Source organism: Telmatherina bonti (assembly GCF_933228915.1).
Source record: "Telmatherina bonti genome assembly, chromosome: 9".
NCBI lineage: Eukaryota > Metazoa > Chordata > Actinopteri > Atheriniformes > Telmatherinidae > Telmatherina > Telmatherina bonti.
Window position 1 is genome coordinate 24533463 of NC_136627.1, and position 72089 is coordinate 24605551.

At 39.5% G+C, this 72089-nt stretch overlaps 4 protein-coding genes across 7 annotated transcripts in view; all 4 read right to left on the reverse strand.

The window, feature by feature from the left end:
* capn12 (calpain 12) overlaps positions 1–176 on the reverse strand; it is a gene marked incomplete at its 5' end in the record, with an annotated part of 12484 nt that extends 12308 nt beyond the window's left edge. Inside the window, one exon of the mRNA XM_079246280.1 lies at positions 1–176. This exon is cut by the window's left edge and continues 25 nt beyond it. Coding sequence (XP_079102406.1) covers positions 1–176 — 176 coding nt within the window.
* A 25690-nt stretch (positions 177–25866) lies between these two features.
* On the reverse strand, positions 25867–34635 carry znf296 (zinc finger protein 296; the record flags this gene model as incomplete). The annotated part of the gene is given in 5 exon segments (XM_079245969.1): positions 25867–27635; positions 31847–32203; positions 34375–34462; positions 34464–34539; positions 34541–34635. Coding segments are annotated over 5 exon segments (2385 nt in total).
* A 985-nt stretch (positions 34636–35620) lies between these two features.
* On the reverse strand, positions 35621–51099 carry clasrp (CLK4-associating serine/arginine rich protein). Of its 3 annotated transcripts, none has more exons than XM_079246752.1 (21): positions 51000–51087; positions 48874–49010; positions 48584–48681; positions 48353–48454; positions 46697–46776; positions 46450–46534; positions 46198–46334; positions 45472–45568; positions 44099–44177; positions 43931–44004; positions 43805–43846; positions 43491–43679; positions 42766–43101; positions 42498–42683; positions 40640–40679; positions 39285–39345; positions 38774–38832; positions 38609–38655; positions 38440–38525; positions 38185–38209; positions 35621–36276 (listed from the first exon to the last, which is right to left on the reverse strand). In XM_079246752.1, the coding sequence occupies exons 2-21, from the start codon at positions 48970–48972 to the stop codon at positions 36198–36200; spliced, it is 2001 nt and encodes a 666-aa protein (XP_079102878.1). In that variant the 5' UTR covers positions 48973–49010; positions 51000–51087; the 3' UTR covers positions 35621–36197. The 3 variants fall into 3 exon arrangements, 2 of the variants coding, with proteins under 2 accessions (XP_079102878.1, XP_079102877.1); XM_079246751.1 differs by having other exon boundaries at positions 35622–36276; positions 48874–49013; positions 51000–51099; XR_013771455.1 differs by lacking the exons at positions 35621–36276; positions 38185–38209 and having other exon boundaries at positions 38446–38525; positions 40636–40679; positions 48874–49013; positions 51000–51099.
* Positions 51100–54766: 3667 nt separating this feature from the next.
* Positions 54767–72089, reverse strand: part of LOC306760975 (protein jagged-2) — a 49697-nt gene continuing 32374 nt past the window's right edge. The window contains exons 4-14 of one of the 2 annotated variants that reach the window (XM_079247033.1): positions 68352–68600; positions 66653–66713; positions 65911–66041; positions 64928–65047; positions 64333–64446; positions 59865–59978; positions 57841–57954; positions 57386–57432; positions 56799–56975; positions 55947–56097; positions 54767–55865 (exon numbers count right to left, since the gene is read on the reverse strand). In XM_079247033.1, the coding sequence (XP_079103159.1) occupies positions 55429–55865; positions 55947–56097; positions 56799–56975; positions 57386–57432; positions 57841–57954; positions 59865–59978; positions 64333–64446; positions 64928–65047; positions 65911–66041; positions 66653–66713; positions 68352–68600 (1715 nt within the window). In that variant the 3' untranslated portion in view covers positions 54767–55428. The remainder of the gene's footprint in view (positions 55866–55946; positions 56098–56798; positions 56976–57385; positions 57433–57840; positions 57955–59864; positions 59979–64332; positions 64447–64927; positions 65048–65910; positions 66042–66652; positions 66714–68351; positions 68601–72089) is intronic. The other variant, XM_079247034.1, reaches the window with a different exon arrangement.

Here is a 72089-nt window from a genome sequence, read left to right on the forward strand (position 1 = left end):
TTCTTTGGATCCGGGTCTTCGGGCATACCGATGGACGTCTGGTCAGCCAGGAAGGTTGGATCAGTGAACAGCACACCAGATTGCAAACACTGCTCCAAAAGAGCATTGAAGTCTTGATCCCGAAATTTAATTGGGTTTTCGATGGAGCCCAAAGGGGCTGTGTTGTCAGGAGCCATGCCGCTAAAATGATGCACAGATAAATCAGATGCAACATGTGAGGCATCGGCGCTTAAATACAGCAAGGAGGGCTCATCCCCACTGAGACGCCTCCCATGCAACGGAATGCAGAGCGCCGGAGGCGCAGAGATCCGGAGTCTGAGTTATAACACGTTGCCAACAGCAGCTTTGATCCTCCTGATTTATCGTCCATCCGTGAGAAGGAGCAGAAGTAGGCCTACATAATGACAGTCATATGGACAGGACAACTATTTAAGTTCACAACCTCCTGAACCAGCATGAGAACATTATGTCTCTTTTTCTGATGTTGTTGCTCGTCGTAGTTTATTTTTTTATGACTGATTTCTGTTCCTTGTTGCACTTTGATCAAATGAGATTCTACTTTTATCATCGCTCTTTTAGAAGTTATGCTGCAGGCATTACATCAACTTTGTTTGACTATCATTTATAAAACAATTACATTCATTCGCAAATGTAAGCTGCATTTTTTTTTTTTTTTTTTACATTTTATACAAATTTAGTGGAGAGTCTGTAAATCTTTGCTCTTTTTTAGGATATATTTCTTGATTATTTTGATCTAATTGTAATCATATTTTCACATAGGTCCAACAAAATGCAGAAATTCCCATGATAGGAATATTCAAAACTTATTGGCGATTACTAACCTAATTGGAAAAACATGTGGCCCTCTATAACACCGTTTCCAGATCCTAGTCTTTAACAAGACTACCAGACTTAAATTATTTCAAAGTAACCTTACTTGAATGCACTTACAAAGAACTTGATAAGGAAGTTCATTCATTTGAATCAGGTGTTTTGAAATAGGAAGACATCTAAAACATGCAGGGAAGGAGGTCCTGAGGACCTATGTTGAGAAACGGTGCTATAGAATTAACATGATGAGAAATTAGATTGAGCTAAGGCTAAAGAATTTTGTTGTTTGAATATCTCTAATTTACAGACAAGAAAGTGGTTGACCACAAACATCTTTATAATCTTTGAGGTCACATAGAAACATCTAATAACTTAGCTTTAACGTTCATGTTAGAGCTCATGAATTCACAATGAAGTAAATACTGCAACAATGATTTCCATACAGCTATAAGGAGAAAGACACTTCTCTCATGTCTGTGTCTGAGTGTGCTGGATCACAAGGTTTCAAACTGTTTGGAGAAAGAAAAAAATTGGGTAAGAAACTTATCTTTGAAACGTGGTGGTGACAGTTTCATAGTTGGGATTTCTTTGTTTACATCTTCAACAGGAAAGTTTTCTGTTATGGATTGAATGACACTAGTCGAGAAAAAGAGCCAAACATATGTCTGCTAATTGAATCCCAAGACAAACTGAGCACTGCAAGAGACAACACACCAAGAAAGATTTTAAACCAAACAATGGTTACAGAAGTTTGAGTTAAAGTAAGAGGTTTGTCAGAGGAAACCACAAAGTACACTGAGCTAAAAACTGATCTTCAGGCTGATGTTCACAACTGATCAGTTGGAAACTTTTTTTCAGTGCAATAAGATAATACATCTGATAAAATGCTGGATTACTTTTGTCAATAGATAAATAATGTTGTTTTTTGTTTTGTTTTTTTAATCTTATTTGCTTAATTGGGTTATTTGTACACACTCTGATTGTGTGTAAAACATGATTAGGATTCATGACACATTTATCCAGAAATGAAGAAAACTTATTATCACACATTTAGACAGAGCTTGAAGTGTTCCTGAAAGGATGAAGGGACGCTTGAACAAGAAATATTTACAGTATTACATCTTTTTTTTTTTTTTTTTCATTTGTTCAATGTGTAGACTTTTTAAAAAAAAAACTTTACAGCTAATATTTTGCCAAGATGAGTGCTGCTAGAATATAACAGCTCAGAGGAAGTACTGCTCAGTTCTCCAAAGTCAGCACTAGAGGACAGTCTATGCCACCTAAAGGATGGGGATGGAAGGTGTTTGTGATCACTTTTCATGTACTCTTAGAAAATATTACAAAATAAACGTTTTTATTTTTATTGTTCCTCTGCTTTGAATTGAAGATGATTGCTGACTATCACCAAAAATAGGTGAAATTCATCATAAACATTATCATTTTTAAGCAAAACATAAATGCCTTATTGATTGGTATACTTCGTCATTTTAATGTACAGCAATTACTGATATTATGACTAATCCTTGTTTTAATTTTTAAAAATTTTTCTCTCATACAAAAGTCATTAAGTTACTTTGTCATATGTACATAACACCATTTAGGAATGTATTATTGATGAATTATTAATGAAGAACACACATATTTTCTGGATCCCACAGGAGGACCCTCTGTGTTCATATCTACACATTACAAATTGCTACTACTCTGTATCAAACAAAACCACCATGAAACGTGAAAAGGCAAAAAGGTGTCGATATTTACGTGCAGGAAGTTGTGTTTTATCTGTCTGTTTTTAGCAACTTTATGGAAAAACTATTGGGAACATTTTTGTGGTCTAATATTCCATTAAATTTAGCAAATGATCTGGAGAGAGTTGTGGACACAGAATTAAGAATATGATAAACTTGACAATATGGTTGGAAATAAAGTGCTTTGCAGAAGCCTGCAGTCTCCGAGTGCTACTTTTTTTTTTTTGTTGTTGTTTTTTTAGTTCTAATCAAACTGCTTACTTCCCGTGACAAATGGGTCTTGTTAAGGTATTAAACTTTTGTTAAAGCCATTACTCACAACTTGTAAACAATTGTAAGAGATTGTTATTTTATAAAGTGGTACCTTGGTCATCATTTAAACAAATACTTTTGATTAAAGACAAAAAAAAAAAAAGAGAAACCAGTTTTGAGTTTCATCCAAGTTTAAAGACATTAACAATTTTTTTCCAAACTTTCTTTTTTTGTTTTGCATTAATTTGAGGTTATGTCTGATGGTACTCATGTTTTACTTGTAACAAAATCTTGAGACAGTCGTTAAAACCAATAGAATATATAAAGCACTTTGAAATACCATGTTGTTGAATAGTGCTATGCACAGTAAATGAACTTGCTTTGCCTATTTCCATATGCTTTTTGGCTATTTATGTTTAGGAAAAGTTACTTTGGCCTTCTTCTGTTTGGACCAGTTGTGAACTTCATGGACTCAAAACGTTGAACTTCAATTACATCACTTTCATCTCCCTCTTTATGTTAAGATGGCGATCCATCTCCAGTAAACTTTTGTGTTCTTCAGGCATCTGAAGCAATCCCTCCATCACATGCCTGATTACACCCAAAATGTGAGACTGACCTGGACTAAACAAACAAGAAGAATAGCAACACAGATCCGCCTAATGGTCACCGTTTAACTCCATTCATATGCTCTCCATTATGTTGATATGGTCTTTGAGGACAGGATTATGGGAAGCCTTAGTGACAAAGGTCAGAGGGCCGAGTAGACACTCCCACACCTCTATGACCTGTTCTGATCCCACGACCCCGGCACCAGCAAACCCTGCCGACCCCGCTCACCCTCCCTGCTGGTTAACTGGCTTTGTCCAAGCCCGTTTTCTGCCGCATCACTCACACAAATCATAGCAGGAAGAAGGGACAGGAGATGGAAAGCGGTATCTTATGATCACTCTGTAACACTCAAATGGCCACAAAAGAAAAATATAGTAAAGAAATGTGTGGATTTCTGTCAGACAATAAGATGTTTTCATATTTTCATAAATTATATAATGCTTTTACTACTTTGGGTTGCAATTTTTTTCTTGTTATACTTATGTTTTGAACCATACCTTTCCAGAAGTAGGAATTCTGAGAGCTAATAAGCTTTATATTTTTTGTCTATCACTCTTTAAGTTTAGTATCAACTCAATTTCCTAAGAATCACTTTTTTTTTGCATTGGTTCTGACCTTATAGCAATTTGTTGAACTTGAACCCTAAACAGTCTGCAGTGTGAAGCCAAAAAGATGCAAACCACACAAAGAACTAAAACACTTTAAAACACCTTTTTTTCCTGAAATGTGCTCATGTTAACGGCCACAGTCCATCAGAGTTGAGATTATTTAATTTTATCTCATGTTACAGCAGCTTGCCTATCTTCATCATGTAAAATCAATAATGCACTTAAGCAGTTCAAAGTTGTTCAAATTTACTTGAAAATGTGTTTTTTATGATATGATTCTTATTTGCGTTATATTAGAGGTAAACTATTTTAGATGGTTTAAATCTACTTCTTCACAATCGTCCACAATGATGTAATTGTTTTGTTTGGTAATTTAATACATTTTTTAAAAAGAGTTTCAATAGGCAAATGTTTAATACAAAAAGTCTTAAATATGTCTTCAAAGTCACTGTGAAATTTCAAACTGTTTCCCACAAAACGTCACATAGTCAATTGTTATCTTGGTAGCACCCATTCTAACTAGTGGCTGAGTTTGTGCTTGTTCATATGGTAAACAGCATCAAAATCACACCAGAATTCAAAAACTTATCCACACACAACTATCATACAAGTGACCATTTCTCAATATTTTCACTTTCAAATCATTCAATTCAATTCAATTCAATTCAATTCAATTCAATTCAATTCAATTCAATTCAATTCAATTCAGTTCAATTCAATTCAATTCAATTCAATTCAATTCAATTCAATTCAATTCAATTCAGTTCAATTTAATTTAATTTAATTTAATTTAATTTAATTTAATTTAATTTAATTTAATTTAATTTAATTTAATTTAATTTAATTCAATTTCAATTCAATGTAGTTTTATTCGTGTAGTGCCATTTCACAACAATATTATCTCAGGGTCCTTTACAGACACATCAGTTCAAGGCAGTTCATTATAAATAGCCTAGTTAAGGAAAACCAACAGGCAGCACCAAATCTTGACTTCAATCCTGATGATGTCATAATGTTCATCTGATCAATTTAGCACAGAATACAAAATTTGGGTTTGTGTTGATTGTTTACTGGTTGTAACGTTACCCGGCCATACATTTTAATGCCATTGTAAAGCATGGAAAGCTTAATTTTCTCTTTTAAATGGTGCAACGTTTATAAGAAAAGTGCACTTTTGGGAAGCTGAGTCAGGCATACGGGTTGTGTGTCTGAAAAACTTGCCAAATCTTTTCTGCTAAAGCCAGATAGCTTCTTCTACTTTTTAGTTTTAATGTCATTAATATTATTGGATGATTGAAGCCTGAAAAAAACAAGACATATTGACAATTAAGCAATTTATTCCCTCATACTGGTCACCAGCTTGATCACACACTGCTGTGGCATCACATTCTTCAATTAGCATTTGTCCCAAGTGTGGTTGTGTTGGCCACTTTGGAACGAGCAGCATGCCAAAGCTGATCCCACAAGTGTTCAATGAGGTTGAGGTCAGGACTGCAGCCAAGCCATACCATCCTCTCCACACACAAATTTTAGAAGTAGTCTGACAAACCCTGCTCTGCAAGGGGGCGAGTGGTCATTTTTGAAGATAGAGTTTGGTCCATGTCTGTGTAAATATGGGATCGCTACTGGTTGCAGAATCCCATCTTGATATCTCTTTGCACTGAGATTGGCCCCAACAATGACATTTATTGGTTTCCAGTGTAATTTGCCACGCCACAGCATCACACTCCCAGTCAGCATATACTGTTACCCTTTAAACGCAGCACTCAGCGTAGAGTTCTCTGTGTCTTCATCACACTTTGACGCAACAATCCTGACCCACAACAGAAGCAGGGCCCATGCTTACAGGTATTGCTAATTAGGCACAAATCAGGCACTTGATTGAAGGTACCAAAACCTCATAACAAGAGTCAATAACAGAAGAAGGTGTTTGGCATCGGTAGCTAAGATTTGGCAAGTTTCTCATGGGTGCAACCTGCATTTCTTAGCTCTGCTGCTCATCCCACAAATCCAGTTTCCTTATAAGTGTGACACAATTTAAAAGGAAAATAAAGACAATGTAAGACAGTGTAATATATCTTACTCTCAAACAGTGTAAGATTTATTGCCAGGAAGCAATGTTACAACTAAGAAAAATTGACTAAAATGAATAACTCTGTAAGTCTGCAAATACACTGACATAAAACATACATTTTCTATTTCTTTCTTCCTCTTTCTTTTTCTTGTTTGACAGGCACAATGTGCCATTACATACTTGTGCAAGAGTTAGCTAACAGCTAATTTGCATTGGCAGTCCCTGGGCAGACACAAACAACAGAAAATACAAAATGAAGACATGATATAAATACAGATGACAACAAATTAAAACAAAATACACATACAGGACACTATAAAACAGAGCTATATAAGTAAGACAGTAACAATATTATCTAAATGACACAGTATTAAAATGTAATATTTACAAATGAGAAATATAAAAAGTAGTAACAGACTGTATTGTAATTGCAACAGCAATTTTTAAAGGGTAAAGCTTAGTACACAATTTTAAGCACTAATTAAGGATATAGTTTTGTGCTGATTTAAGCCAAAATTGAAGTTGTTTTTTAAACAGTGCAAAACTGCCAGACCCTCTGATATCTGCGGGAAGGGAATTCCACTTCCTCACCACGTTTTCAGAAAATACTGACTATCCCAGTATTGTTCTATAAAACTTATCTTCTTTCTTCTTATCTGAGACAAAAGTAGTCAACAAAAACAATTTTCAGACATGTTCAACAGTCTTGAGAGGTCTGAGCAAACTTCCAGCATGTGAAATATTTGATTTAAAATAATCACAATAAAACAGAATCACAAATAGCAGAAAAGGTTCAAACTAAGTGTAGGAGCCATCAGTGACTCCATTGTCCAGACATGAAGCTACATGGAGCATCCAGAAGGACCAGGGGGCATGTGCATTGACACAGTATCAAGAGTCACAAGAGGAGGTGTCAAGACTGAGACAAGAAATACCTAAAGAGAAAGGTTTCAAAGACTTTATGAACAGATGTAAAGAGAGATAAGCCTGACAAGCTGAACCTGTTGAGGAGGGCCAGTATTATGTGTTGCTATAATGAAAGATAAGCAATTTTTCAGATTTTTGAAGATGGATTGAAAACAAAGAAGTCTTCTACAAAACTCTCAGATTCTTCCTTATAAAAACATCCTGTATCTTGAAGGACTCGTTTCACATAGACCATTAACAGTTTGAGTGTCATTCTAAGGAGAAACATAAGCTCACACCACAAGAGGAATAATAACTCTTTACCCCAAAGCCACTGCCATAATATTTAGAAAATACTTTTGTATAATTTTTGCTTCTTAATAAATTCATTGATATTTTTGTTGTATTTCTTGTTGTAAAGCTCATCATACCATAGCAAAGCTTGGTATTTCACTAATTTCTTTATCTATTTTACATTTTTATTTTCAAATCATGTATTTGCAGACATTTATGTGGGCAGAATTTTGTTGTATGGTTGTATATAAGAATTCCATAAGGTTTATGGATTAAAAGTGAATTCTGCATATCATGTCACATTACACTTTGTTAAGAATGCAGATTCAAATTCACGTTCAAGAAAATGAAGCTCCATTTTCAGTTTAGCTGTAAACATATTCCAGAGAACCTATAATTACATCTCTAATTTAAGACACATGGCAGAAAGAACAGGATTGAACTAATGTCCATGTTTGGGAGAAATGTGCATCCTGTGTATGATTGCAAGCTATAGTGCTTAGTTATAAACTGAGATTAATTTAGCTTGTTTTCAAATATTTTCCTAATTTTAATCATCAACAGTAATGGCAGGTTCTTTATTGTATGTGTCTCAATCCCTGCAAGAAACAGGAGGAGAGTAGGATTTTATAGAACAAAATGAACCTTACTATTGTTCGAAATAGCACACTCTCAACAGACTATGTTTCATATTTATTTATTTATTTATTTAAATTTTAACCAGCATTGTCAGCTTTATATTAAGCAGGATATGATGTATTATCTGGATTTTTTAAAAAAACAACAAAAAAGAAATAAATAAACCCAGTCTTAGGGATACCATATTTCTCCATTATTAGATCAACTGTCATTGACATTATATAGGAATGGCCAACTCAGGTCCTTGAAAGTTGGAGTCCTGCAAGTGTTGTGGGTAATTAGCAGACTTGGGCAAAGTTTAATGCCAATCCCACCACCCCCAAACCTGCTGGTCATCACTTAAAGGGAATGTAGGTTGGACATTAGGACTTGAATTACAACTCCTGTGGTCATAGCTTCAGATTTGATCAGATTAATCTTGTAAACAAATTTTTCTGAATTGGTCCATGATATTTAACAAATCTGGTACTAACTTCGCAGGCTGGCAAATGAATATCGAAACATTGTCTGCATATGGTGCATCCTATCCAGTTGCCGCTTGTGTATCAGAGCATTCAACCTAATAACTTCTGCCAATATTTCTGTGGCAATGGCAAAGAGCAGGCATCACCAGGGGCGACCCTGCTGTGTTCCTCTTTGCATCATGAAACTATCTGATCTAAGCCCATTAGTCAAAACAGCTACTTAATCTATTTAATGAAATTATAGCTAAAACCAAATTTATGTAATTAATAAAATAAATAATCCCATTCCAAAAGCTATCACTGCGTCAATGTGGCCATCTAAATAAAAAAAACCTAGATAACATTCAGAAGATGCCAAACATTATTACAAGATTTTCATCCTTAGACAAAGCCGTTTTGATCTTCCTTTCTAATTTTAGGTTATACGTTTTCAAGATGATGGTGGTGGCCTGAGTTTTTTAATGTATTTTCTGATCTCCACTACCATTAGAAAGTTTGAACACACTCTCCCGTTAAATACAATGTTAATCTGTGTCCAAACTTTTGACGGGTGATATACATTAAGCCATACAACTGGTTTGCAGTTTGGCACAATTTTGTCCCACTCTTTGTTAAGGTTAGAAAGATATTGGCTTCTCCTAAAGACCAAGACAGCTCTCCATAACTGAATGGTTAAACATATCCAGCTTGGGGCCTTTCAATAAGTGAGCAAATACTTTAAAAAGTTCACTGCTTAGTCCATCTGACCCTGGGGCTTTTACACACTGCAGATCCTTTATGCCTTTAATTGGCTCCTCCTAAGAAATCGGAGCATTCAGTACCATTTGTTGTTCCATTGGTATTGTAAGCAAGCTCAATCTGGATAAATTTATTATTATTCACAAATATGAGTCATCAGCAATGACCTGACTTTCTTGCTTGGCTAAGGTCTATCTCATTGATAACTTGGGAATCTCCCTCTAATGTGACATTTACAGTGAGAGGAGAAGATAAACCTCTACAGCTGTGGGAAGCTGTGGTTGCAGCTTCAGGAAATGTGGTTACAGTCTGATGAAAAAGTGGATGAAAACTCCATGAATGAACGATTCTAGCAAAGAAAACTTGTATTATTTGTTCCACAAAATTTAAAATGAAGACATTATATAGGAAAAGTTATTGTAAGCTGTTTGCCTCCTAACTCTGCATAATTATAACTGTCACCTGTGAAAGAGAAATCTTTCTTTCCTTACCTGAGATATAAGTTTAAGATACAACAACATTTTAAACAGCTTCAGAAAATTGTATTTGTTCAACCATTAAATTAATCACAAATAGGGCTACCTACAAATTTTGTTCACAGTATATATATATATATAAGAACTCCTGCCTCACCCACCCCTCCCATCTCCCCACATTAGGATGAGTGGCTGTTCATCTCTCAAGCTCGGGTTCTCTACCAGAGTCCTGGGAGCTTGAGGGTCCTATGCAGTAACTTAACTGTTCCTAGGACTGCGCTTTTCTGGACAGAGATGTTTGATGTTTCACCAGGTGTCTGTTGGAGCCACTTCTTCAGTGTGGGAGGCACGTCCCCCAGTGCTCCGATGACTATGGGTACGACTGTTGCTTTCACCCTCCAGGCTTTTTCCAGTTCTTCTTGAGGCCTTGGTACTTCTCCAGTTTCTTATGCTCCTTTTTCCTGATATTTCCATCATTGGGATGGATACATTGATCTCTGCTGCTTTCCTCTGCTGCTTATCCATGATTACTATGTCTGGTCAGTTGGCCACCACAATTTTATCTGTCTGGATCTGGAATTCCTGAAGGATCTTAGTCCTCTTATTCTCCACTACCTTGGGGGGAGTTTCCCACAGGGACTTAAGCCTGTTACATACTCCACGAGAAGCAAGAACTGAGTTCTTGTTCTCGAGGCTGCAAGAACAAGAAAAAACGTCTTGTTCGGCAGGTCCATACATACTACACGAGAAGCACGTCTGCAGCGGGAAGGGATCACTGCGGGGGGCGATGTCTGCTTTATGTACAATGAGCCCGGTTGTTACCTCCGCCGCGGAGGTTGTTTTCCCCGGCGTCTTTTTGCTTAAGATAACTTAAAAGGTTACGGAGGGATTTTATAAATATTTCAAGAGTTGTTGCAAATGTAAAAATGAAGAACTGATTAAATTCTGGTGGTGATCAGGATCACCATTTGGATCCAGGAATGTTTTAAAAGGATTCTTAAACATTGTGCTTGGTGAAGGTTTCCACTCTCCGAGTTTCTAGTTTCATATTTAACGAGCAGCTTCGTCCGTGGCAGGGCGGGTTGTGCACACGGCTGGGTCCGAGTCTTTTATTGCCACATGTAAAAATGTTCGTACTTTCTCACCACCTCGAAAAGCTGTTTTATCAAAAAATCCGTTTTGCCGGCAACAGCAAACACACGGAAGCAGCAATTCCCCTTCATGCTCTCTCTGTGTTAACGACGCCCACCTCCAATGTCCGACCAATCACACGATACTTCTCGCAGCCCTTCAAGAAAAAAGTTCTGCCAGCCCGGTGTGTCAAGAACTGTCCTCAAACACGTCCGCGAGAACAAAATGACGTCATTTTCTTCTCGGAGCCTCGAGAACAAGAAAAAAGTTCTCGCTTCTCGTGGAGTATGTAACAGGCTTTAGGGGTCTCTAGTCCATATTCTGCACAGATATTCCTGCACACTATGCCAGCTACTTGATGATCGCACTCCATGTATTCTTTCCCTGCCAGTATCTTGCACCCTGCTGTAAGGTGCTGGATTGTTTTTGGGGCTCCTTCGCATAGTCTGCACCTGGGATCCTGCGTGGTATGGTAGATCTGGGCCTCGATTGCTATGGTGTTTCGGGCCTGCTCCTGTGCTGCCATGATTAGTGCCTCTGTGCTGTCCTTCAATCCAGCCCTCTCCAGCCATTGACAAGACTTGTTTGTATCGGACACTTTGGTGATCTGCCGATGGTACATCCCATGCAGGGGCTTTTCCTCCCATGATGGTTCTTCTATCTCATGTTCCTCTAGACTCCATTGTCTGAGACATTCACAAAATGCTTCATCCCTTGGTGCCCTCTTGTATATGTATTCGTGGAGCTTGGATATTTCATCTTGGATTGTGGCCTTGATGCTCACTAGTCCCCAACCCCCTTCTTTGCGCTTAGCAAATAGTCATGATCTGGACACTGGACTTGGGGTGAAACCCTCCATGCATGTTGAGCAGCTTCTGTGTTTTGACATCCATGGTCTTCCTCCTTTGGCCAGCTTATTATTCCAGCAGGGTATCGGATCACTGCTGGCCATAGCTGTTAACTGCCCAGATCTTGTTCTTGACATTGAGCTGACTTCTCCGTACTAACCTCACTTTGCAGGTATTTAGCTGTGGCAGCTAAATACCACAGCTTCATGGTTGCCATTCACCTGTGGTATGCCCAGGTACTTGTAGCTGTCCTCCACATCTGTTATCCTGCCCTCTGGGAGTGCAATGCCCTTTGTATTGATTACCTTCCTTCTCTTTGTCATCATCTGCCCAAATTTTTCCAGTCCAAATGACATTCCGATGTCCCTCCTGTAGATCTTGGTGATGTGGATCAGTGAGTCCATGTACAGGAGGTGGCTGATGGTGGCCCCCATTCCTGAGTCGGTATCCATAGCCATTCTTGTTGGTTAGTTGGCTGAGGGGGTTCAGGCCTATACAGACCAGCAGCGGGGACAGGGCATCTCCTTGATATATGCCACATTTGATGGAGACTTGTGCAATTGGCTTGAAGTTGGCCCCCAGGGTGGTCTGCCACAGCTTCATTGAGTTGCAACAAAGGTCCCTATGCTGCCATTGATCTTGTACAGCTTCAAACATTCCAGGATCCGTGTGTGTGGCATTGAGTCTTAGGCTTTTTGGCAGTCAGTACAGGCGGTGCACAGCTTTGTCTGTCTGGTTTTGCAGTTTCAGGCGACTGTTCTGTCAACCAGCAGCTGGTATTTGGCTCCTCTGATTCCTCTGGCAATCCCTTTCTGTGTCTCCACCATGTATTGATCCATGTGCCCACTTGCCTTAGCCACTATGATGCATGACAGGAGCTTCCATATTGTGGAGAGGTAGGTTATTGGCCAGTAGTTGGATGGGACTGATCCCTTGTGGGGGTCTTTCAGTATCAGGGATATTCATCCCTTGGTCAGCCATTCAGGGTGAGTCCCTTCCCTCAGGAGTTGGTTCATTTGTGCTGCCAGGCATTCATGGAGTGAAGTTAGCCTCTTTAGCCAGTATACATATATACAGTGCTCAAAAAAAATTCAGGGAACACCCAAACAACACAAAGTAACTCCAAGTCAACCACACTTCTGTGAAATCGAACTGTTCACTTAGGAAGCAACACTGATTGACAATCAATTTCACATGATGTTGTGCAAATGGAATAGACAACAGATGGAAATTATGAGCAATTGGCAAGAAACAACCAATAAAGGAGTGGTTCTGCAGGTGGTAACCACAGACCACTTCTCAGTTCCAATGCTTTCTGGCTGATGTTTTGGTCACTTTTGAATGCTGGCGGTGGTTTTATTCTAGTGGTAGCATGAGACGGAGTCTACAACCCACACAAGTGTCTCAGGTAGTGCAGGCTCATCCAGGATGGCACATCAACGCGAGCTGTGGCAAGAAGATCTGCTGTGTTTGTCTGCGTAGTGTCCAGAGTATGGAGGCACTACCAGGAGACAGGCCAGTATATCAGAAGACGTGGAGGAAGCCGTAAGAGGGCAACAACCCAGCAGCAGGACCGCTACCTCCTTCTTTGTGCAAGGAGAAAAGGATTGGCACTGCCAGAACCCTGCAAAATTAGCTCCAGCATGCCACAAATGTGCATGTGTTCACTCAAACAGTCAGAAACAGACTCCATGAGGGTGGTATGAGAGCCTAATGTCCACAGGCGGGGGTTATGCTTATATCCCAACACCGTGCAGGACGTTTGGTATTTGCCAGAGAACACCAAAATTGACAAATTTGCCACCGGCACCCTTTGCTCTTCACAATGATAGCAGGTTCACACTGAGCACATGTATCAGACATGACAGAGTCTGGAGATGCCATGAAGAACGTTCTGCTGCCTGCAACATCCTCCAGCATGACCGGTTTGGCAGTGGGTCAGTAATGGTGCGGGGTGGCACTTCTTTGGAAGGCCGCACAGCCCTCCATGTGCTCGCCAGAGGTAGCCTGACTGCCGTTAGGTACTGAGATGAGATCCTCAGACCCCTTGTGAGACTGTGATGGCTGTGCCTACAGCCACACATGGGTGATATTAAAATGCCAGGATTTAATTTGCAGACAATATTTTTGTTAGACATTAGTTTACACTAGCTTAATTTAGCATCACAACAATTCTTAAATAGCGTGCATTTTAGTTTATGTTGTGATTTTATGATTTTTTCATTTGTTTTCTTTTCCCTTTGAGTTTCAGTAGCTCCAATCCCGTGGTTGTAAACCAACAGGTGACCATGGGGTGGAGCCAGCTAATTGGACCAGACCAGTGGCAGAAATGGGAGAGGAAATTTATTTAGGTTTTTGTGTGTCATCCCCTTTGTCTGTTTTTGTTTGGGCTGATCAGCCACTATTTAAGTTTCCCCTTGTGTGTCATATGTTAGGTCAGTTTGTTTCATTTTGTTGCTTGAGTTACTTCTGTTACAAATTCTTTGATTATAGATTTGTTATGTTGACCTCTTTTATAGGCCTGATTTATTAATTTATGTTAAAACAACTTTTTTCTTTTTTGGGTTATAATAAAAACTCTATTTTTGAACTTTAAACCTGTGCCTGACTGTGATTCACTGCTCGGCCCATCACAGAGACCATATACTGGTGCGGTTGGCCCTGGGTTCTTCCTAATGCAAGACAATGCTAGACCTCATGTGGCTGGAGTTCCTAAAACGCGACATAGACGTAATGGACTGGCCCGCCCGTTCCCCAGATCTGAATCCAATTGAGAACATCTGGGACATCAAGTCTCGCTCCATCCACCAACGCCAACAATATATATGTATTTATATGTACATATATATATATATATATATATATATATATATATATATATATATATATATATATATATATATATATATATATATATATATATACACACATATATATATATATATATATATATATATATATATATATATATATATATATATATATATATATATATATATATATACACACATATATATATATATATATATATATATATATATATATATATACATATACATATACATATATATATATATATATATATACATATATGATATTATATCACTGTAGCATGAACATATTGCATTTTCCATAAATTTCACCTGAAAGTCAAATATACCTAACTTTTTGTGAGTAGTGTATATACATATATATATATATATATATCTATACACACACACATATATATATTTATATATATATATATATATATATATATATATATATATATATATATATATATATATATATATATATATATATATATATATATATATATATATATATATACACATACACTACTCACAAAAAGTTAGGGATATTCAGCTTTTGGGTGAAATTTCACAACAAGCCTAAAATGCATTTAAACCTGTACAGGTGAACTTAATGTGATCTTCTCTAAGCTTTTAAATGCACATGTCCAACTGTTAAATGTTTCAATAAATTTTGCACAAGTTGCTGTTCTCTAACAAGGAGCTTAACGGCAAAAATTTACGGCAGGTGTGTGATCCTTGAATTGACCAATACATGTCCTGGTTCAATTAGAGCTGGTGTTTAAACAGTTGTCCTCATCATGCTGTTCACATTTTGACATCATGAGACCAAGACGACACCTAACAATGGAACAACAGTCCCTTGCCATTGCGATGCTTCAAACAGGACGTTCTCAGACAGAAGTGGCCACTGAGCTTGGAGTGTCACAGAGTGTCATCAGCAGGTTGCAACAGAGATATCGAGAGACTGGAAGAATCACAGAAAAGCCTAGAAGTGGACGTCCTTTGGCCACATCCCGTGCTGATGACCGCTACATTGTGAACACTGCCCTGAGAAACCGGATGATGAATGCCACTCAACTCCAGGCACCTTTAAGAGAGGTGAGAGGCACCCAAGTGTCACGTCAGACCATTCGAAACCGCTTACATCAGCGTGGTCTGCGTGCTAGACGACCTACACGGGTACCTGACCACACCACCAGGCACAGGCATCATCGTCTTGCATGGGCCAGGGAGCATTTACGCTGGACGAGGAACCAGTGGGCCTCAGTGCTGTTCTCTGATGAAAGTCGATTCACACTGAGCAGAAATGATGGCCGGCAACGATGTTGGAGACGTCAGGGAGAGCACTATGCATCAGCCACTGTTGTCACCAGGCGAGCTTTTGGTGGTGGCGGTGTTACAGTGTGGGCAGGGGTGTCCACTTGGTACAGAACTGCCCTACACTTTGTGAATGGTACAGTGACAAGCCCATACTACCTGAATAACATCATTAATCCAGTGATTGTTCCCCTACATGAACAGCACAGGCCTAATTTCATCTTCATGGACGACAATGCTCCTGCTCATCGAGGCCGCATCATCAGGGAACGGCTGTTGGAGACTGGTGTACCTCAAATGGAATGGCCTGCACTCTCTCCAGACCTGAATCCCATTGAAAACCTGTGGGATCAGCTGAGCCGTTGTGTAGAGGCTCGAGACCCTGCACCCCAGAACCTCAATGACCTGAGGGCTGCCCTTCAAGAAGAGTGGGATGCCATGCCTCAGCAGGCAATAAGTTGCCTTGTGAACAGCATGAGACGTCGTAGTCAAGCTGTAATTGATGCTCAAGGGCACATGACGACATATTGAGACGTTCAAACTTTTTGTTGTGGTGTAACTACCATTGTTGTTACCTTTTGTGTTGAATGAATTTTTTGCGATGAGGAAATCAGTAGTGCATCCTTCTACTTAAATGTCTTACTTTTATGATATTATATCACTGTAGCATGAACATATTGCATTTTCCATAAATTTCACCTGAAAGTCAAATATACCTAACTTTTTGTGAGTAGTGTATATACATATATATATATATATATATCTATACACACACACATATATATATTTATATATATATATATATATATATATATATATATATATATATATATATATATATATATATATATATATATATATATATATATATACACACACACACACATATATATATGTATATATATATACATATATATATTCTCAATAAAGTCAGCTGAAACAATGTCTAAAGCACATCTGCATTAAAGCTGAATCCCACTATTGCAGTGTTAAACTGCCACAAGCAGGTACAACACAAGAGAAATAAACTATGGCGTTAATATGGGATAATGTAAGGACCGTATGTAAAGACTCACAGAACTGATGGCGGTGGACAATTGTTGCTTAAGGAGTCTGTGGTACATGTAGTAAGGTGCTGCAGTTCACCTGCCCTCAGGCCTTTCACCTGTCAGAGAACTGAACTCTATGTCCTGACCTTACTATGTTCCCCATCAAGGCTGCACCTCTGACCCCAGCGTTCTGTGTGTTTGCGAGTGTGTATATGTGTGTGTGGGTGTGAGTGGGTGGGTGTATGTAGGAAAGGGGTGGGCACTGGGCAGTAACATAATGTATGGTCGAAATCCAGTTTTTCCAGTGCTTATGAACAGACCCCTCTGGGCTAGTTTAAGAACAAAACCGACCCACCAGAATGTGTTTGAATTTGTGTGTGTACCTGTGTGATCGCCTGAGCAATTCTGTGTGTCTGTCACGTTCACAAGGAAGGTCATCGGGTGCATGATCAGTGTAACATGCATTCATTTATGAAAGAAAACAAGAGTAACAGACGTTTAACGACCAAAGCATTTTTGCTGGCAGATGTTTGATTATCTTGTCTATTGGTCGTCTTAAGGTTGTCTCATTTATTTATCCTTGAAGCACTAAAAAAGAAAAGAATGAAGAGAAAACCTTCACGGATACTGAAACAATAATAAATAAAAGTGTTTGGTGACACCTTTTCATATTTTTTAAACATATTTTATTGATAAAATATTTTTATATGTTACCACACTATGTATAACACATGTAAATATAATGCTCCATATTTGCAGCAGTGTATTGTATTTTATTGCATTTTGTCTAATTGTGTATTAAGCATAAGCAAGCCTGCTGTGTAATGTTGAAGAAGCAGTTGTGCAATTGCAATACTTAGTAGCTGTGATGGGTGGTTTCTGTTGTTGATCTGGCTGGTTACGCTACCTGTTGTTGGTTGAGGCCCTGACTGGTACCCCATCAGCAGCACTTGTGAGCATGGGCCTTCAAGCATGCCACACTTGATGGATTTGGATTGGGCCAATGTCACAGGGTAACTTTAAGTTTGTCTTCTGCAAAACCCAGTTGCAGCATTATTTGGAGTTAGCCCTCATAGAATCTCTAAACCTATGGCCAAGTTCCACAACAATGAAAGTGAGTGACAGGCTGTGAAGTTGGTGTCTCAAGAAGACAACACCACAAAATGACCTCACCCTGTCAGCATGTAGGAACCTTAAGCAGCCTTTAGTCAGGTCTTTGCAGTCAGGTTTTGCAGGATAACATGGCTGACAGCTCTCTTTCTAGACAATCCAGAATAAATTGCACACAGCCAATGTCCAGTCCCATAGTCCAGTCATAATCATCCTTCATCATTAGGCCTATTTACTCTGATGTAGGATGCGTGGATTGGAACATGGACATGTGGAGGAACATTATGTGTGGAGAAGACACAGAGAATATGCTGACTGCTGCACTGATAAGGGTAAGAACTTGTGGTATGACATGTGTCTTTCTGGAAAAAAGGCCTTTCCTTAATGGAAGCAAACTCAGTCCAAAGATATCAAGATAAGGTTCAGCAACCAGTGGCAAACCTATACCTATACTTCATAGGTTCAGATGTGAACTCTTGCCCCCACAGAATAGGTTCATTGGGTTTACCCTGAGAATTTAGGAAGAGGGTGGAATGGCCTATGTGCAGTCCTGACCTCAACCCCACTGAACTCTTGTGGGATCAGCTGGTAATGTGAGAGTGACCACTACAGTCACTTTGGCTGACCTGTGACAAATGCATAGGCAGAGAAGATCTGGCAAGTTTCCATGGACGCAACACGTACTCACTATTGCTGCTAATCCGACAAATCATTTTTCCTTCCTGTTTTGTGTGAAGTTTATCAGATAGTTGTTCAATGTTTAAACTATCTGTCTAATCTATCAAACACAACCTCATTTGATCCGATAAATCTGAGCCACAGTTTTGTTGATGTTAGTCTTCAGTTCATTTCCATGATGATTATCTAACAACAGTTTCCTTATACAATAATATTTCAATAACAAAAATTCGGCAACTTCCTCCTCTCTTGTTTTTAACTCTACTGTTGCCTACTCCAGTTGGCAACAGTACTATCACAAACTCAGAACAAACTGAAGGGACCTTGAAGCTCATCCTTGTCTTCCTCTGGTCTCATTACTCTGGCCTGAATGGCACTAGATTGACGTATAACTGCCAGGGACCCTGCCGCCTTTCACCTTGTCCTCCCACGCTGCTGGAGGTGGGAAGGGTGGGAGGGATGAGAAATGCAAGGGGTGTAATTCCAGGATTCAAATTTCACTCTGCGGTTGTTGTGGGAGGAGGGACAACTGGGAAAAGGTGGGAAATGTGCAAAGATAAAGAGCAGATTGGGAGTCCTGCGGTTCGTCTGACCACAAGCGAATGAATCTTTTCCTTTCTTGTTATCCCCACCTCCGTAGGCTCTGATGATGATTTAATTCCAAGCCTCTGCCTCCTCTTTAGCTATTTCGAGGAGGTGGAAGACAACAGGGCAAGGTTTGCAGCGATGATTGGAGGCTTCACACAGTACACTACAAGAAATGTAATTAAAAACCCAGTTAATTGGCTTTTTACATGATAAAGCTCAATAATCTCATACATAAGTGAGAGCCTCTCATGGCCACAGGCCTGCCCTATAGCAGAGCAAACATACAGCTCATGCATTCTCTTTGTTGTTGAATTTTTAGAGCTAATCATCTTAAATTTAATCTGAATTTGTGGCTGTGCCAGAAAGCAGCCATTTTAACTGCAGAGTTCTTGAAGAAGAAGGTGGATTAGTTAACAATTGCTTTTAAGTTTGAAACAGATGCAGGTGATTGCAGAGCCTGATCTTATTGGAGGTTCTCACATATACACCTGAAGCAGTGGATGATTATCACTCAGTCAGCCCCGAATTTGATTGAAGTCCCCACCAAATCTCCAGATGCAACTGAAGACTAACTGTTTTTCTTGATGAAGCTTTTTCTTAAAAACAACAAAACTTTATTTAATATATAACTTATCCTCATGATATTCAGACGAGCCACAAAATGTGCACCAATTATGCAAGAGTGAACCTAAACACTGACCTTCCTCCGACTATTTACCTCTGCAACCTGGTTGCACATTTTGGTCACACTCACGCCTTATACCATGAAGTTAAAAGATGTGTCATTTGACAGTTACATTCCTTATGATATAATTTTGTTAGCACAACATCCATTTTAATTTAAAGAAAATGGCTGCAACATCACATGTGAAATTGCTTGAGGAGATTTTCTGCCTATGGTGGGTTGCATGGAGATGAGGCAGTTCATACCTCAGCGACGAGCCTATCTGTCTGGACTTTACATGTTCTCCTTTTGCTTGTGTGGTTAATTGGTGATTGGAAATAAACCACATGAGTGAGTGTGAATAGTTGTTTGCCTATGTGGTGTCTGTAATGAATTTTAGGATTTCAACTTTAACTCAATTAAACTTGATTTGTATGTTGCCATTTCACAACAATATCACCTCAGGGCACTTTACAGATACATCAGTTCAAGCCAGTTCATAATAAATAACCTAGTTAAGGAAAAACCAAGTGACTGCATCAACTCTTGACTTTGATCCAGTCACTCACCCTGAACTTGCACAAGGCGACAGTACCCTGCCATGGTACATAGGTGGGATAGGCATAAAACTCACTTTAATCCTAAATTCGGTTAAACAGGTGTAGAAATTTAGTGGTTGGATTTTTTTGTCCAGTTAAAGTTTGACAAAAATAAGATACACATATAATGAGAATGCAAATAAGACTGGAGTCTGTTTCATATCTTCTCTCATAGTGGAACCATAGTTACATGAGGAGAGCTCCTAACTTTGTTCTTGGTTTGGAAAAGTTCTGAACTCTAAAAGTTTGTTTACATATTCATTTTGCTTTTTTTGTGTATGTGTTGACTGTAATTCAGTTTTAACCCTTTATAGGTCACTCATGAAGTACCTTGAAATTTTAACCTAAAATTGTCTTTCTGGTATGTACCAATACCTCCATTCTGCTGTTACATAAACAAAAAAAATTGTTTCATGCTAAATATGAAAGTCTGTTACCGATTCCCTCCGGCTTGCCAGATCGACTGGTCAATCCTCAGTCCTGATACTTCTGGACCTGTCTGATGTGAACCATCCAGTGAACCATCAGATTCTCCTCTACACACTCTCTGAGCTCGGTATCTCTGGATCTGTCTTCTCATGGTTCTCGTCCTACCTCTCAGGAAGATCCGTCAGAGTATCCCGGCGAGGAGAAGTGTCCAGCTCACATGAGTTGAAAACAGGGGTGCCTCAAGGGTTGGTGCCCTCTTCTCACTATACACCTCCTCACTTGGTGCAGTCATAAGCTCTCACAGCTTCTCTGATGACACTCAGCTTTTCCTCTCCTTTCCTCATCTCAATGAGAATATCAGCTTGCCTTGCTGATATTTCTGCATGGACGAAGGCTCGCCACCTTCAGCTCAATCTCTCCAAGACAGAGCTCATTGTCTGCCCACCCAATCCTTCCTTACATCCTCAATTAAGAGTTAAGCTTGACTCTATCACACTTGTTCCTACATCTGCTGCCCGGAATCTTGGTGTCATGGTGGATGACCAGTTGACCTTTAAGGTCCATGTTGCCTCGGTTGCCCGTACCTGCCGATATGCTCTCTACAACATCAAGAGAATCAGACCATATCTGACAGAACACATGACTCAGCTTTTGTTTCAGCCTCTGGTCATCTCACGCATCGATTACTGCAGTTCCCTACTGGCAGGTCTGACTGCATGCTCTGTTAAACCTCTGCAGATGATCCTGAATGCCGCAGCATCTGGTCTTCAACCAACCCAAACGAGCTCATGTTACTCCGCTGCTAATCGCACTTCACTGGCTTCTGGTCGCAGCACGCATCAAATTTAAAGCTTTGCTTCTGGCTTACAAAATAATAACTCAAGCGGTTCCTGTCTACCTTCACTCCCTAATCCAGACCTACACTCTCTCTCGACAGCTATGTTCCACCAGTGAAAGACGCCTCATGTTACCACCAATACCTGGGGCTAAATCACTAGCCAGACTCTTTTTCTCTGTCGTACCACAATGGTGGAATGATCTCCCAAACTCTGTCCGCTCTGCAGAGTCCCTGTCTACTTTTAAGAGCACGCTGAAGACTCAGCTCTTCAAGAAGCACTTCCACACTTAGCATAGCTAGATTAGTTGGAAAGTTGAAGAACTTAGCCCAGTTCTTTGCAACAAACTTTATGGTATTAATTCTTTGTATTATAACATAGGTGATATTATGGGGTGGGAATGGAGTAAACAAAAAAAAAAAAAAAAGAAAAGCCTGTAGCACTTCATGGAAGGACCTGCGTCCAACTAGACAGCCTTCCTACAATGTCCTCTACTGTTTGATTTTGTGCTTTTGTTGTTCTCACTCTTATGTAAGTCGCTTTGGATAAAAGCATCTGCTAAATGGCTGTAGAATAGAATAGAATAGAATAGAATAGAATAGAATAGAATAGAATAGAATAGAATAGAATAGAAAAACGAAGTGATCAAAAATAGTCACTTGCCCCCATAAAGGGTTAATTCTATTGTTGTCTTCTGAGTCCAAAAAAAAATCAAAGTTTTTATACATTGTATACTTAGTGCCACCATGTACATGATCTTGGATCACATTGGAACCATAATTTTATACTTTGAAACACAAAATTTCACAAAACGCGACTGCTACAATTCATATCCCTGCCTTATATTCACAGTTTTAATATATTTTGGGTGTAACTGTGAAAGCGTTACTGCCAAGTAACAGTGTAACTTCATACATATGTCACCTACTCTGGTTTTATTATTTAATATTTCTTCTTTATTTGAAAACCTCAACACTACACTTATACTTGCAGAATGATTTAGCACATCTTTAGTTTTGGCCAAGAATGCAAGGAATCAAATGTATCAGTACTTGCAACATCAGCCCCTTAGGTTATTGCAAGGGCACTCTAAGGGTATTCAGTGCTTTTTTGTGACTCAGGAGTTCAAAGAACAGCTTCACTTAACAGTTTTAGAGCACAGACAATGAAGGCCCAACATTTAAACTGTGGCACAGTAATCTCAGATGTTAATACCTATTCCTATTAATGTTTGTGCACCCCATTAGCACCCTCTGTGGCAGCATTTTGCCTGTCCCACTACATTCACACCAACAAAAGCTCTCCTGTTGAGCTGGAACAACTATCAAATCAATGTTGCTATCGCCCAGAGGAAGCAACTGGGCAAAAAAATTCTAGCCCTTATTGGCTGTCATGTTAAACCCTTGTGATTAGCTACTTTGGGTACTGACACTGACCTGTTCACATCTGACAGCAGCTCAGATAGGTGTGTACTGCAAGAAAACAAAGGGTATGCAGAGGGGGAAAAAAAAGAGATATCCACTTGCTGAAGGCGCTACTGTGCTGTGCTGTGTATCAACTTACGTTACATAATTGCGTCCATACGAGCACCAAATGGCGCTGGCTGTGGCGCCCAACACAGAGTTTACCAGACGGAGCGTTGGAACATGTTACCCATTACCTGCACTGTCCTGCCTCCTTGTTTTTCTGTCTCTGAGGACAGAAACAGACAAGCAGACTTGTCTGGGTCCATGGGCCTTCTGTCTTCACTTCCTCCTTCCTCTCACTAACACAATGGTAATTGGTAGAAGTGGGCGTGTGTACATCTGGTGAAATCCCCCTGCCCTTCAACCACCCACTCTTTACCCCCCCTCCCCTCCACTTCAAGTACCCAGCCCCCACCCTGTTGAAAGCTCATTAAAAGACCTGCTGTTAATGAGCTAGAGGGATCACAAAACTTCATTTTCATTAGAAGGGGTGGGGTTAAGGCCAGACATGCTGCTGCAGAGGTTTCTATGCTCTTAAAATGGAGTCAGCAATTATCACACCCCCTTGACACTCCCCACCCACCCCGCTCTGCCTCATAACATGCCCACAAATAATACAAGCGTTGCCTCCTATCTTTGTATCCTAAGAAATTATGGTCAATCCTGCCCCATGTCTTCTTGCTGCACCCATCCCACAATGTACACACTAACACTTGTTTATACACATCCACATACATACAGTATGCAGTGTAGATCATGCTTTCACATTCCCAGCTGAATTGCAGAAGTGTTCCTAGATGAAGCCAGTAACATCACAAAGATGTAAACAAGGAGTGAGGGTCCCTAATCCAAACATGCACATTAAAAATGAATAAGTCTGTGCTGTCTGTGGTCCTCAGAGAAACGACCCACACAACATCCTGGTGAGAAGACGTTTAAAATAGTTGCAAAAGCTTTGTTGTGAGTCTCAGAATGAGAAAAAAAAAAAAATCAGAGAGAAGCCACAACAGGACACAGGAGGGACAATAAAAGAACTTCATGATATATTTTACCTCATTTCTTTATTGAGGCTCCTTGTAACAAGATTAATTACAAAATGGTCTCATGTTTACAAAGACAGAAGAGCAGTACAGCTTCACAATAGCCAGTGATGAGAATAAATGGAAACAATCAGGAATGCTGGGGAAAATTAACTGCATGGAATAAGGACAGGTAGATATTATGAACAACAATAAGAACTGCGACAACAAAAGTCTATATACGTATTATCCCTGAACAGTTACACTGCACTCGCTCAGAAATCTCTTTGAAACACACACAAGAATTTCATCAATTATGTCATATCAGTAGTCCTAACAAAAGATGGCAACAAACTGCTTAAAGTTATAATTTTAAGTTTTTTTTATATCCTCATTGGTCACACATGATAACTCTCCTGAAGCTCCACACTGTGATTATGTCCGGTCAAGTCATGCGTGTGCTGAGCGGAAGTATTACCAGAGGATTTTTACCCAGTAAGTGGTCATGCACACTTATTTCACACAATTCACTCATCCAATTGCTCGCTTGGCGGCCTCACACAAAAATCTTTCAATCAACTAACTATGCTGCACCTGTCGACCCTGTTGCTCAGCAGTGACAGATTTTTTATCAGTTGCACAATCACCACAGACATGCAGCATCCATAAATTAAGATGAATTTAAAAACAAGTAGAAAAAGAAGTCTCAATGGCTGAAAAACATGCAATGCTTAAATCAATCCAGCACTTTAAAAAAGGAAACAATGAAAGAGGAATTACCATCACAATAGCACAGGAAAAAAATATACATATACCCGTTTCAGATGTAGGTAAAATTGCTTTCTTTTTATGCATAGAAACTAATACAAAAACATCAGTAGATGAGACTTAAAGTCTCTATATTCACATTTATAAAATCAGAAGCAAAAAGGAAAAAGTAAAAAAAAAATCTACACAAACCATCACAAAGTCAGGAGCACAACTTTGTTTGGCCCCCTGAGCCTTGTAAACATTAAGTGACAAGTGTTGTGACAACCAAGCGCTTTTAAAAAGAGGAGTGTGAGAAACTGCAGGCAGACAATGTTTAGATTCATTTCAGGCCTGTGTCTGTTCAAAAGTCTTTAGTCTTTAAAAGGTCTTCTCAAAAGAAAACAGCTAGATAGCACAACATCACCACTTTCCATTAGCTGGTGTAAAATATGTTAACATCGTCTATTGCTATCCCTGCTTTTTTTTGTTTTGTTTTGTTTTTTTTTTTAAATCAATATATTTTGTCCTGTGTGTTATCTGAACGTTATGATCTGTTTCCATCTGTCCAGTGGGTCACCAGAGACATAAATCACACGTCTTTTGCATCCTGAGCTGCAACATGGTGATCAGTTTCCTGCGTCGGTGTGGACTGTGGTGGTTAACTTCCTGTTCATGTGCTATGGTAATCTCCCTGTTGAATGTCATGGCCTTGTTTTTCTCTGTGGTCTGCAGAACTGTAGGCATGTAGTCTCAACCAGCAGCTTTGCATACAATTGTGAACAACTGTTGGCTGCTGTGGTGTCTTGGGGCTGGCAGGGAGGACGTGGCTACCTGCTGCTTTCGACAGATCTGCTTCAGCTTTAACTACATGAGCAAGTTCAATTTTATACAGTGCTGTTTTTCCTTTGTGGCTGAGAACAGCTCTCAGAGTGTGGACGTCAAAGCCAAGCTTGCCTCTGCGCTGCTTTCACATGAAAGATCTTCTACTGTGGTAGAAGTTCTGCCCTCCACACACTCTGCTTGGCTTTGCCCCTCCTCCACCTCCATGCTCTTCACCACATCGCTTGGCATTTTACTCTCCAGGTCTATCCGATCCAAAGTGGCCTCTTCCTCCTCCATTTTCACCACCAACGGTTCTTCCCCTACCCTTAAAGCTGCTAAAGTGTCTGCAGCACTGGCCTGTGCATAAGCTCCCACACTGGCATGACTCAGGCCATGGACCTTCTTCAGGTGCTTCTCCAGGGTGGCATAGACTGTGAAGGGAACTGTGCACAGTTGGCACATAAAGGAAGCCTTTGCTCCCTGGGAACCATGGGTTTTCATGTGGCGCGTTAACTTTGAACTTTGAGCGCAGGCATAGTTACAGAGGCCACAACGATATGGCCGCTCACCAGTGTGGCTACGACGGTGAACAGTCAGGTTGCTGCTGTTTCGGAACTGTTTGCCACAGTACTCGCAGGCCTCATCTTTCTTCTTCCTACCAGTCAGTCCAGCGGAAGCATTGCTGTTTCCTCCAGTGTTCACCCCTCCAGTAACGCTCCTCCGCTCATTGTCCCTCTGCCACTCCTGCACAGCCTCACTGACAGTAGCTGAGCTCCATTCCTTCTCCCTATCAATGAGCTCTCCTCTTTCGTTCTCCCACTCCGCAACTCCTCGCACTCGGTCACCCATCTCTGGACGTTTGGGAGTGCAGTTGCCACTAGCTATGCCGCTCTCACCACTCCCTCCCGTCTCTCCACTCTCCAACGAGCCTTCGGAGGGGCTGGCGCAGGGTGAGGTGTGCTGGGGCTCTCCTTGCGCCTCTGCCTCTTCTTCACCTCCCTCTTCTCCCTCTCTTCGGCGTTGGTACAGCCTCAACAGCTCCCTGTCTGGCGGTCTCACCTGGGAGGTCAGCAGCATGAAGCTTGCAGGTATTGAAGGGTGTTTCGGGAGGGTCAGGTCAAGCTCGGGAGCACTTTGGACTCTTAGATTTGTACCAATCATTCCCTTTCCCATGATTCCAACTGGCTGTGTCTGAAGCCTCCCTCTCACACCCTGCCTCCCAGTATCCTCCTCCATTGTGATCATCTCACCAGAGTCACACCCATTTCCTACACCTGCCTCTCGGTGATGGTTTCGAATATGGCGCGCCAACTGTCCGCTTTGGGCGAAGGCCTGCCCACATACTCCACAGTGATAGGGCTTCTCACAGGAGTGAGTCCGGCGATGGGCAGACAGGGCACGTAGCGACTGGAAGTTCTGGCCACACAGCTCACAGTGGAAATCATCGTGAAGGCCTCCAGTCCGAGGAAAAGGTAACGCTGCTGGTGGAGACGAGGATGGTGAGAGCATTAGGCCTCTGGGAGAGCTGCCGCTGGCGTTGCCCCCCTCGGCAAGCTCTTTGAGCCGCACTGAGAAATTCATAGGCTGCAGGTTTCTGGTGGTGGATGTTGTGTGCGCTTGACGGGAATGACGCAGAGCAGACGGCTGGAAAGCCGAGGCGAGGGCTTGGTTCAGACGGCATGGGTCCAGGATTGCTGCAGTAGATTTGTTCTCTTTTAGACCCCCTCTTCTTCCCATGTCTGGGTCATCCTCCTCATCCTCTTGGTAGATGCTGAAGGCATGTATGTGCTGAGCATGCTGTAAGAGCGCCCAAGCAGATGGAAACACAGCTTCACACTGCTGGCAGGTGAAATACAATGGCTCCTCTGGCACTGCAAACAAAAACAAACAGGATGGAGACGGTGATTTAACTGGCTGATAGTAAAATAAAAACAATTTTTAAAAAAATCACTATAAACATTCTGAATTCCATCTGTAGATAAATTCACAGAATAAGGCCCACTCAGGAACAGTGTTTTCAAGCTGAAAGCTGCTTCTTTACAAACCCGCAGACAAAGAAGAGTAATCTTTCATTTGAATTTGAGTTAATGTCCACAATGAGAATTTTATGCATCTAAAATTCTTATTATCAAGGTGATTTTATACCTATATAGCTCTTCTTGGCAAAGCAAATTTGCTCAGCACAACAGAGTAGCAGGATCATTGTACTTGCTGGACAAGATAAAAAAAAAAAAAAAAAGAAAAAAAAAAGGTTTTTCTGTTCAGTGGTGCAGACAGTGAGCAACTTTAATGCCTTCCTCAGCTGAAACTAAATATATATCTGCTCTTTTTGTGTGCATATAATATATATATATATATATATATATATATATATATATATATATATATATATATATATATATATATATATATATATATATATATATATATATCAGATGGATGTATAGTGATTTGTGAGTTTGCCAATGTGTGTTTTGAAGCTATTACAAATTCATTAGGAAAATGTTTGACAGGTAAACCAGAAAGGCGCACTCTGCTGGTAAACGGACAGACATGCAATTTCAAGCCGCCTTCACTGGCATCATTTTTCAGACCAGGGGGCTAACTCAATCTTTCATCAGATGTCCGTGACACAACGTGCAGAAAATGTTAACCTGCTAACTGATTGTGACCACAAAAACCTGTCTGGGAACTCGATTCATAGTGAACATACATGAAATAGTTCTTGCATATGTAACTGATAGTCAGGTATTCCTCTGAGGCTACCATAGGAGTGCAACTAGTAGCCTGTGTGTGTCCCTCCCGGGCCACCAGTTTCACAAAGCTGATCAATAGAAGATCTATAGCATGTGGCCATTACAAGTGACTACATGAAGATATATATAAGAATAAATTCACGCAATGATACCAGTAATGTGTGTACTCGTTTAGAACTGTAAAAATTCAGGCCCTTTTAAGCAGAGTGCTGAAAAAACTGAAAAATAATGACATATTTTTATTCCTTCCAAAAACCATTTTCACATACATACACATTTTATCAGCATTTAGGTTATAATAACAGCATGTGAGTAACATGATGAAAGATATATCTAGCAGTAGTATAGCAGGCAGATCAGTCTGATAACACAGAGGTGGGGGACTAGGTGATGATGAACTTGACCAAAATGAGGACAGAAACAAGGGACAGGTGTGAAGAAAAGTTTGGCCCAAAGCAGGAAAGAGAAATTCGGGAAAATAAGGAAGTGGGGAAGGCCAACAGCCATGTCACAACGTGCATCTGGATATATTTTTATATGTAGATAGCTTTGTCTCCTAACTGAGAGCCAATCTCCAATTAAGCTGCAAATTGCTAATTAGCAGAACGGAGAAAACTAACGCTTTATGTAAATCAGCCACTGACTCAGCCTACTTGACAAATGAGGCCTTTCTGCATAAATCAAAATTGGAGAGAAGATTTCGGAATTGAGGGGAAAACAGTCTTTTACACTTTCTTTTCTTTTTTTTTTTTTTTTTGAGAGGTTCAAAGCCGACTCTGGTATAAGCCTCTTTCATGTTTCCTCAAGTCAAATCCTTCTGTATTTTACTGGAGGGGGGAGGAGAGTGAAGATGAAAAAGAGAGCAACTGTTTCTTTCCCTTTTTCCCCCTCTCCCACCCTCCCTCTGTCTGGAGACTAGAGAAGCCATGGTGTTCGTGTCCTTTAACCTAGCCTGAGGAGAAACCCAGGAGAAGTTGAGATACTTCTTTTAAAAATAGGGTGAAGAGTGAGAGAAGGGAAAAATGGAAAAAAAAAGGAGAGCGATAGGTAGGTCAGGGCTCAAGAGATGAAAAGAAAATTAGATAAAAAAGATTGTAATGTAGCGTGGGGGGGCCAAGAGACACCATGAAAAAATATGTCACCCCTTCGAATTGTACTTGAGACCCATCCTCCAACCCCAGCTCTCCTCACCCCACCGCCCCCCAAAAACCCACCAAATCTCTCCCTGAGGGTGAGGGGGGGGGAGGCTTTTGTCTCGGGGTCCTGGAGTGAAACACAATACCCAGCCGGTTTCTCTCTCCTTCACTCTCTCCACTAACTCACTCCTTTTTTGTAAGGATTCCCATTTGGCCCGGGGTAGCACTTGAATATTAAGCAGAAGCAATAACTACTAATTAAAAATGCAGATTGGCTGGGAGCACTAACGAGCAGCAGGCAGAATCTCTTCTCCCTTGGGAGGCAGAGGGAGGAGAAAAGGAGAGGAAAGGGAGGAGGGGGAGAGAAATTGAAAGAGGGCAAAGCAAAAGTGTGCTGAAGATGGGGGGAAAGAAATGGGGAGGCGTTGGAGATGAGAAAAAAAACAAACAAGGAGAATAAATAAAAAGGAAAGAGACAGATGCACGCGGCTCTTCAGTAATCCATCCCGCTCTACCCCCTTTTCTCCTCTGTCCTCACCACTTCTCTCATGCGCAGGCAGAAAATAGACGGAGGGCCGGTGTGCTGTGGGATAACTGCTCTTTCACTTTCAGTCATCTTAAAAGAGTCAGACGCACAAATCGGTTTGCCACTCAAGTCAAACACCTCCAACTCGCATCCGGGCAGCAGGTGCCCCGCTTGAAACCCACACATCCAGCAAAGCATATGAAACAAATGACAAGCGAAAAACTAAAACCGGGTTCAAAATGAGGAACTCCAATCAAATTCAGCCAACATTCGGGAATAAAAATTTAATCCAAACTTATCTGCTTCTGCATTATTCACAAGCTGCCGTGCCCTTTCCCTTGTCATCTGGTGCACATGTTAGTTTGTTGTATAATACTGTGGGCAACAAATTACCAAACTGTTATGTTCCCTGACTGCAAGCAAGAGATGAAAAAACAGGCTGAAACAGAAAAACATGCAAGGTTGTGGACAAACGGAAACTGTGCATACACATGTCCCCCGAGTATAGCGTGAAGGAAGGAACTGGCAATGTGTGTTCATAATGGAGAGAGTTTCAAAATGTGCAAAGGGACACTCGTATTTAGCATGTGTGTGTGGCAAGATGCTGCGTCCATTTGCGATCATTTATCCATCAGACTCTGAACCCTTTTTCAGTTTTGAGACAGTGTCTGACCTTTACAGGGAAAACACATTACCTTTCCATCTCACACATTTCTCTCCAGTGACATAAAATTCTTCAAAAGTATTTTGATGAGAATCTCGGAATTTCTGATCCACTTCACTGTAACATATTACTTTAGGCATCACAGCCTCTTCAGTCACATTTTTGCTCATCTTCTCTAAACAATGAAAGAAAAAGCATGACGAAAAAAAGACTTTAAGGGAAAATTGGTGCTAACGTATTACATGCTTTGGACTGAACAAGAAGAGACAAGACAGAATATGGGAAAACATGGGAAAGAAGAGGGAGAGGAAGATGAAGAAACAGCAGGAGGAGAATCCCAGGAGCTCAGGTGGCTCAGCCTGGGGCAGAACAGTGGGAGATGGCTGAGGAGCTGCACATGATGCAATGCTCTGCATTACGGTGTCATGACAGCAAGGAGAGCTGCAAGAACTGTCTCACATCCACACGCCTGACCATTTCATACTGCAGTGCAGAACTACGACCAGCCCCCCCCGCCCCCTTTCACAAGTCCAACGGAAACACTCTAGAGTTTAGGCTAGTTGGCTTCAGTCTCTGCTGACCAGGTCGCAGTGGGTGACAGGCAGGAAGAAACATGTTTACCTGGCCACTCCACCTCAGAGACTGACAGCCTGGGAGATGAGAAGGAGCTCAGGTGCTCTGCAAGAAGCCCTCTGGGACCCCTAGTGCCCTCCGAATGTTCCTGACACCTATCCTTTCCACACAATTACCCTGCGCATCAGTAACCACGCAGGTCTGCTAATGGCAACGGCTAGTTAATGAGCTGGACTCGAGAGGGAGGAGGATCAGTTGTGAGATGAAGACAGAAGTTAGAAAAAAAGAAAAAAGAAAAATGGACTAACACACACACACACACACACACACACACACACACACACACACACACACACACATATATATATAATTTAATAATAAAAAAAAACTAAACTGTCACCTTCTTCTGTCTCGTCTATGCACTCACCTGATCTGCTGAGCTCTGCTCTCATACCCAGCTCCTCCCCCCAGGTTCCATCCCTTGTCACCCCTCGCCTCAGCTCGATGAAGCCGGGTCCCGGCTCGGCAGTGGTGGCCTGCTGGTGCCTGGATCTGCTGGCAGGTGAGGGTGGAGTGGTGTTGGCGTTAGGGGCTTGGTTTCGTGAGCTACAACCTCCCTGTTTGTGCTGGATGAAGGCCAGGATGTGGGCCAGGGGAAAGGCTTGGCTACACTGGCCACAAGTCAGGAGGTCTCGAGCACTGTCAGGGGCTCGCTGTGGAGGAGGAGGAGGTGGAGGACGATGATCACCCGATGAGCTTGTGCCATCTTCCACATCAGCGGTATCTGTGGCAGGAAAAAAAAAAAATTGATTATGACCACATGAAGCTGTTTAGAAGTTCTGTGGTGCTGGAAAGAGAAAAAAAAAAATTCAAACAGTTTTTCCACAATTAGTAGATTAACTAATAAAGTGATTATTAATTGGGCATTTTAAAAAGAAATTTGAGCAAAGTGAATATCTTATGGTTTGGAATAATAATTGAGGAAAGACAAGAAACTCTGCTTCCATTAAAGTAGAATTCTCCATTCAGTTTAGATAATTTCTTGATCCCTGCACACTGAACACAAACATGTAGGATTTCTCAGAGGGTAATAGTTCATTTACTTATTTCTTCACCGGTTCATATGTCTGAAATTTACATGCATGTCTAATATTCAATCAACACACTTTATAGACACGATAGAGCAACACATTCCAGTTAATATGGATTTCTGAGCACAAGCTTATAACCCTGCTGTTATAAACTGCAGACAAAGTAGTGTTGACCTCAATGGAAAAAACACACAAGCATGGTGATTGAAAGTGCTAGTTTCAGTTATAAGCTCAATGAGGCCAATCTTCTCAAACAACACTGACCACTTCCTTTAACCAGTTACACATCTGCTTGCTCTAGCTGAGGCAGCTGGGCGCAGAAACAGGAGCCCAACGGTCCATCTCTGCACAAGATCACACGTCCTAATATGACTGCAACCCAGATCAGAAATCAATGACTATGAAGCTGTAAGATTATGACTGAGGTGTTCACCTTTCACTCAAAATAAAACGTTGCTTTACCAGCTGCAGGCAGCGGGAGTTTCTCAACAGGAAGTGGATTGCAATAAAAGAGAAAAAAGTGACTGAAGGTGCTTGAGATAAGAGCAGGCCTTGTGTGTGTGTGTGTGTGTGTGTGTGTGTGTTTTCTTATATGTTCACACTAGGGTGCAGGGCAGCTCATCTACTTTAATATGAAAAACCTTACCAATCTTGTGTGGCTTGCAGTTCTGAATGCAACCACGGTCCGCAGACAGTTTTTTGTGAGAACTTCAACCAAACCTCTGAAGAGCTTTTTTCTTTTGTGTAAACTCCTTCTATAGTCAGTCCCTCAGCTCAAAGCAGGTAGAGCCCTTTAAAAAGGGAGGAGGAAGAGTGGGGGGGGAGGCGGTCAGAAGTCTATTGCTCAACGACGCCATGGGCACACCTTGATGCCTACGCTGGATCCACCTGCCCAAGCTGGGCAGGCCAGCAAACAGGACAGGTACAGACAGTACAGTTTGAAGTCGGATCACGCCAGTTGTTACTCAAAAATGTCACCTTTCCTGTTTCAGGCCTGCACTATTTGTGCAGACTTGCAAAGCGCGGTTACGCGCGTGCACTCGTCCATGCGCGCAGACACACAACACTGAGTTGAGTCAGGGCCTGTGGTCACACCAGACACGCACTGCTGGTCTTCAGAAGAGAACTGCAAAAAAACATGATTAATTTTCTGTATTCATTTCCTTTAAGCGTTTCTAGATGATCTTAACAGTAAATTAATTGGGGCTGAATTTCAACGTAAGAGTATAATTTCACCAACATTTAATTTAAAACTGTGGCATAATCTGAAGCAGGACTGAGCCAATATCTTGGCTTTAAACAATCCAAGTTGATGTCCTAAAGACATATAAGTGAATACTATATTTAAGAAAAGAAAGAAAAAACAAATCAATAAAACAACCATAACAAGGGACCAACGGAGAAACCAGATCATCCTCTAACCTGGAAACATTAATAATCATGTTTGGACCTGTAGCCTCTGAGAACAACGTGCCAATAAACCGGTCCTTCCTCTACGTGAACTACGGTAGTAACAAGACACACCAGGACAAAACACGGACATTATGTGCCCTTCTTTCAACATTTCGCTGATAAAATTAGATCCAGGATTGAAGATCCCTTTGGAGCTGGTGAACGTTTCATACAAAGATACTTTAAAGAAGTCTCTCTAGTGTTGTTTTTTTGTTTTTTTTTAAAAATAGGTTATGTACTTATCCATCATCCCTTCAACATAACCAGTATAGCGCACATCGAACCCACGAGAGAAAAATGGCACTAAGTGAAAACCTGTACATGAATTCATATTATTTTCACATAAGGCCATCATACTGGTCTGCTACCGTCCCAGCGTGCCCACACACCGCTTCTCTCCCGCCCGGCTTACCTTGAATTGCACTCAGGTGCTGCGGTCTGCTTCCAAGTTTGCGCCTGGACATCTCGTCGAGTGTTTGGCACCTTTCAGGGTCCCAAACCCAAACCACACTCTGTCCAGCTGCTGCTTCTCCGATAAGTTGACCAAAACTTGAGCGACTGGGACGGACTGATGAGAGTGGTTGGCCACCGTCTGGGCTCGTGCTGAGCTGTGGAGGCAGCGTTCAAGTTCACGCTTCTTCCACCGCTGCGAGCGGAGGGCAAAAGGGGGCATGGGCGACTGAAAGCACCGCCCGTCCACACCGACCCTGACCCCGCCCTCTTTGGGTAACGCTCCGTAAACAAGAGCTTATAAACCTTGAAAGCATTTTCTCACATAAAGATTGATTTAGTGCTTCACCCGATTGTTGACAGTATGATTCAATTAAGGTTTTGAGATCCGATGATGCGGATCATCTTCTACTTCCTCCCCAGTATCTGAGGAACTACCTAGCTGGTTGTCCACAGGTGTCTCCAAAAACAAAACCGGAACCAGGGTGCATTCATTTCTGCTTTTTCTTTTTTACCAGCTGTGTCTCTTAAACGCCCAATAAATACAGAACCGCTCAGAAGTTACGGGTCGCCTCTCCAGGGGCAGCAGTGAATATCGAGACCAGTCGCCACCTAGTGGTGAAATCGACGCACTGCAGGTACAAATAACACCTTTCGGCTTCATTAAAGGTATGTAAGATTTTCAATATTTTCAAAACAAATTAACTAAAAAAGTAACTACAATCATAATTAGGTTTTTTTTTAAACATGTAGGTTCCAGTCTGTCCATATTTCATGCGTTATTAAATTACAAGTTTAATTAATGACAAAGACCCGTCTTAAATGTTTGCCTACCAGTAAAAAAAAAAAAAAGTGCTTTTCGTCATGTCAATTAAATTTGTAATTTAATAACGCATCAAATATGGACAGACTGGAACCTACATGTTCAAAAAACTTTCTAATTATGTTTGTAGTTATTTTATTAGTTAATTTATTTTGAAAATATTGAAAATCTTACATACTCCACCTTTAAGGCGATGTTGTTCAGGTCAGCATTTTTATGACATTTCCCAAATTTGATAAATATTTTTTTGTGATTTCTTTTTCAGTTTAGCTCAACACAGGAAACAAAGTTGAACAGTTTCAAACTAATTTTATTTTCTCTGTATTTAACATTCCATATGTGAAGAAAAGTTGTCTGCAGTCAACCAGCTGAGGACAGAGTACAAAAAAAGTCATTGTTGTAGTAAATTCATTACCTAAATCGGTGCTCATGAAGTGGTTTCAAATTGATGTGTATAAATATCCTGTACATCAGCTTGTGAGACCTGTTGAACATGTTTCTAAGTCTGAGTGTTTCCTGTTACAGAAATGTGTGTGAGAAGGAACATGACAACAGGATGACAGGGCAAAAAAAAAAAAAAAAAAAAAAAAAAAAAAAGGTATTGCTCAGTATTACATACAAATGTCCCCAAAAGAACTTTTCATGAAGAAAAGGAAGAGCTGGCATGCATAAAGTGAAGACAACATCTCACGACTGATGCAAAATGAAAGAAGGTAAATCAAACCCAGCTTGGCCAACCAAATCATCTGTAATCAGTGAATTTAAGGAATCAGTCAACATGTTATGTTATATATGTGAGTAGTACAAGAGTTTCAGAAGCAGGTGTCTTATGCTGGTTTATTAGCCAATAGCCATTCATTCCATCTCTTCATATTTCCATGTAGGAGTCTTCTGGACAGTGTATCCATAACCAGGCATGGTGCGATGGGTCTGTAAAATGCATCCATTTTCCACCTTCTTGTTCAGTATCTGTAGTATGGACTCCGCGACCGCGACCGCGAATGCGACTGAGACTGAGACCGAGACCGAGACCGCGATCTCCTGAAGAAAGACACGATTAAAAAAAGAACAAACACAGGACATAACTTTGATGTACAATGAAAAGTATGATTATGAAGAGAAACTATAGAAGCTCTACATTTCTAAAACAAAGATCTGACAGCAGGCTTGCCAGAATAGTAGTATTTAGCTTTCAGTTAGATGTAATTCTGTATTAATGAGACTGAGAATGAGTGAATACAACTGTTTAAGACAGCTTTGATCCTGACAGCTAAATCAAACCTTCACTAATATGGGTATATAGCAGTGTTAGCACGCATGTAACTGCAGCTCAGAATATACTAAAGTATGCAAAATTATAATCACTATTATGATTAAAAAAAGATTTTTAAGATCGGTTCTGTATGCACAAATACTAAGCACTTTATCTGGAATGAACACCTGCTCTTTCTTGCAGTCAGCCAACAATGTCTTAGCAGTTTCTGGAGTTGGGGAGTGATATGAAAAGCAAACATGACCTGGCAAGTGGGTGTGTGAGGAAAGGGGGTTTTTAAGATGCATCTTGATGCTTTCATGGACGATTTGGAATCAATGTACAAATGTTTAATAATTATCAACATAATGTTTAGGAAAGCAAAAGGTGCAACTTGAAATAACAGAAGTGCAGCTCCAAGACCACCTGTGGCATGCATGTAACAGACACAATGTCACAGTATGAAAAAGACAGGTCAACCCAGCATTAAAGCAAGTTAGTGGAAGTACGTCAACTTCTAGTTGTTGGCTTTGTTTAAGAAACTCCGGTACGTTTGGGGTGGCGTGAGTGCATATACAACCTGATGCAGATCAAAGAAGCAAACTCTGGTCTACCTACAAACTTTGCTCTCTAAGTTTCAGGTGAATTAAAGCACTAAGGCCAACACAGGGCATTATGGGTAAATGCAAACAAAACATGCATGCATTTAGAATGAAAGGCAGCTCTGGCTGAGAAAAAGGGCTCGTGGTCAGACATGGAAGAACATGTTAAAAGTTCGGATTGAAATATGGTTGACCCATGGCTGCTAGGATTTAATGTGCCGCTGTTTGGTCTGCTTCTAGGGATAGTACGATTCGTTTGGCAAAATACAAACACCAAACACACTGATGCGGACTAAATAAGCAGACTCTGGTCCACTTGAAAGCCAGGGGTCTCAGTTTGCTTGCAAACGGACTATACAGCGACCAAACGGAAAGTGACAAACACAATAAAGCATCTAGAAGAAGGATTATTGTTTATTGGGACCGAACTGAAAAGCCCTGGCAAAGAGGGTCCAGTACACGTTCACTCTAATAGTGGCCCTTATTACAAGACAAACACTGTTTTGTGAGTTTAACATTTAAGTCTGAGAACTTTGACAAATCATCTTATTTGACTACAGTTAAAAACCCTGGGGGTGCGGAAAAGTCAAATCCTGGCCAGCGCAAGTGAGCAGCTGCAGATGTGATGCAGTTATAACCTGTAACTGTATAACTGTAAAGCGCTTTTAGTCGCATATTTTATGTTGGAAAATATTTCATAAATAAATAAATTTCATAAATAAAGTTTGATTGATTGATTATCCCAGCATGGGGCATAATCTTTAAGTAATATTTTCCATCTTTTTTTTTTATCTTCATGCACACATAATTGAGACCGATTTGAGAAATTTGGAAGTTCTACCAAGCAAAGTGAAGTTCACAGGTAAAGAGCTCCATGCAGAGAATGAACAGGTGTCCCAGTACGTATCTTCATTCACACTTTATCTATTACTGGTAATCTATGCCTCAAGAGAAAGCCAAGCAGCTTAAATATTGCATCGGCAGGAACTTAAATGAGTCTTTGAGACACCAGTAGTGAATTAATGTGAAAAGAAAACAAGCATGTTTCATTTTGCTTCCTTGGAGCTGAAGAGATTCTTGTGGCTTCTTACATACCTTCTGTGAGAGTTGTGTTCTCGGCCTGGGGGACAGAGGACAAGGAGCCACAATGAAAACAAGTGCATGCCTGAACATCTTAGAGCCTATAAAACTTTGACAACAGAAATTGATGGCAGCAAATCTGAAAGCTGGTTAAATATTTTGGCTGTGTGGGTATGCAAGACTGAAAACACAATAAGCATCGTATGTTCACCAAACCAAATTCTTTCATGATTGATACAGTTGCGTCTGATTGAAGACATTTACTCTTACCATATTTGGAGGGAGAAGGCGAGTGGCTCTGCCGCCCGTACTGTCTTTCCCATTCGTCCCTCTCTTTCTCACGCCGCTCACGTTCCCTAAACACAGAGCCTCTGGGTCAGACTATTGCAACACACAAATACCATACAGTCCACTTCAACACACACACAGCCTGCCTTACTTCATACGGATCTTGCGTGCCATGGCTCGTAGCTCTCCCTCTCGCTCCTGTAAGATAAACAAAGAGCAGTGAGTGAGAATGAGGGATAAGGGAGCTTCCATTTCTGTATTAATCTAAAATACAAAAAACTAAACACAAACAAAAAATAAACAAACCCACACACACCTGCCGTTTGTGCTCCTGCTGCTGGATCTTCACCTGGGCAGCTTTTTTATCCGCCTTGGCTGCAAGCAGAGAAATAGTTGAATACACTTACATATTAATGTGTAATTTCATAACAGTTTCTTGGCAGTTGCTCTTTAATCCCTGACCCATGAAAAAATGCAAAGGGAGTTTAATTTTTTTTAAGAGGAAGTCTTTACTTGGCCCTTCAATAAAATGTTACAAAAGAATGAAATTTTGGGGGATATTTATTCACATTTATGAATCATGTGATATTTCAAAATTAATCTTCTGCTTCCTGTTATCAATTATGAGGTAGGAATCAAGTATCGCATTGTGTTTAACAGAAGTTAGAGCAAAGTTTTTACCATAAAGTGAGGCAAAATTTGAGAAACTGCTGTTTCAAATGTCACGGTGAGCTCTATGGGGTTCATTTGTTCATGCAAAAGATGTGTGTTTTCTTCGCTTTCATACAAACCAAGCCATAAACACATGTCTGCTCAGTGTCACTCACACTGCTTGTTGAGCGCCTTCTGCATTCGAAGCTTCAGGCGTTCCTGTGGGGTCATCTTGGGCTGCAGATGACACAAATGTGTTAGCACAACATTTCACAGCCCAAAAGAAGTGTTTGAGAGTGCATGTATGCGTGTTTGAGCGGTAACACAAATTTGATACAATCACCTTTATGTATAGTAGCCGCTGGAGACAAAAAAGGCGAGGTATAAATTAATTACAAAAGCTGTTTGCTGAGTCAGTACACACAGACTGTGTGTGTGTGTGTGTGTACAGAGACAAACTGCTGCTGTTGGATCCAGTCACACAAACCTTTACACAATGTATTTATATACACAATACTGTCAGAGATAAAAGGGATGGAAAGGGGTTGAAGGAGAACAGAGGGTCAGAAAGTGAGAAATGAGCAAGTTCAGGTCCAGCAAGTTTAGAAAAGTTCAGGAAGAGCCCATGGCGTTTTGTCACTGACACGCCCATCAGTGGGTTGTTCAGACCTGGCCCGGCAAGAAAAACTGCAGGTCACAACACTGCAGGCACGCTCACCAGAAAGGCACATCAGAACATCTAGTCCTTGTTTGACCACGCTTGTACTCAGTTTCTTCTTTTCCAGGAAGCGGATTGAGAAGTTTGATCAGTAAAAAGAAAAAGTATTTGTGTCTATATAAAAATCTTAACTTGTATAGTGTTGATAATTTCTCACACCTTACTGAAATGAGAATGTTTGCTTTCACTTCATAAACGCTTTCATATGTCTGTGACTTTATCTCTATTCGTGGTTTTTCTGTTTTAAAAAAACAAGCCCAGATGACTCAAAGTTAAAACATCACTATACTGTTGGCTAATACAACTTAGTCTAACACACACATAAAACAACTGGACTAATAAATATATTCATGTTGTGATGTATCAAAAAGCCCTAAACTAAAGTAGTCACCTCGTTCATATTAAGGCCAAAGAAGTGACACCCTGCAGAATATTTCAGACTACAAACAGATGTATCAAAAGACACTACAGACTACCACACATGTTTAAGCAATATACACAGACTCACCACCCATACCAACCAGCTTTACACACAGCCCAAATGTTTGTGTCACACAGAAAAGGCAGCACTATCCCAATATGTTTTCATAGTTAGAAAAAATGCAATAGGACTGTAATTTTACAGCAGAAGTAGGGCTTTCATGGTAGAACATGTCCACTTTTTGGGTGGCGATTTTAAAAACAATCATTTTATTGTCTGTGGAAAACAATGGCTTCTACATCCCAGTTTGATGGACAACCATGTCAGCCTGTCAGGGATGAGGGAGGCGTAGGCTTTAGCAAGAAACCCAGCTAGATCAAATTCTTACTGACTTTGGCAGCTCCCGTCTCTTTACCACCCGCAGTTTCAGACCTGAGGAGAGGATAGGGGACACAAAGAACAAAAAAAGAGATCATGTCATGTTTAAATATTAGCTGTAAACAAAATAAGTGCAGAGTCAAGAAAAATATTGTTATCTAATTATTTTAAATTAAACAAGTGTGAATAAATGTGCTCACAACAAGGAAATCCCCTACAAAATGGCTCTAATGAATACAGGTTAGGAATGGTGGCTCCCAGTTCATTTGGAGCATATTAATATCAAGACTGGGTTAAAGAATAACACACAACCCTTCACTTTGTCGAACCATCTTTGCTATGGATTAAAATGTAGTAGGACAGGGGTGTCCAGCTTTGGTCCTCAAGGGCCACAACAATGCAGGTTTTTCAATGTATCCCTGCTCCAAACACCTGACTCAAATGAACCGGTCATTGTGCAGAACTTTATTAGCTGTTGTATCTATTTATTGAAAAGCAGGTGTGTTGGAACAGGGATACATGGAAAACCTGCATGACAGCAGCACTTGTGGACCAACTTTGGACACCCCTGTAGTAGGATAAATGACTTAAACATAGTTTGAAAGGACATGTGTGGACTCTTTCTTCATCATTTAAAAAAAAAGGTAAAAGTCTGCAAACGCAATGGTAGGTTTTATCGTAGCTTCTACAAAAACATACAGTCCCAATGCAATTACAAGATGCAATTCTTAGATCCTTTAAAAAATTATGTATTAGAGTTACTAAGAATGAAATCTGTCATTTCTACATGTAAAAAAAAACCACATAATTCAACAAATAAATCCATCCATCATAAAACTATATACCACTGCATAAGCTGGCTCGCCAACAAAAAAAGCCTCACTGTGGATCAACACAGGAGACAATATTCAGCCATGCAACGTTCATTCCAGCAAGAGTCAGCATTACTCAAATCAGTCAAAAAAGACTCAGAGGAAATAAAGTGGCTTCACCGTCAAAATAAGCAAAATATGACATTTAAATTCACTTAATCATTTATAGCTGGAAAGCTGATTAAATACTTATGGTGTACTAATACATGTACTTAGCACTGATAGTCAATGTTTATGATACAATAAAGGAAACAATAACAAGTAATGAGTATATTCTCCCTGTGCATGCATGGTTCTTATTCTAGGTTCTTCCCACAGTAAAGACATGCATGTTAGGTTAACTGTTCTCTCCAAATTTTTCCTCGGAGTAAATGGCAGCATCAACAGTTGTTTGTCTCACAGTATTGGCCCGTGATGGATTGGCGGCCTGTCCAGAGTACACCCTGCCTTTTACCTGCTAATATCTGGCAGACTGCAGTTTCCACCCTGAACTGTACTAAGCAATATAGAAAATGGATGGATAGAGACAAACAGTTTAATTAAGCTGAAATGAAAGAAAAAAAATATGTCTAAAAATTCTTAGTGATGCACAATGTGAACATTATTCTGCACCATCTGTACTGGATTCCCACTACAATTAAGTATTAAGTATTTAGCAATGGCTAAACATGATCGCAACCAAACTAAGATGCATTGCATTTGCAGACTACTAAATGCATCAATGCCAGCAATTAAACAAACCTTAAGACACCTGCAGTAAATTCCAGTAAAAACACAAGCGGAAGAAACCTTCCTTTATCGATGTCAATAGTTTTCAGACCTCAAGGATTTTCAACCAAGTGTAAAAAAAGAACATTATTTTACTTTCAAACTTAAGCTGAAACTGTATTTTAAAATCATCCTCACTTAACAACTAACCTTAAGTTTTCATCAATATAACAAAAAAGGCTGGAGTACAAATCTACACATTTATTCTCTGTTGTATTGGAAGTTTTCTTACTTTCTCAGCTTGTCAGAGATGGTGGTGGCAGCAGGCTGGGACCCTTTGTGGGTTGGGGAAGGACTGTGGGGTGTGCGGCTGGGAGACCGATAAGGACTGTGGCTGCTACTGTCTCCCCGACGGTATGCTCCACTGCTCCGACCCCCTCGCCTTGTACTGCTGTCTTGCCGTGAGCTGGAGTGGGACCTAAAGTAGAAGTGAGAGGGTATTAGATTGCCAAAGTATTTGTTATGCTACAGCTGTTGTGCTGTAGGGAGATTAATCTGACCTTGTTCGTCTGCGAGCTGAATGTCGTCTTCTATCCCTGTCTCTATCCCTGTCTCGGCCTCTGGCTCTGTCCCTTTCCCTATCTCTATCTCTATCGTTGGACCGTGATCTTGTTCGGTCACGCCTCCTCCAGGATCCAGCTCCTCCATTTCCTCCTCTACCTCTGGAGTGGGATCTGGAACGCCGCCTCGACCGCGAGTGACTCCGGGAACGCCGCCCATCCCTTCTCCCATGTCCTCGCCGGGATCGACGTGAACGGGAAGATGAGCGAGAGGAGGACGGAGATGAGGAAGGAGAAGACGAGGAAGGGGAGTGACTGGAAGATGATCTTCGTCGCCTGAACAGACAGACACAAAGTTTAAAAAATAATACCAGCCCAGAACCTAGCCTATCTTCACAACACTTCTGCTGCCTCATGTAATAATTGTACAATATTTTATCACTTTGAATCTGATGAACATAGAAGATATCAGCTTTCTGCATTTCTGCCATGCATAAACTTGAACTACACATTTTCTCTATGTACAAGCACATTAACTAACTTTGGTCAGATTTGTTACTCATCAGTAGCCATTACCACTAATATCTGAAAACTGATTCACCTCACCAACCATAAAAATCCATCAGAATTCTCTGCACCAACAGCTGTGGTCATGTCAATGAACAGAACTACTGCAAGAGGGTAAAATAACCAAAGAAAAGCCAATAAGGTGGAAAGTTACCGACCGGGAGCCCCTGCTATGACCTGCAGAGTGCTGCAAGCTGGAGGGGGCATGGCCAGAGTGAGGAGTGGCAGTTTGTGTTGCTGCTCCAGCTTCATCGTCACTGCCCCCAAAGCTTGTGATGAAGGTGATCTTTTCTGGACCAGGGGTACGAGATCGTGACCGTGACTCTGAGCTGGATTCCGACTCCGGCCTGACAAAGAATGAGATCAGAAATTTCATGATTATTTATTTTCTTTAGAAATTTGTGTTCAAATATTCATTTTGACCAAATCAAGACACCCAGGATTAATTAGGCAAAGTTTAACGTTATCGTACCGTTTGTAAGGGTCATACGTTGGACTGTCTCTTCTGGCATAACTGAAATACAGCAGGACAAGTATGTAAAATGAAATGCATATTTTAAGCTGACGGTAATGTTAAGTTAAAATTCAGTTATTTTACCTTGGTGGGCTAATTTGTCTACCTTTTAGCCTCTTCTCTCTGAACTCTCTCCTCTGTCTGCGGGACCGGCGGCCCTGGAAGAAAAAACAAAACAAAACAAGCACATGCAGATAAGAAAGTTGTAAACAATAGAACACAGAAGCAATTTCTTCAATGGACCCATCTTACAGAGTACATGGCCTTCTCTGCCTCCAGGGCTTTGGCATGTTTAATGGCCTCCACTTCTTCTTTGTCTTTCTTCAACATCCTGACAGAAAGGTGAAGTAATCAACATTAAATACAGAAAATACAACCACATGTTCATTAAAAATATCCAGTTCCCCTGATCATTTGGGGTGTTTTTGGGAACTACATAAAAACATAAAAGCAAATAAAAAAAACCAAGCATCTAGTCATTTCCATTGTAATTTGTTTTCTTCAGTGAAGATGTGTAGAAATTTACAAACATACTTAAAGGGGTGCTATTATGGTATTTCAAGTTTTCTGAGCTTTCCACAGTGTTACAGTGTTGAATCCTCATTAGAACTGTGAACGGCACTGTTTTTTATCACCTAAACGCATGTTTGAGTTTGAGTTCCAGCACTTTCTCCGTTCGGTTTCCATGGCAACGAAAAACGCGTTGTTTTAGAGAGTTTTTTGTTCTTCGAAATCCTTGTGACGTCCCGGGGGATAAGGTTCTGTGATTGGTTACCTTCTACTGGTTAACAAATGCATGTACAAATACATCAGACGGGTGGAAAACGTGGGATAAAGTTATTTCCAACGATGGCTGGTGAGTTTACCAAAGAGAGACATCCTGCTGCATTCGTTGCTGTGGGTTGCTGGTTTCCACTTCGTTTTCAGGGTCTGATTCAGGTTCCAACATGTAGGGCTGTATGCTGTGTGTTGACATTGTATTTTGGTTTTTTTATTGAGTTTATATTCGCCTAATCCTTCTGTTTATGAGATGTTACAATAACGGCGAAAGCAGGTGCGGTGCGCGCTCCCGATGTAGTGCAGTGGTGGGAGGCGGGGCTTAATGCGGAAGAGTCTCAATCCACTCGTTTTGCCCACAGGCTGATCTGACAGCCTACGGAGAGGGTCGGTCTGAAGTAAATAAAGCGATTTGTGACAATAACTCGATCAATCCCAGCCCTTCTGGTCTCAGAAATAAAAATAAATAAGCCTGAAATGCACATAATAGTTCCACTTTAAATCAAGTCACTTCCAGAAATCCTTTATCACAACAAATGAAAGCAGCAGTATGCTGGACATTGCTCCAATATTCTATTTGTTTGACCCTTAAAATGTCTAATGTATACTTGATGTAGTTTTTGTGATGGTTGTATTGCTTGCATTATTGTAACAGTTGTTTTTGTCCTATTTCATACAATACATTTCAAAAACTAATTATGTTCTTCTGTGAAGTTTTACAATGGTTTCCCCAATGACTCTTTAGTGTTCTTAATTAAAACACTACAGAGGAATTTGTCCAATTTAAAAAATACATGGACTTTTTCAATACTTTTACAATTGCAGGTTTTAAGAAGTGAATATATTACCTGACAAAGTCACCTTCAGCCATTCCATATGGAGTTGCCATCTTGTTTAGGTCCAGCAGCTGTTCTGGGTTTAACTCATCAACGTCAACCTCCACATCTGTACATACAAAAAGGTAAATCACAACCTTACAATTATCTGCCGGGTAGGGCAGGGCAGACAGGTTCATTTACAAATGATCCCTCCTGCTCAAATAATTTATATAGAAAAGATCCAAAAAGGATCCAAAATCCAGAACTGCCTTACATAGTTTGTATGGGATATATTTTCCATCAAAAAGTGTTGATTCGAAATATGAAATAAATACTTTCATTGCAATTCATTTTGAATGTTGATTCAAAACAAGCTTTTAGTTTTCACATAGCATTTGTGTAACAATACCAAAACTGACCTCAAAACTGTTGATTGTATCCATTTTGGTCAGAGGTGCATGTCTATGTAAGATTTTGAATGTGGACAGAAGAACTTTCCATTTTTAGCTGAAAAATCTGAAAAATTTCCTCCTGCATGAATTACCTATAAAACATTCTGCATAGAAACAATGGAGTGTTTATAAGCAGTTAGGTAGATTCTATTAAAATAAATAATTCATCTTACCAACTGTTTTTATACACTGATGCCCATTTATGAAGGACCCATTTTTTATTAAATATTGAACCTTTTTTTGTTTATTCTCTGAAGCTTTACTTTCCCAGATGTGAATTTCATTGACAGTCACATTTCCTCACCAATGTCAGGGATGCCCTCATCCTCTTCAGATTCACTGTTCTCTGAATTTTCTTCATCTTTGTCAGATTGGGGATCAGGCTCTGGCACAGTGCTGTCTTCATACGTGTAGCCAATCGTGGCTCTTTTCTCTGCCAGCCTGCTCAATGTGAGGACAGATTTATTAATACAAGGCCAACATAAATCCTACAGCAGGAAAACAACAGGTAATAAAAAAAATTTTTAAAAAGTAAACCGTTTTAACATTCACATACTTTTTCTTCTCATCCTCATTTGGTTTTGATAGGCCACCATAGAGCTCATCCAGGTAGATCTGGTATAAACACTGCTCTTCAGAGACTGTAGGAGGACAGCAGGGACTTTAAAGAGTGAAACCACTGAAAAATGTACCACTGAGAAAAGGTTAACAGATGTCTGTTGCCATAGTGTAGAGCTGTGCAAATACTACAAATTAGTTAGTTAGTTAGTCTTGGTTTAATTTCTGTGAAAATATAGACTTACTGTTGGCAAAGTCATTCTGAACCAGACCTCTGTAACGCTCATAGTTACATTTCCTCTCCTCCATCTCTTGCTCTGGGGTGCTGTATGAGACATGGAGCAAGAAAACTGTCACATTTACACCTTCAGTTTATGCTCAACATACAGAGCACTTCACTTCTGACTAAATCCAGATTTATGTCAGTTTAAGGTCTTACAGCATCACCACCGTAGGCTCCACAGATGCCTGAAGCACACCTCTCCCACACATGGTGGTGCATCCCCTACTAAGCAGCACGGCTGGAAGAATTCTTTAATTGTTTGCTTCTACGAGTTCTTGAAGACACCGCACCACATTGGCTGCCATTATTATTCTAAAACAGGAAATGTCTGCCAGAACTGAAGTAAATCATCAACAAGGCTCCGCCACCTGATAACAGTTCCACTGCCACCTTCACACTCTGAAAAGAACCGCAACACAACACACAACCCTACATTCCAATGAGACCATATTTCACCAGCATCGGCCACAACTGCCCAACGATATGCAGGAACCACTCAGTCTAAATCCAACCTGAAGATCGAAAACCTGACCAGTGGAAAATGACAAATAAAACTAAACACAAATTTTCCAATTTTTAAAAGGAGAAGATAAAAAATCACAAATACATCCCAAACAAACCACAGCAGATAAGACAGAAGACACTACAGAATATATCTATAGTACTAAGTACAATCTAAATTTTCAGTATTTAGAGCAGAATTTTTTTTAATTTTAGCAATCATTAGAAAACTGATTTTTAAATCAATGCAAAAAATAAGCACTTATGTGCATACTGCTCACCACTAGTAAGCTGAACCAATTCAATTGACAACACTGATTCTTTTCAGAAAAAAGCTGCTTTGATATCCATTCACTTATAAATATTTGTGCAAAAACAGTAGCTCTTCCTTCATATTTAAAGACACTTTCAGATAACCATCTTTATAAAACACTGCACCATTTACATGACCATCAAAATCAGATATCTGGAATCTGATATTTAAAAAGTTGTCTACATCTACCGGCCATAGTTTAATTTATTTTGGAGAGAGTATGTGTGCAATGAAGTCATTTCCTGATAATCTGAACACAGCGTTGTTCAGTCTTCTGTAATAAGTATTTAGATGCTCAGCCGTTTACAGGTGAATGTAATGGTGAATGAAAAAATACAAATACAAATGTTGCATTTTCTCGGCAAAGGAAGATGATTATGAGCAGAAGCAACACAGTTAAACCGATTATTGTATCTTAAGATTTTATTGAGTGTTGTGTGAGAAGAGCCTCACTGTTGTCACCAAAAGAAAGGAAATGTATAAAAAAAACATCACAATCAATCCCTTAACTTTTAAGAAATGATATTGGGTTCATTTAATTTTAATCCGTTTAAACTGATTAAAATGATTTTTTTAATCCTGTCTACAAGGAATGCTCAATACAAAACATTTATTTAAAAAAAAATTCATATTTAAACTTGTCTTTTTTCCCTTGTAGAAAACATATTTGGTGTATTTCAATTTAATACTTCAATCTCTCCTCAAACATATAATGAAAATCTCTCACATCATATGCCATAACAGTGGCATTAGCTCCACATTGTGATTAAAAAACAAGGGATTAAAAGCTATTTCTAGACTTACGATGTGCTGAGGAGAGGGGGGGTATAGGTGGGGATATAGTCCAGGTGAGCCCTGACATCAAATCTGTCAATCATGTTGTTGGCATCACCCTGCCATGGCATCCTTTATATAAAAAGTAAAAAGAGGTATAAACATGAAGATCAAAATCAAATCATCTCTTAATATCTCTGGTGTGTGATGGTAAGCACACAGTTTTTGTGTGTTTGTGCTTTTGTTTGTGTGTTTCCTCACATGTTTGCAGGGCTTTCTGCTGCTAGTGCCACAGCAGGATCCAGGTGGATCTTATAGGATCGGCCATGGACCTGGAGAAACTGGGCTGGATCTTTTTTCTGTCAAAATAAAATCAGAGACAGTCTAAAACAACAAACTAGTGTAAGAAAAGTAAAAACACAGAGTGCTTACATAAATTTTAACTCAGAGAATCAAAACTCCTCAGCTATCCTGTTCAAGAGCTACACTGATGCTTCAATAAAATATTTCTGTGTAAGTTGCAGATCAAGGTAAACAAAAATATATCTCACTATCTTTTCATAGTACTCTCGACGACGTTCACCACGGCGCTTGTAGTCAACCATCATGCCACGGAGCTTGCGCTCGTGTTTGCGGGCCTCCTGCCACATGACGGCGCCGCTGGGTGTGGGGGCGCGGCGGGGCACGGCTGCTGTACAGAGAGAAACGCAAAACAAACAACACAAAAGAAAGAGAAAGCAAGTGGAGTTAAGTGTAAGAGTACATTCACCATGTTTTTCCCTAAATTTGTCTCATGTCATAAATCCAGCACAACCCATTTCGTCACAGTATCACCCATTCATAATTCTTTAAAAGTTAAATCCTTTCCTTTCGAGGCCATAACACGGTTACTCCAGTTAGAATCAAATAAGAGAGAGAAATAAAGGTTACTTTTTAAGGAAAGTAACTGTGAATACAACTCAGACCAAAATATTTACAATCAGTATTTTTGCCACCATCATACACAGCCTGATGTCTGATCCAGAATGGGGCAGACCACCTAAAGGTCCAGTCAGCACTTTTAATAATAAAAAATTTTCTAGTTTTATTTTAAAAAACTTTAAAATGGTGGGAAACTCAAGACTTTTAGGAGTAACAGCACAAAAGTTTACAAAAAATGCCCTGCCATTACATTGCCCTGATTTTAGCATTAAATGTGTATTTAAGAAAGATGAGAACTTCCTCTGAACAAACAACCCTAAAGAAAGCCAAACGAAATGGTTCAACAACTTGTTTTCAACTTCTGCATCAGCCTGTTAATGAGTCATTGACTTCAGTCAGGTGTGTTGCAGCAGGAAACATGTAAAACCTGCAGGATGAAAGATCTTGAGGACCAGAGTTGATGTCTACTGCTTTGAAGTAACAAAATTACACTGCGCCACCATCTGTAGTTGGAAGCAGTTCTGTTTTTTCAGGGATTTCTTCATAAATGTGTGTGTAGACAACAACTCATATTTCCATTTGCTCACAGATTCTCACACAACCTTGTTTTCTATTTAAATAAGACATTTTATTGGAGCTACTCAATTCAGTCTAATGAGGGCCTCAATCTAGCAGGTTTTTTCATGTACTCCTGCTTCAACACACCTGAATCCATCAGCCTAAAAAAAAAAAAAAAACTTTGACACAGACTCATATTTTTTAGTCAAGTGTGTTGGAGCAGGGACACATAGTAAACCTGCTGGACTGCAGCCTCCTGGCTTAAACTGAGTAGCCCTGGAGTAGGCACTAAAAAGGGTTTCCACACATAAACACGTGGCTTCTTTTAGACACGTATGATTGTGGAATTACATGTCTGATGCAAACAGTTGCTCATCAACAAAATTAACAACAATCAGAGGAATATAAACTAAAATAAAATTACTGATACACTGCCATGCAAGAACTTCAGGATTTGTTTAGTACTCTCACTCAATTTCTCTGAAGGTTAAACATTAAATGTACCAGTCATGAGTACAATGTTCGAGTTTCAATTTTAGGACATCTTTAGATATAATGTTTGAGGGAAATAGTGACGGCAGTCGTGGTCAAATAAAAATATCACATTAATGAATACAGCGTGTATTTTATTTGTGTCCCTATTACAACTTACATTATGGAAATTATGGCGTACAAGACAGAAAAAGTAGTTCAAATAAAATACATTATTCTGTGAAGCAATAAAATTAGTTTTGATTACAATGCATAGGCAAAAGGCATTACTGTATTGTTGCTAAATTAAGTGACGCGTGTTTTTCTTATGCAAGATATTGATCATGTTTTCGTTTACAATGATTTCAACACCTGGAAGTCGGCTGCTAACCTGGCTAACTGTCCGACATCAACGTTGTTAAGCTAAATCAATAACTATTTATTCAATTTCGTAGCCTGCATCCCATGGGTGTATCTTTATAAACCACCACGATGTTGAACACTGACATTTTCATACTTAAGTGGACTATCTCCATGCACACATGGGACTTGATTACGCATGTTGCCCGGGCCTTCTGAACGTTGTGTTGCTTTAGCATCGCAGCTAATTCTGCTAAGCTAATAAGCAAAGCTATTGCCAGTTTATAAATTAAACTTATAAACAAAAACACCTTCTATAACTAATAACGTACAGTATATCCAGCTGCTTCTGTATTTTAAGCCGTACCTGTTTTTACTGTCCACCGAACAAAACTGAGGTTTATCTCGTTTAGCTGACAGCTATTGCAGCGAAGTACCCGCCGCACACACCTTCTTTGAACGCAGGGCTGCCCTGCACTACCGAGCTTGGCCTGTGGGGGCGCTGCATTACCAACTACTAAGCACACCACGATCTGAGGGTTAAAACACCTGATTTGATGCTTTTATCACCTGTGATTTCAAGTTTTAATATTATATATATAAGTATTTAATTTATTTTATTTATATTTGCAACTGGTCTTTGGACTAATTAAGGTATGAGATCAAGAAGAGATTTGGGGGGGGGGTTTTTATATTAAATATGCATATTTTAAATATTCCATTAACTGAAATGGATCAGCATGTCATATTGATAACGGCGATGTCGAGTTCTCTATATTTTATCTTTGGCTGTGTTGTTACGGTTCAGTCACAAATGTATTGTTTCGCAAGATTTAGGCATTAGAAAATGAAAAATGACAGTTAATATCATCACAATATCATTCATTTTCAACTACAATTACCGATAGCACTGCTTATTCACTTTTAGTGTGTTTTCTTGTTGTGGCCACAAGATGTCTCTGTAAGACAGCAAGACATGTAAGACAGGTGATCAAACTGCACTGATATTTGTTCCAAAATATTTCAAGAAAATCTTTGAGTAAAGGCTGATGAAGCTGATGATCAACATTCATGCTTTCATGTTAGCATCACTATTTCACACACATTACACTTAGATATTAACTCATTCATTTTCTAAACCACTTAGTCCAGTTAAGTGCCATGGGTGACTGAAATCTATTCTAGCAATTAACAGGTGAGAGGCTGGTTACACCCTGGACAGGTTTCCAGCCCATCACAGTTTAATTATATAATAAAAAAAAAAAAGAAAAGAAAAGAAAAAAAAACTCTTGTCAGGATAATGTAGAAGCTGAGACCCCATGTGTGCCAGTGCACCTTTAGAGGCAAAGAAAGGTTAGGTATTACAGGAATGTGGTTGATTCCTGTGGTGTGCTTTCCGATACAATCAGTGGCTGGGGTTAGCCCATCAAGGACCGGATGATCTGCATGTCTGGACTTATTGGCCATTTGCTGTCACACCATGGTTCTGTTGTTTGCTTAAGCTTAGGTTCTTGGTTGTGTCAGTATGTTAGAATTCTTTTCTTTTTATCTTTAGTTTTTCAGATTGGTCTTTTAGTGCAGGGCTGCTATTTTGTTTTTCTTGGGGTAATTTTCTCCTGTTTATTTTGAAGTAGTTTTTTTTATTTTTTTGTTTTTGGTGGTTAGGTAAGCAGTCTTTTTATTTTTAGTCAAGTGTTCTGTTTGTTATGTTGGCCTTGGCTCTCTGTTACACCACCAGCCCTTCTATCTTTTTAACTGGTATACAGACTATAAATGAAATCGAAAAGTATGGACCGTCTCCTCAATGACATCTTCTGGAGTTGTGTTACTCATTTCCTCTACTGGACCTGCTTGAGGGATGTAACATTAAAGGTGGAGTATGTAAGATTTTCAATATTTTCAAAATAAATTGACTAATAAAATAACTACAAACATAATTAGAAAGTTTTTTGAACATGTAGGTTCCAATCTGTCCTTATTTGATGCATTATTAAATTACAAGTTTAATTAATGACAAATGGCAAAAAGCCCTTTTTTTTACTGGTAGGCAAACATTTAAGAAGGGTCTTTGTCATTAATTAAACTTGTAATTTAAAAACACATCAAATATGGACGGACTGGAACCTACATGTTTAGAAAAAACTATCTAATTATGATTGTAGTTATTTTTTTAGTTAATTTGTTTTGAAAATATTGAAAATCTTACATACTCCACCTTTAAGTCAGACTTTAATAAGATGTTTAACACTTTGAGACACAAACACATATGTTTTATTTGTACCTGTTTTAACAAGCTGTCAAAAAGCCTGAAATCCTTTCTTGTCTTGGAGGTTTTTATCAGGTACTTGTGTATTTCAAATCAGAACTCACTCAAATATACAAACCAGCCTATTTAAACTGGACTTTGACACCAACACAAAGCATAGAAGCTGATGAGAACAAGCTGAAATGGGAGTATAAGCAATATCCCTGTCATCACCTGAGATGAATGAGATATTAAAGATATCTTTAGAACTGGGAATGTGATGTCTGTATGTGAATATTATAATCTAAAACTGGAATTTAACATCCTGTGGTGCACAGCAGGTGTAAAGAAAGTTTACAAATCACATGTGTGCGTATGTGTGTACAAACTCTATTTCCTACATTTCCTCCGCGTCTGACATGGTGACAGGATGCCTGTGTTCATTTCCAGTTTGCCGCTGTTTGCACAGGACAAAGGTCACATTTGTCATATCCATTTGTCCATTAACTGTCGCCACTTTGACCCTGCAGTTGCATTATCCAGCCCAAAAACACAACAATTTTCCCTTCACACACTATCATTTTGGCCATGGCAATGAATCATCTTGAGGTACAATGTAGACATTAACTGTGTTCTCAATATGTTTCAGTAAAAACTATTTTACATAACTGTCATTGTCATTGTAAACGTATTAAACTGATCAACTAACTGGTTTTTACAGCCCCTGGAAGTAATTTCTGCACAAGAAATCTTGTCCTTTTATGATTAGAGTACACAAATAATTGCACCTGAAGGAGCTGCTGTTATTTTATTTAAAATATCAAGCTAAAAAATTTTTTCTTACCTTTTAACCTCAAATGCTTTGTAGGTTGTTTTGTAAAATTACAATGCAGTGTTTGTAAATAATTCATACTTAATATTCAACTGATATCAACAACACATTGAAAGAAAAATAATGTTTAGCAATTTATGCATATTCCAGCTTTCTTCCAGGGTTAAAAGATATGTATGTAGGGTTAATTAGTAACTCTAAACTGTGTCTGGGAGTGAGTGTGAATGGTAAGTTGCCTCTTTGTGATAGACAACCTGTCGAGGGTGTACCCTGCCTCTTGTCTGATAATTGCTGGGGTAGGTCCCAGCCATATCATGACCTTACTTTACAATAAGCAGGAATGAAAAATGAGTGGATGGGTGGTTGCATGTTTATACTCTGGTTATCCAAACTGTCATAACTTTTTTCGAGATCACGAATGTTTACATTTATTTTAAAATACATGTATTTTATTTTAAAGAGAACTCTTGACGCTCTGAGATGAAAATAAAGTTTCACCCATGTGTAGACTGGACTGCGAGACGCAAATGCAGAGTGTGCACATAAACGTACCTGAATTCTGATTTAACACATAGCAGTCAAAAATTTAGACATATTTTCCCATTTGACTTTATGAGACAGTGTGTCCAAACTTTAGACTTTTGAAACTAAGAGAACTCCCTGTGACTGAACTGACATAATATATTCTTTCTTGGAGCCGTGACAACAATAAGAGCTCTTTACTCTCTCTTGCAAAGACCATTCTTATCCAATTTTTAGCACTGCCTACAAAGACCTCTGGCCCTAATGCAGGGAATCAATAATCATAGGCAGGAAGAAGCAAGGGAAAGTTGTTAAATGCACTTTTATTACAATCCACATGTGCTGGTTGCTCAAAATGGGACAGATAAAAAGCAACGTTATACAGCGGTACTTCCAGAATGAACCACACACAGTACAAAATCATCATCATTATGTACAATATATTTATGTACAAAAAAAGCTATTTTACAGACAGGTATGAAAAAAAATCATACATATTTGACAAACTGCAGTATTACATAGACAATACAGGCAACAGTGTATAGTTTTAAAACCGAGGGCTTAAAAGCCCTTTGTTCAGGAGTCTGAACTCCCGTTTGACAAGTATATTACCATTGTTTTCATTTGCAGAAGTAAATATTTCTGTCCTTCATTTTTCCCCACATACACTCATAATATACATTCTCTCTTCCACTCTCAGGCACTCTGACTTACAACCAAAAACATAAACACACCAAGTGTTAAATAGGCATCAGTTCTCTGAAATCTCTATGACAGTTCAGTCTGAAATAGAAATGGGTTCTGCGCACCAGTATGATGGTATGGTAGATCAGGACACATGTTCAGAGACTCCTACAGAGGAGGATTGTCTCTTCACTCCTTACAGTATCTCAGGCACTCCAAGGCAACTCTTTAAATCTCCATAATGAGTCTTTTTAGTCAAACACCATATACCTGCTATTTCTAGCCACAAACAGGTTCAGAGATGATACAGTTTTGTAACCCTTCCACAGGAGCCATTGCTCTTATGGTGTCTGCTGGAAGCCATTGAGCATGTAAAGGTCAATTGTCCTCACAATTAGCATAACATTGACACAGTGCAAGTAACTGGAGATGAGGTCCGGTGAGCAAGAAAGTGCTACGGACGCAAAATTCAATCAGTAGATATCCTCAGAGACTCATATGTTTAGGCCAGGGTCAAACTTCCAGTTCCTGATTGTCTGTGTAGTGAAAACGGTTCAACTTTTCCCTCTCTAAGTTTGAAATGTCCAGTTTGGGGGCATGAGTCGGCTTTAGAGCTGGGGAGGGGTGGGAAGGAGCTGGAGAGGGTGGTAAGGTCAGTTCAATCTCCTCGTAGCAACGTGAGACAGGTGCAGGGGTTGATGGGTGTGTGATAGGGGTGGCGGGGGGCAAGAGGGGCACAGGACGGTCCACGTTTCTGATGAGGTTTACAAACTCTCTCTGGTTATTGATGCCTTCCTCTTGCGGGACAGCCTGCTGTTTTTTCCGCTTCCGATGGAGGTGTGAGAGAATGATGGCACAGGAAGCACATCCACAGACCGTCACTAGAGCCAAGACTCCCACCAGGATCATGTAGAAGCTGAGACCTCCGTGTGTTGTGTCAGACATGGCACCTTTGGAGGAGGAGAGAGGTTAGTTTGACTTTATTATCATTTTTAACAGTTTCACTCTCAGACACGTTCTATTTGTCTCACCTGGACAGTGCTGACCAATGCAAGGTTTTTTGAGGCTCACACACTCATTGTCATAGTAACCGTCTGGACATGCACACATGTACCTGCCCTCTTCACTGTGACACTGCACCCCCTGCTGGCAGGGGTTGGGATTACACAGATCCAACGCTATCTGAAACAGAAGTTAGAATAAAATGATACAAATAGATTCTAGTGTCTTTTTAGGCAACATTCTGTGACATTGTATGAAGTTTCCATCTGAAAGAAAATGTGCATCTGTGAAAGGTTTATGATCGGGCATCTCTGCACTGAAAAGGACAAGTACTAAACTTTCATTTAATTTATGATTAAATAAACCATTAAAAATGATTGTAAGAGATGTGTTATAGGTGCCACTGTTTGCAATGTAAAATATCCCTCCTACATTGCTATTGAACTCAAGCATGTGATATTTAATAACAAGAATTAAACTTAATCCTTATTCGACTGTTAGGGTGTAAAACAGTAACTTCATGGTTCAAACACTCACTCATATATTGGATTTGATTTCTTTACTGTATGTATATTTATATAGTTTTTCCAAGACTGACGTGCAGATAACAAAGCTAACCATAAGATTTACGATGGCATTATTAGAATTAGTCATTACATTTAGTATTGCAATGAAATCAAACATACAGGTAGGTTATCTAAGTTTTTATTCATCTTTCTAAATACATTTCTTCAGTTTCTCTGAAAGTTTGCATCACTTTTCCAAATTCCTAAATCTGTCTTATTAGCCATTTTTGGTATTTTCTTGTTTGCCTAGAGATAAACATTACACACAGGTAAATATGGCATGGAATCATTGTTGATTTATTTAGGTTATCCAACCTCACAGAGGTTTCCTGAATATCCTGCAGGACAGCTGCAGATGGCCGTCCTGCCATCCTTCTTCACACATTGTCCTCCGTTCAGGCAGGGAAGGCTATCACAGGGGCTTGGACCATTTTGGCAATATTTCCCCAAGAAACCAGGTGGACACACGCATCTTGAACCTGACACCTGGTCCTATATGGGACAATATATGTATATATATATATATATATATATATATATATATATATATGATTTAATTTATCGTACTATGACATGAAGTTTATTTTAAAAAAAGAAAGAAAAAAACACTTGGGGGTGGGGATGGGGGTGGGGGGTGGAGACAGGGTCTTTAAAGACAACACACATTTGCTTTTGTGAGAAAAAAGACTGCAGAGCCATTTCAGCCATTTCAATACATGTTCTATTTTCTGAAAATCTTAAGGCTACAACACAATAATTAAAGCTCAGTGAGTATTCCTTATTTTAATGATAGAGTTATATACTCATTATTATGCACTAAAGGACAGAGCTGGTATAAGATAATAAAGCAGGATAAAAAGTTAGGCACTTCGGGAGAAAGACAACACAGACACAGCTCCTACCTCACAACGTCCGCCATTCAAACACAGTCCCTTACAGCTGCTGTTCCCTACAAATCAAAAATACCAGAAACACCATATTAATCTGTCAGACAAAGACAGGATTTCAATAAGTACACAAAGCTGTAAAGAACCATATTCAGCAGCGGAAAACAGCTGAATGATTGGCATTATTTGTTGCACAGCAATATTGCATTGTTGTGCAACCAAGAAGCCGACATTCTCCCTATTGTATAATATATATGATGAAATAACAGCAGCTAACAATATAAAGTGATCTCTGAAAGAGATGTTTGACAGAACTGGAGCATGATCTCCTGTCCACTAGGATTTGTCTGCAAGAGAGATGCTGTTTGAAGGCTCTTTGTGTTTCACCATGTGCCACAAAACAGTCACGTCTCTCTTCTTTCAATTTGCTTCCATTCTTATTTGTTCCCTTTTCATCCTTTCATACGTACTGATGTCACAGTTGGGTCCAGTCCATCCAGGTAGGCAGTCACACAGGTATCCACCGATCAGGTTGCGACAAGAACGGGCGTGGACACATATACTCATTTCACATTCATTGGTGTCTAAAGAAGTAAAGTAGGGAGAAGGAAGTTTAGCAAAATACCAAAGTATATACTAAACAAACATCTCGTGTTTTTCCCTCTCAACCAGTTACAGTCAGTTGAATTCATGCTTTAAATGCAAAACAAAAAAACTAATTTTTGACTTAAAGTCTGAGAGCGTTTTTCACCTTTCCAGAGTTTCACATCTGATAATTAATCATTTAGATCATACATGTATGTCAAGAAATTGGTTGGTCATACTTTCTGTTCTTGTTCAACAAATTAAAAAGAAATATACCTGCAATTTAGTCTCATAAAAAAAACGCATTCTCACTTTAAAGGTCCTTGGAATGAAAGCAAGATATTTCATTATACGTAGAGGGAAGAAACCCATATAAACATATCAGTAAATCATGATCATAATCTTATTCTAAAGTAATTTCTCAGTAAATTAAGATTAAACATAAAAATAACCCTTTAATCCATGAGACGCACATCCCATAAAACTGAATCTAATCCTGTAATTCACCTGCTACCACAGGTTAAACCAGATCTATTCAGTTTTAAACCAGATGATTAAACTGAACCAGGAAGTGAAGACCAGCTGGACAGGAGCCAAAAAGAAACAAACACACCAACCATTAAAGATGAGGTGCATGCCCTTGTCAAATATTACTTTCACAAAGTAACAAAACATTCAAAGTCACTCCTTGCAGCGTCTTCTCAATGTTTCAAATGTATATTCCCATTCTCCGTTATACTAATTGTGTTAAAACCAAAAGCCCCTCAGGGATTTTGGCTCTAAGAATAAAGAAGGCATTTTTGAAAGGCACAATTAATTAATGAAAAGGATCTAGTCAGTCAGTAATGGGTAATTTAAAACCTTTTCTGCTTATGACAGAAGATGTCCATAAGGATTCAGAGACAGTGGTGAGTCTGAGTGTGTGTGGTTTTCAGTGGTGTGATGGAGAAAATGTGGGGACAGAAATAATTTAATGAATAAATAAAAGCATAATTGCCTTTCACCGTTTGAGGCATTACTGATACTCCACCTATTAGCTGAGGCCATAAAAAGTTTGATAACTTGTGTTTCATCATTGTGTGTCTGCATGCGTGTGTGTGTGTGTGTGTGTGTGTGTGTGCATAGTATAGACTGAGTTTCTGATCTGTGATGTGGAACTATGGGGGATTATCAAGTGTCAGAATGACATATCACTGTGACACAGGGATGTAGGAGAGACTGTCATCCTGAAATATGTCTCACTTTTTGCTTCATAACCTTGAGGGTTCTGTACGTGTATATAATGTGTGCGCGTTTCAGCTGATTCTGTGTATTCTTCCTCTGCTGTAACACAACAATGCGCTGGGAACACATTTGTCATTGTGAGAAAGTACAACCCAAGGGACATGAGGGATGAAGATTTATTCACAGTCAGGCTGGGTTGATGTGAGAATTAACATGCTACTAACTTCTGCTAGATCTTGAATCTGTGCTTTTAATTTATATTTACTTAGAATTAAACATAGTTACATATTACTTTGGAGAAAGTATTTGAACTAGCCCAGACTGAAAAAGCTGCTTTGCATTAGTCATTGGTAGTACTGCACTGCTGCTGCAGTTCTGCCACCAGACGACTATATTTCATATGATCGTTTCAAAGCTGAATTTGGCCAATAATAATAGTAATAAAAAACTGATGCTTCATTATTAACTGTCTTTTAGAGGGTTTCTGGAAAATCTAAAGCTATTCACTAAAACCTTTTACTTCTCAGTTTTTGTATGTGTGCAGCAAAGCAATATCACAACACAGAAAATTATTACAACATAACACAATTAATTTGATATCTAGAATAAACAGACAGTTGTACTGTTGCTATTTTATCCATATATGTATGCATGTATCCTGTAATACAGTTTATGAGCCACTGACCCAGCTGGCACGTCCTGCCAGTCCATCCAGGTGGACAAAGACAACGGAAACCTCCCGGAGCTTCCTCACATGTTGCTCCACGGCCACAAGGGCTGCGATCACACTGCCTCACCACTGCAAAAAGAAGGCAAAACTATTATTTATGAGCTACTGGTCTGTGTAATGAGAATGTCTGAGTGTGAATATTAAGGAAACATCTTCTGTGTCTGAGTGTCACTAAGTCTGCATGGTGCCTTCATGTGGATGTGTTTGAACTAAACTGTAGCATTGGTATGCAGCTGCTTTGGTTGGTGTATTCCTTCTCCTCTCTGCTGCTCTAGTTTCTGTGCAAACAGTGATAAATGCAATCATCTGCCTCTAGTACATGGCTGACATCTCAAACCTTTCACAGCGAGGAGGCTGAAATTAGGAGGTTTGAATAAAGGGAAGGATGATGGGAAAAATTTTGGATGGAGCAGAAAAGAAAAGGGGGAAAAAAGACTCTGGTTCCACTTTTCTGGCATTGAATTTAAAACAGATAAAGAAACAGAAAAATAAATAAATAAAAACATACTACAAAAAAAAAGAATAGAGGCAAACTATTTCCTGTTTAACCGCACATAAAAACCGCACATAAATTCTTATTACAGAAGGCATGTTTATGCAGTTGCAGCATTTTAACTTTTCTCAAGCAAATGTCTTCAGTGCACATCTTTCACTAAAGACATCTCCGTGTCTCACAACCTTTTTCCATTTACCTAACCCTTCAGAACAACCATTTTCCATCTCCCTAACCCTAACACCAACTCTCAGTAATAATAATCCCGCCAAACTAACAGCACTTCTTCCAAAACAAGACAGAGAATTCATAACAAACAAAGAAGCCTTTAATTAATATTGGTTATATATATAAATATAGTCTGAAAATGGAGCTGTGTTGTGGTTTTTGGTTGTAATTCCCTGCAAGCCTGACAATCCTCTCACTGTGTATTCCTTGGAGGCCCCCCCTCAAAACAACACATAGAGAGATAGACCGCATCTCTGACGGTTAATCATGCAGGCCACAAACAACAAGAGCAAAAATATCTATATATTCATCTTGGCCTCTCTGAAAAAATGCTTGTTGTCGACGTGTTTGTGTGCCAGAGTCCAACCTGACACGCAGATTAGCCTGACAGAGGTGAAAGCAGAGGATGTGGAACGTTGCTTGTGTACACATGCAGCTTTGACAGACCATAAACTGTGTGATCCAATCTCACCTGCTGCCACAAACAACATGAGCTCGTACTGACTGTACAGAGAAGTCACAGATCACTGTCAATTGAGCCATTGAAGACTACTCTTGCGACAACTGGTTCAGTTGTTCCTTTGCAGCCTCAAACACAACCAACTTCTGTCCGCAAAGAAAAAGGACAGATCAACATGAAAACCTTTTTATATTCTTTTAAAAAGATCTTGTGCTTGAAATGTCTGAGTTTTGCTACACTGCATGCACAGGAACCAAAGACCTTGTGTATGAATTAAAGAGTTAAATACTACACTAACAAGTTTAACACGGTCATACTTGCTTCACATTTGGATGCTCAACAAAATTGTCATAATTTCTTTCTTCATTTTTTTTACTTGTTGGTTAAGGAGACAGAAAAGATGCTTCCAGAGTTGTGCTATGCAACATGGGATTGGGGTGTGTGTCTGTATGTGGGAGAAACTGACTAACTGTGTCCATATATTTACTTTACATACAAACAACAAGGAATGCTTCAGGTAAGAAATGTGCTATAAAATTGGATTTGATTTGATAAGTTATCAGCTGGTCTCTTTCTGAGGCTCTGTGGGCCAAACATGGGTAAAAGTGGCCTTTGATGCCACTTTGCATTGCAAACTTCAGGATAAAGTGGGCAAAATGTGTCTGCTGAAGAACACTGCTTCACTCTTCATGTGTGCTCATCAAAGTCTTGTCACCACCATACTGAGCTCACAGTAAAACCAGAAAGTCAGCTTTAGCGGTACTATTTAACATCATTTAAATGTTACACACCCTTATGGCGTGTATGTTTGTGAATCATAACGGCTATGATTTCTTTTGTTTATGTCTGACATTAACTACAGAAGCTTCTGTAGTTTGTATGAGGAAAGTAGCATAGTAGGGAGGTATTACTGTTGAGTCTGTGCTGAATATATGTGATGGTGCTTGCAGAGTTCAACATTTCTTATTGGTCAAGTGTTCCCACTATTTCGCAGTAGTTCTATCTTTCTTTCCTAGCCATGTTGGATTTAAAAACTACCACATATACCAAAATCTGTTGCCTTTATGTCATACCACAGGAAAAGGTTTTACTGTTTGAAAAAGCTTTATCTAAACCCATCTATTTATGCAGCTTCAATTAGCTATGGAGACACAGTGCAGGACAAGCACTGGTGGACAGGCAGCTCCAGAATGAGGGAAGAGATGGTCCTTTGACTGTGGCAAAAAGTAGTGAAATCAGAACAGCAAAACAAAATTCTGTGATTGTTTCACAGTGGTTATGCTTCAAGGCACACATAAAACCACACAAAACCTCACAGAAATGTGTAACTCAAACAGATTTGAACTGAACTGAATTGCACCATCTGATTCATATGCTGCTCTGATCTGTGGGTTAGCACAACCATCTCAGTGGGCAACTGACTCATCTGCATTTATGAAAAATAAGGTTTTAGAATAATAAAACATCCTCTCTCTCTGTGTCTCTCCATGTCTGTCTCTCTATTATGCTCTCGCTTTTCTTACAATGGTTACATTCTAAGATAAAAAATCCTCCACAGCTTGTGGAAACCTGTAAGAATAACAGATTTTGAGTTAATATATTCTGACAGACTTCCTGGATTTACTGTCTGTGTAGACTCATAAGTCTGGTAAAACTGACAGGACTGCTGGTGTCGAGCAAAACACTTCAGCAAACTTCATTTGTGTAATATGCCCTGAACTTTAAAGCTCGACGGAAAAGACACAGGTCTAAAATATGGAAGAATAAAGACCTAGGTTGATTTAAATTCTGGTGCTGGTGATTGAAATGCACAATTTCTTGGATTATTTTTACCCAATGAAGGTTCATTATTCGGTTTATTTACTTATTCTGGTTTAAAGCATCATAACAAAGGGCTTAAGGAAACACAAAACCCTGCTACACATAACAGATTGTTATTTGCTTCCTTATCAAGATTTAAAGTGATTTAAATCACAGCTTCAAAGGATTAAATTGAGCATTTCAGAAAGAAGAGGAGATTCTGCAGCTATGTAGTGTATTAGAAAAATATTGTTTTTCATTAATACAAAAGCATCCAAACCTCCACGAGCAAGACACCCAGATGAAATCATGAGACAAAAATTCTGACTTCAGGCTTCAGTAACCCATTAATCTTGCTTTGTAGTCCACCGTCCTGGCTTCTACAAAAAGATTACTTTTTTTTTGGTTGTTTTTAAGATCAAAATAATAAGAATAAACTCTGCAGCTGTCTTGGAGCAGCTTGCCTGTCAAAATGCAGGCTACTTCATAGCTGCTGTAAGTTCTCTCTTTTATGATCAGCTAGTGTTACTGGTATTTCACCCTCCAAAAACAGCAAAATCCACAAGAATACACATCAGGCTACTCCACCAAAGACTCATGAGGACCAATGCCAACAACAACATGTCATTCCTCTTATAAGCACAAGTGTGTATTTGTATTTTGTTTTGTGTTTAGTTGTGGTCTCTGTTTCTCTGAGCAAACAAACTTTGATAACATTACATTCACTTGGCCGACGCTTCAGACATAATATGAGAAGAGAACCGGATGTTGTTGCACAAATTCTAATCTGTGAAAGAGAAGCACGTTGTGGTATGCTGATCACTTGTTTGTTAGCCTATGATCTATGATCTGTGTTCTATGATCTGATCCTGTGAGGAAAAGCAAAGTACACAGTGTGATATTTTGACCTCACAGGTAGGCATCCCATGCACCACGAGCACCTGTTTTGTGTTACAGTGTTTTGCTTGTTTGACTCCACATTTCAGCATGTGGACAGTCTGCTTTGGCTTGTCTGAATTATAATCCACTACATCTGGAAACTGCAGCTTGACAAAGTCTGGACATATCTGGAAGCAAGACATTACACCCGAAAACTCCACACTAGCCAGGAAATACCAAACAGTAAACATATGCTTAGGAGTCGTTAAAAACTGTTTTTTTTTTTTTAACTTAATACAGTTGATTGAATACACTCCACTTTAATCACATGAGTTTCATGGTGATATAAATATATCCCCACAGACACACACAGGCCCAGACACAGCGCGAGACAGATCACTGATTCCTGTTGATACTGTTTGTGTTCAGGCTAATTTAACTTCCTCTGCTGGATTGATAAGAATCACTAAGTGACTTTGATCCAGTTACAACCAATTGCAGATAATCTCAAAGCGCCTGTCCCTTCAGCTAAGACTTTGCATGTGTGCAGCACCAATAATCACCATCTGCGCAGGTGCGTCCAGTCCAGCCGTCGGTACAGACGCAGCTGAAGCCTGTTGGGTCTTCCAGACAGGTGGCACCGTTCATACATGGGGACGACAAGCATGCATGTTCCACTAGGAACGAGACAGAGGAAATGGAGAGAGCACAGACAAGAGAGAAAACAATAAGGGTGATGGTGGGAATTTAAAGGAAGTTTTGACTCCTGGAGCTCATTCAATTTCGTTCAGGCCTTTCTTGTTTAAATCCTGTGCTTTTAACTCTGCAGAGATTTATCGTTGCTAACTATCCAAACAATTCCTCTGACATCTGCCCCATTAAGCCATGCAGTTTTAGTGACATCACCTTTATAGTAAAGCTATAATAAAACTCCTGGTGGCATTATTATTTCAAATAAAGAAAATAAATTAAGTAAGTATCAAAAGACTAACATGAACTAGAGAACAGATCTTGAATGTTCTTTTGGAAATATTTATTTATTTAGCATTTTGTGTGTCGTCATGAATCTATCATGCTTTATTTTTACATTTTTATTGTTGCAAATGAAGACAACAGAATTCACATTTGCTGTAAATAAAATTTTACCACAGCACTCACCGATGTCACAGTTGCGACCTCGAAAACCCTCCTGACACTCGCATTGATATTCATTTGGCTCTGTGTTCGTGCAGGTCCCGCCATTCTTGCAAGGCTGGTGGGTGCCACAATAGTTGAGATCTGAAAGCACAAATATATACATCAAAATTATAGTTTATTTGTCAGTTCTTAGCATAAAAGAGCATAGAAACTGTGTACTCTGGAGTTGTGTTTCAGTTTGACTTTGTCTCAGAAAAGCAGTACCACTGTAGCGGTGAAGGTCAAATGTGGACCAACTCACTCTGCTGACTGTGCTGGTCAGTCTAGCTGCAGGGTCTGTTGTTTCCAGTGTTGAGGGTGATTAAAGCTCTTCTTTCTCTAATCATTTCTTTGTGTCTTGCAGGTCTTAACACAACCTCTCTGTGTAGAAACAGCTTAGGACCCCACCTAGCTAAAAGAACCAAGCCCAGCCCTGCTCACATTCATTTTACCCATGGCTATCACCTTTCCTCGTCACAATACAATGTCCCTTGGGCTGACGGTTGGCTCTTCGATCACAGCTCCCGCTCTGGGACAGAGGATAATGTTGGAGTAGCTTTGCTAGTGTGGTGGGAATAGAAGGGGGAAGCCCTCAGGCATGTTTCTAATTCATCTCACAGAGAGGATGAACCATGTCTGACAAACTAATAGCCAACATTTCTGTCTCACATGCATGAAGACAATATTATTCTTGGCCAACATACAATGCACTAAATAGCTCTTTCATCTTTATATGTATGGCACAATTTCACTACTCACTGAGAAAAGTGGAGAATTCTAAATTAAAGTTTAAGAAAATAATAGGAGAAATGCATGCTGTTATCTAAGTGAAGATACGCAAATGGCTGTAAATTTCCACTGCATTTCCTATGAATCGAGTAAGAACAGAAACCCCTCACTGGCTTAAGAACACTTTTTTATTTGTTTGTCTCTCCAACAGAAACATCACAGGTTGAGTATCTTACCTTTGTCACAGAGTAGTCCTCCCCAGTTGACATCACATACACACTGCCAAGGCTCAGTACAACTCCCATACACACAGCCAGGGAATGTCAAACACTGGTCACATAGAGGACCTTTCCAGCCATAATGACACCTAACAGAAGAACAAATTAGAAGATCTTATCAAGTACCGTGAGTCCTTTTATTTGTAACAGATATTTGATGAATTTTAGAGATGTTTTGCTTTAAGTAACTGTAATATATTCACTCCTAAAATCATCTTAACTAACATACTCTGGCTGAGATTAAAATCTATGGTTGTTTTGCTAAGTGAAACAGGCAGATTTCGATTTCCAAATCACTTCTTTGAGACCTCCGTTCTGAGCATGCACAATGTAACAGTGGAGAGGAAAACTTCTTCTCCCCGGGCACAGACTTGAGGAAAAACTATAATCCAGACTAGATTAATTATATTTGTGCTCATAGAACATCTGTTCAGTATGTATATTTTGTGTTTCATACTTGTTTTACCTAAATTTAGCATTACAGAATGTTTTAAGATTACCTTGATTAAGCTGAAACAAGCTGATCAAACCATAGAACTGTTGTGCATATTTAATGAGTCGTTGAAGTTTTGTCAAGACTATCAAACTCTTGTAAAGTAAAGTTCACTTGTGGATTTATATCGTACGACTATGACACTGATGTCATACCAGCTCTGACACTAGCATCTTCTTTTTTTTTTTTAGTGTCTGTCAAACGTACGTGCATTCTCCTGGTGCCGTACAGAAACCGTGAGCCTGATGGCAACCCTGCCTGCAGACCGCTGAAAAGACAAAAGGATAGAAATGAATAAAAAAGGAAACTGTTTTTATGATATGAAAGCTTTTATGATCTTTTTATTTCTTTTTAAATACAAGTTTTAATCTAACAAAGGGTGGGGAGTGTGGGGTTTGACAGATAAATAAGATAGATAAATACTTTACTGGTCCTTAAGGACATTTGGAACAATTTGTGGTGGCAGCCCAGGCGACAAAAATATCTGGTAACCTGACTTTTGTCAAGGTAAACCCCAGATGCCCAAGCGCAAGAGAATGCAACTTGTAATTTATCTCTTTATGTTGTTGTACATCAAATCAGCGTTGTGTTTGATCATCCTCTCTGACACTTAGTTCACCTACGTACACTTAGTTCTCCTCCATAAATCTCCTTCCTACTGTGGTTAAGGGATTTGATTACCTTCATGGTGTTTAGGTTACTAGGCCCTACCAATGCAAAGTGGTCTCAGTAGAAGGGCCAGATGGATGGATGGATGGATGGATGGAAACTTTATTAATATGTTTACAATTAATTTCGTCAAAACATAAAAACACAAGTTAAGAGCTTAAAGTGTAGGACAAAGGCAGGTGTAGAGAATTTAAATCTAAAGGTTTTAATATAAAACATAAACCTCCCTTCACATGATGTGTAACCTGCAGGGGGTAACAGAGGTACTGTGGCTAATCTTTTAAACTTCCTGCTTCTCTTCAGGCCAATCAGCACCGTGCTGAGGAGGAAGTCAGATGAACTGAGACGGGGCGAGACAGGCAGGATTGCAGGATGTCCTTAAATTGGCCATGTGTCCTTCAGGGTTCCCATGGTTTCCACTCTGGTTTCCTCCATTCACTTTTAACATCATAACAACACTCACGAGGTCACAGAGTGAGGGCGTCAAGCCAAGGAGTCACACTAAATAATGTCACACACCCTTTCCACTGGCGCTAAATGATGTGTATTTACGGATGTATGAAAGTGTAATGACAATGAAGTGTTATCAGCATGAGTATGAGTGTAGTGTTCATTCATCTTGTAAAATAGGTCCTCATTGGTTGTATGATTGGTTTTGAGCCTTTCACACAGTTTTAGAGTTAAATTTTGGACATAAATTTATAATATTTATAATTTTTTTTAAAGGAAAAAGGAAACCACAGTTTACTGCAACTGCTTTTAATCACATTTACAGAGCTTAGGCCAAACTCAAACAGGAAAACTAAGACACCCTGATGGAAAATCTTCTTTAGAGACCTAGGAAAATTTCTGAACTGGAGACTCCCTTCAAAGTTAAGAAGGCGAATAAATTAAAAGATACATAATTATTCATCAAGTGAAGTCAAAGTTGAAACCATTCTTCGGCTTCAATCTGTCATTTAATTGACAATAAAACAGGTTGTATTTTTGCTGCTAATTTTGTGTATTTTAATTATTAAATAACTTGTTTGCTTTTATGCTTCTTTTAACTTGTAGCACTTTGAGATTTTGTTTAAAATGTAAAGTACGCTGTAAATAAAAATGTATAAAAATGTTCAGTTAGATCATTATTCTCATTCATTTTTATCCATGACAGCAAGGATAAAGTTTAAAGCTCTCCAGACAAAAAATATTTCATTAATTCAGACTCAGTTGGAATTTCTATTTATTTTCTTACCTTCTTTGCACTCTGGTCCTGTCCATCCCTCTATGCAGATCTTGGAGCCACTGGGATCACAGCTGAAGTGACCAAAGAAGTCATCACGAGCCCGGCAGAACTTGCTGCAGACAGGTCCGTAGTAGTTGGAGTCGCATCGGAAACGGAGCCGATACTCAAGGCTGAGAATGCGTCCATGGTGATGATACGTTTGCCATTGTTCACCAGGGTTCAGCATGGAGGAGCGGAGAACTCGCTCAATCAACTGACCTAAGGAGGAAAAGAAAAGAACTTTACCTGTGATGACATTCTTTCTTTCTTTCTCTTTCTTTCTTTCAATGCACCAGTAAAATGTCAAATTTCATAGCAGCAACAACAGTGATGGAGCAAATCGTTATTCAGTTATTCTGTTTAATAGTTTCTCTTTTATAATTTGTTGTTGCAGCTACATTGACAATACCTCTTCAACTACTAAATGCTCATCTGTCTTCAATAGTTTGTCAGTTACTTGCCTGTGTGGCACCAAACAAGTTGAGTACAGCAGGTTATCCCTACTGTTTTATTAAAAGCAGCTGTCTTTTATGGCTGGAACTGAGAAAGCTCAAATATTCACTTTGTAGCATGATGTGGCTTTTTACATTTAAAAATGCACCACATCATGTTTTATTAGCCTGCATTATTTTCTCAGATGACCTCATATGCAACCACCAATATCAGAAAGCTTGTGTAGCATTGATATGCTTGGTGAAGTGAAAAACATTTCCAGCATGAGTATCACTGCACACAAGGGTCGATTATGGAACCAGAAAATTGGTTGGAGGTCTTCAGAGTAGAAAGGCATCCAGAACAGCAGCAAGGACCAGACAAGCCCCAAGGCAACGCTGGGGCAGCGGCTGCTGTTCTGACCCCCTGAGGGGAATTCCCAGAGGCGCTGTCATCCCCTAACTCATTTTTAATCCTTCCTGACAGGGTGTTAACACACACAGAGCACTGAGAATACGAGTGTGCATGTGTAAATTTGTGTGTAAATCTATACCACCAGTGTGTATGTAAGAGATGTTCGAGAGGACAAAAGGAAAAAACTCTGTGATAATTACAAATAGCCTTGTTGGAAGTAAGTCAGTGGTGAAGAGCAGTGTGGAGTACATGTGTGTATGTCTGTGTGTAAAAGCCAGAGGCTAATAGAAATGGAGAGGAAGGGAAGTGGCTTTTTGGGCACACACATAACAAACTGCCTGATGGAGAGATGAGATCACTGTAGTTTGAGACAAAGGAATGAAAACAGGGACTACACTGGCTGGTGTGTGTGTATGTGCAAATGAGTGTGTGCTTGCAAACACATGGAGGACAGAATGGACCCCAGGTGAAGTGTTAGCTCAGTTGATCAGTTTGGCTATCACCTGGGACTATCTAGGACCTGAGCTTTCCCTCCATCATCATGCTACAGCAATGAGGCTTTTAATAATTTAATAAATCTAACTTATCAAAGGTTAATTTCATCATCACTGTTTCTGTCCCAGAAAACTAGGAGGCATAACAGAATTATGATCCAGCGCAGTGGGGAAGGTGTACAACAGACTCTGATTTCCTATGTAATGTGATTAGATGAGAGGCACCACAACAAGTGAGCTCAACTATGCAACAAAACTGAGAAGAAACAACTCAAACGTAAGATGGAAACTCAGTGCCTAACAAGCAGCTGTGCTGAAAATCAAACTTTACAGAAATATAAGTCTAAGTAAGTATAGGTCCACTGGGATTGTGTCTGCAGGTAGTGAAAACACTTAAATCTCTTCCTCCGGCGATTGCCCCCCACCGCCTGGCCTGAGCTGTGAAATGTTGCCCTTGACAATGGCTGAGAAAACTCTGCAGGAGAGAAAACACCCTCTTTTCCTTGCCATTTCATTTCACCTGCCAAAACAATCAATAGACCAACGGAAACCAGTAGGTTAGCTGGATACTCTGTGATGAACCATAGTGCTATTTTAAGTTATCGTGCTAGTATAGTGTCCAAATAAAACTATTCCATATTCCAACTATAAGTCCAAACATGTGTGTTGGATTTTATAGACAAGCTGGTCCAGATTAGAATGCTTCTAATAGTGAATTCCACTTTCTCTCAAGCTGTGATAGAAGTTTTGTGGCTCTGAGTGTTACATAAATACAAATGAAATGCTGGCACAGAGAGCAAAAAGTATGTTCTTAAACATGACCCTATAAATACGAGAACAGAAGGAAAAACGAAGAGAAAATCAAACCACTGCTCTTTTAAATTAATTAGTTATGATTAAAACACTAATTTAAAAACACCCTTGGACCACTGGTAGCGATGAGCAACTGTTTCAAATTTTAATGCTGGATCTGCTTGTTCCTATGGAAACACATGAAAAAGGATTTTTGTAGTAAAAAGTGGAAAGATTAGAACTAAGACAAAGAGATCATATCAAATAACCATATTTAAGTAAGGATTTAAAATTAAAATCACCCCTTTGAACATTTTATATTTAAGTTGGCCAACTGGTAACATATCAGCAGTAAAACAAGCCAGAGAAAAGCATCTATGAGAATTTGTGTCTTTCAAAAGTGAAAATAAGGAGAAGTTCAATTCTTGATCACTACGATCTCACTTAGAAATCTAAAATAGTCATGAGACCTTCAGTACTTCATGGGTTAACGTGTCCACCACCAAGCTTGAGACCGTTCAACAAAACAACCTTTGCTAGAAGAATATGTGATCTTTATTTGTCATGGGAATAACAGCATGTAAAATTGTGACATGAGTTCAAAATGGTTATTCAGCTTGAGAGTTATTTATGTAGCTCCACTCTTCTAACCCTCTGACATCCAAATGCAGCTCTCACTTTGTGACTACTTAAAAATTCATATGAAAAACAGTGAAAAACTTCGTCTGTGAACTTGAATTAACACATTTAGTTTTTGCAACTACTTTGCTGGCTCAAGAGAAGTCAGATTGTTCCAAAGAGGAAGATAATCAAATCTGTTCTACTTGTTTCTTTGCAACTTCTTCATATTTTATTCTCACTACTTGGCGGTCCTAACTTTTCTTACGTAAAATATGGCATGCTCCGTATTCCTGCAAATATATAGTTGCAGTTGAAATGTTAACATATTCTTGCTTTTCCTATCCTTTACAAGTCTATGTTAGCATAATTATTATCTGCTGATTGGGAGCACTCCATTTAAGCAGAAAACAGTGTCTGTGAATAAACAATGCTTAATTGTTAATGGTTTTATATGTGAGGTATTAAGTGACTGAGATCATTTGGAGGCTTTCTTTGTGCTGCATTCAGTTTGTGTTGTTATGCTGACAGGTGTTTCCATCACTGTGCTTTCCACATTCATTTCCTTCAGATTAGAGAGGCTCAAATTGCAGAAACACTTCTCTGTACAGCAGAGAAACACTACAGGCTATATTACTCTTAATTTTGAATCGAACTTAAGTTATGTGCAAACGAACACAAAACCAGGCTGCACTGACTTAGAAAACACTAAAAATGTAATAAAGCTACGACGAGGAAGGCATGAGTGTGTGGCATCTTCAGGTGCATCTGTCTGACAGCTTGTTTTTCTTCTCTTATTTCATTGCAGAAATCCCATCATGTTCCCAATTTCCAAAGTGACTTTCATGAGCAAAATGCTATTAAAGAACAATAAATATTTGCCCAAACTTGTTATAAATCGTAATTACACCATAACAGACAAAGAACGTCGTTACACGTTAACATTAAAGCTACATTT

Bases quoted from the DNA above. Each gene is read 5' to 3' on its own strand.
- clasrp (XM_079246752.1), bottom strand. From the start codon at position 48,972: ATGTGGCAGGAGGCCCGCAAACACGAGCGCAAGCTCCGTGGCATGATG. The intron at 38,526-38,608 runs GTAAGGCAGGCT...CTCTGTGTTTAG, and splicing joins GCACGCAAGATCCGTATGAA to GGAACGTGAGCGGCGTGAGA. The intron at 38,210-38,439 runs GTAAGAGTAAAT...TCTGTCCCCCAG, and splicing joins GCCTTCTCCCTCCAAATATG to GCCGAGAACACAACTCTCAC.